The sequence below is a fragment of the Doryrhamphus excisus genome, linkage group LG12 (genome assembly GCF_037039965.1).
Source record: "Doryrhamphus excisus strain RoL-2023G ecotype Guam linkage group LG12, RoL_Dexc_Guam_v1.1, whole genome shotgun sequence".
NCBI classification, from domain to species: domain Eukaryota; kingdom Metazoa; phylum Chordata; class Actinopteri; order Syngnathiformes; family Syngnathidae; genus Doryrhamphus; species Doryrhamphus excisus.
In genome coordinates this window covers 20,886,466-20,958,554 of record NC_136368.1, presented here as the reverse complement: position 1 = coordinate 20,958,554, position 72,089 = coordinate 20,886,466, and the positions used below count along the sequence as shown (strand labels likewise).

The 72,089-nt window shown below is 40.7% G+C and overlaps 4 protein-coding genes and 1 long non-coding RNA gene across 6 annotated transcripts in view; 3 read left to right on the top strand and 2 right to left on the bottom strand.

Moving 5' to 3' along the window:
- vangl1 (VANGL planar cell polarity protein 1) overlaps positions 1-16,488 on the bottom strand; it is a 19,785-nt gene extending 3,297 nt beyond the window's left edge. Inside the window, exons 1-7 of one of the 2 annotated variants that reach the window (XM_058081287.2) lie at positions 16,368-16,488; positions 10,371-10,589; positions 9,292-9,466; positions 3,663-4,091; positions 3,393-3,568; positions 1,975-2,108; positions 525-560 (exon numbers count right to left, since the gene is read on the bottom strand). In XM_058081287.2, the coding sequence (XP_057937270.2) occupies positions 525-560; positions 1,975-2,108; positions 3,393-3,568; positions 3,663-4,091; positions 9,292-9,466; positions 10,371-10,432 (1,012 nt within the window). In that variant the 5' untranslated portion in view covers positions 10,433-10,589; positions 16,368-16,488. The remainder of the gene's footprint in view (positions 1-524; positions 561-1,974; positions 2,109-3,392; positions 3,569-3,662; positions 4,092-9,291; positions 9,467-10,370; positions 10,590-16,367) is intronic. The other variant, XM_058081288.2, reaches the window with a different exon arrangement.
- A 5,451-nt stretch (positions 16,489-21,939) lies between these two features.
- LOC131135948 (ribosyldihydronicotinamide dehydrogenase [quinone]-like) lies at positions 21,940-23,199 on the top strand. Its single transcript, XM_058082381.2, has 6 exons — positions 21,940-21,990; positions 22,065-22,229; positions 22,319-22,449; positions 22,509-22,622; positions 22,689-22,790; positions 22,857-23,199. The coding sequence occupies exons 1-6, from the start codon at positions 21,987-21,989 to the stop codon at positions 23,151-23,153; spliced, it is 813 nt and encodes a 270-aa protein (XP_057938364.2). The 5' UTR covers positions 21,940-21,986; the 3' UTR covers positions 23,154-23,199.
- A 1,243-nt stretch (positions 23,200-24,442) lies between these two features.
- On the bottom strand, positions 24,443-25,763 carry LOC131135955 (ribosyldihydronicotinamide dehydrogenase [quinone]-like). The gene is made up of 6 exons (XM_058082390.2): positions 25,654-25,763; positions 25,413-25,577; positions 25,193-25,323; positions 25,020-25,133; positions 24,852-24,953; positions 24,443-24,785 (listed from the first exon to the last, which is right to left on the bottom strand). Exons 1-6 carry the CDS (start codon positions 25,706-25,708, stop codon positions 24,489-24,491), a joined length of 864 nt encoding a protein of 287 aa, XP_057938373.2. The 5' UTR covers positions 25,709-25,763; the 3' UTR covers positions 24,443-24,488.
- A 21,343-nt stretch (positions 25,764-47,106) lies between these two features.
- Positions 47,107-56,946, top strand: ackr3a (atypical chemokine receptor 3a). The gene is made up of 2 exons (XM_058082983.2): positions 47,107-47,226; positions 51,753-56,946. Exon 2 carries the CDS (start codon positions 51,777-51,779, stop codon positions 52,914-52,916), a length of 1,140 nt encoding a protein of 379 aa, XP_057938966.2. The 5' UTR covers positions 47,107-47,226; positions 51,753-51,776; the 3' UTR covers positions 52,917-56,946.
- Positions 56,947-61,562: 4,616 nt separating this feature from the next.
- On the top strand, positions 61,563-71,011 carry LOC144901552 (uncharacterized). Its single transcript, XR_013629606.1, has 3 exons — positions 61,563-61,914; positions 67,882-67,970; positions 70,683-71,011. It is a non-coding gene; the product is annotated as an uncharacterized LOC144901552 (long non-coding RNA).
- The last annotated feature ends 1,078 nt before the right edge of the window (positions 71,012-72,089 follow it).

Sequence of the window (72,089 nt, the reverse complement as noted above, 5' to 3'; positions counted from 1 at the left end):
CACTGATTTGATGTCTTGAAGTGAACTGGCGTCATGCGCCTGCGTGGGAATTTAGAGGGAATTGCTGAAAATACTTTTTGTGACAAATATAATCCCATCCAAATATACACATGTATGAAAGATGCCAAATCATAGGAAAAAAGGAAAGGGGGCAAGAGTGAAGTATGCGAGGAATCAGCATTGCTCTGATGAATTATTTAAGGCTTGAAATCCCGTCGCCCCCTAGAGGGCTTTCTGCTGCTCTTTGATAGAGAAAGGGGGGTGGGGGTGGGGGTGGGGGGGCCAACGAGGACGCCGCACTGAATGCGGCATCACGAACGCCCCGGCGGTGTGCACACAGTGATGATGCAATGGTGGGAAGTGCAACGTTCGTCACGTATGGAAGTGGGCTTGGAGATGCCGTGTATCCATTATGTCAAGCACGCCGGCTTTGGGAGTCAACCCAGCCGTGACGTGAGCCACTTCCTGTGCTTTTAGAGTGCTGTGCAGGGGGGGAGGAAGGGAGCCGCTTCCACGCTACTTACTCTCCCACAGATATCGTCTCAGTCTTTCTCGCAAAGCTGCTCGGAAACGAAGGAGGGCAATAAAAAGCAGAAGATCACAACTTCAAAAAGCGTTGTTGAAATACTGTGGGTGAATATGAATGCATCGCAATATTCATTCATTCATTTTCTACCGCTTAACCTCACCAGGGTCGCGGCGGTGCTGGAGCCTATCCCAGCTTTCGGGGTACACCCAGCACTGGTGGCCAGCCAATCACAGGGCACATATAGACAAACAACCATTCACACTCACATTCATACCTATGGACAATTTGGAGTGGCTAATTAACCTAGCATGTTTTTGGAATGTGGGAGGAAACCGGAGTACCCGGAGAAAACCCACGCATGCACGGGGAGAACATGTTGAGGCTGAGGGTGGAATTGAACCCGGGACTCCTAGCTGTGAGGTCTGCGCGCTAACATGCATTGCAACATATTACACAAATACATAAACATATACAACGATTTCAGGGCTGCACGGTGGTTTAGTGGTTTGCGTGTGGACCTCACAGCTAGGAGACCAGGGTTCAATTCCACCCTCAACCATCTCTGTGTGGAGTTTGCATGTTCTCCCCGTGCATGCGTGGGTTTTCTCCGGGTACTCCGGTTTCCTCCCACATTCCAAAAACATGCTAGGTTAATTAGCCACTCCAAATTGTCCATAGGTATGAATGTGAGTGTGAATGGTTGTTTGTCTATATGTGCCCTGTGATTGGCTGGCCACCAGTCCAGGGTGTACCCCGCCTCTCGCCCGAAGACAGCTGGGATAGGCTCCAGCACCCCCTGCGACCCTCGTGAGGAAAAACGGTAAAAAATGAATGAATGAATGAAAACGATTTCAGGTTAGAATGATCACAAACAGGCGTAATGACCCCGAATAAAAACACGGGCTACTGTTGCGGCCGTAACTTAGGTCAAGCTGAAACTCAACTCTGAACCTCCGACATCACTCCCTGTCCATCCTTTATTCACTATATTGGGTTATAGGAGTGTAAAGGTGACTATAGGGGTGTTATTTTATGTTAAGAGGGCTCTAATAATGTAAAAAAATGGTCATAGTAAGGTAAACATAAAGGTATCGTAAAGGTTTTCTATGCGCTCAACTACAAAAAATAGTGTATTTATAAATAAAGAATCCAACTTGACAGAAATTCACTTATCACAGCTGGGTCTGGAACCAATTCACAGTGATAAATGAGGGATTACTGTACACTTAAATAGTTCTCTGCCCTGACTACTTGGTATAATATGGCTACAGCGGCAACAATATGTCAATCATAAAATTGAACTAATGGAAGGTGGAGTCAGCCTCTGAAGAGAATTGCCTTCCAGACACGTTCAGTAGTATTTTTTAAAATATTCCCAATACACACATTCACCTTTTATGATGGCAACACTTTGACCCTTGAACCCTTGGATGTGATGTGCTTACCGTCAACGTTGTAAACTTTCAATCCAGCCAAATGTTTGGCTGCTCTGTGCTTGGAGGCCGACAGGAGCGCCGGGTTGTGGAGTGGAAAATCTTTGTAGTAATACTCCAGAATGGTCAGAGCGGCGTTCTGGATGCTGAAATTCAATGAGAGGGACACGATTGGCAATGGCTCACAGAATAGTAAACAAAATAGTAGCGCAGGAAACTGTAAAAAACGAGCTGCAATGAACACATCAGTCAAATCCAGGGACACAAACAAATGTCAACAATGGAGGAGAACTCGTGTATTTACTTCCGCCGTGTGTCTGTTGGTAAGTAGGCACATTTTATTTAAGAAGAGACTGAGGGCAGTGACAAAATGGAACGTTGCAACAAAGTAGAGACTATGGAGTATGAGGTAAGGCACAGTAACATTTTATATTATCATGTATTTGGCTTTTTGTTTTTTATTTAAGAAGAGACTGAGGGCAGGGACAAAATGGAACGTTGCAACAAAGTAGAGACTATGGAGTATGAGGTAAGGCACAGTAACATTTTATATTATCATGTATTTGGCTTTTTGTTTTTTATTTAAGAAGAGACTGAGGGCAGGGACAAAATGGAACGTTGCAACAAAGTAGAGACTATGGAGTATGAGGTAAGGCACAGTAACATTTTATATTATCATGTATTTGGCTTTTTGTTTTTTATTTAAGAAGAGACTGAGGGCAGGGACAAAATGGAACGTTGCAACAAAGTAGAGACTATGGAGTATGAGGTAAGGCACAGTAACATTTTATATTATCATGTATTTGGCTTTTTGTTTTTTATTTAAGAAGAGACTGAGGGCCGTGACAAAATGGAACGTTGCAACAAAGTAGAGACTATGGAGTATGAGGTAAGGCACAATAACAGTTCACATTAGCATGTTTTTTTTTCTTTTTGTCATTTTAGATTCTATCCAAGAGGAGACTGAGGAGTGCAATAAAAAATCATTGCACTAAAATAGAGACTGAGGAGTGAAATCTTGCGATCCAAGAGCTAAATCACAGCAAAAGCAAAAGTGTTTTTGTTTTTCTCATTTGGGATTTTATTTCAGAGGAGACTGAGGGCAATGAGAAAATAGAGCATTACAACAAAGTGGAGACTGTGGAGTATAATGCTGCAGCATCCTCAGCTCAGCCATAGTAATGGAACAAGCTAATATTAGCATGTGTGCTTAGTTTTGGCGTTTTGGATTTTGAGGGGAGACTGAGGGCAGGGAGAAAACGGAGCAAAGTAGTGATGGTACACAATGGAGTCTAAATTTCCGGAGGAAAAGCCCAGCTAGCAACATGCTAACAATGTGATTTCATTCTATTTCCGCCTAGCACACGTGGACCCCCTGGACTGGACTAGAAATAGTAGTACTACCTGAAAGTACGCATGCTGTCCAATACCTGAGCTGTCCTATGTTGTAGTGCCGTGTTTCTCCGTCGGTGGAGCGGATGACGCAGACGCTGTAGCACGGCCGGAGGTGGCGGAGCTCCAGCAGCACCACGGCCAGATAGTGGACGAAGAGCTGGGAGTCCACCAGGGACACGGCAAACTGGACCACGCCGTGGTAGTCCTCATCCTGCGACATGTTTAATGGCACGACCGGTGTTATCGTTATGGAGGTATGCATCAAGTCATATGGTCGTTATGGGGGTGTGCCCAGATGTTCTCACCTGTGCATCAAGTATCCTGACGCCGTAGAAGAGCCAGTAGGACATGGTGAGGAGGAGGGTGAGGGTGGTGAGGAAGGCCCGACACGCGCACACTCTTGGCAGGCTGGCGCGGGCCGGCCGCAGAAACAAGGCCCAGATGGCCGTGAGGAGCATGAGGAGCTTGAAGGACAGGGACAGGAAGAGACCCTCGCAGGCGGCCCCGCACGGCTGCAGTCTTTCGGGCCACATGATAACCGGCAGAAGCAGGAAAACCAGAGGGGTGGCCAGCACCAGGAGGCCCCCGCACATGCCCACAGCGAGGGGGAGATAGCGGCGGAAGCCTCGGGTCCGGTCCTGGATGCCCTTCCCCAGGCCGACTACTTCCTCCTGGGAGATGCTCAGCTCTGAGGTGCCTGTCACGGCCGTGGTGGTTTCTCCCCAGTTATCGTCCTGCAAGGAAGAAATCAAATAGAAAATATATTCGTGTCAATGCAGAATTCTCCCATAATTCAGTCTTTAGTCCGAACTGAAAAAAAAAAAAAAAATATATATATATATAAAATATATAAGATAATATTTTTTTTCTTTTCTATAATATATGAACTATATTTTATTATATATATTTGTATTCATATTTTTACTTTATGAAATTACATTTAATTTAATTTACCTAATTGAACAGAATAAATTATAAATGTAATTATACAATATACATTACAGCATTATACATATACAGCATTATACATTTGATTAGAGTCAGTTTAATACATTTAATACATTTAAATAAAAGAAGAAAATAAATTTTTTTTTAGCACAATTAAAATGTGCTGAATCTAAAAAATAAATTTAATTTCATATATATCATTACAGTGCAAAGAGTTAACATTAACATCGACCATAAATTGACAAATAACCCCCAAAAATGCTTATTTTATGAAAATTTATTATTAAATTAAATTAAATTAAATTAAATTAAATTAAATTAAATTAAATTAAATTAAATTAAATTAAATTAAATTAAATTAAATTAAATTAAATTAAATTAATCTATCCATCCATCCATCCATCTATTTATTTATTTAGATTTTTTTTCGTCCAATATCTGCAAATTTACGTGTCCATAAATGCTGAATTGTGACTTAAACATAAGAAATATACAATTTTTCATATTGAATTGGTATCAGTACTGAATTTGCAATCTAGATCAGATCTGGATTACGTTTGGTTCGGTAGATTTATGACCACAGTCTGACGTATCACCTTACACACAACTTTCAAATTCAGTTCCAGGCACAATTAGTATTATTATTAAACAAAAAAAAAAGGTTCATATTGATTCCATAACAAATACTGTGTTGCCGGTACTGCTCCTCTTGCCATATTTACTTTTACACACGATTCATTTGTTTAAATGGACCTTCTCAAACATAACCGTAAAGCCAGTATAAGAGGAAAAGAGCCACATTAAGCTAAAGTTATTCCTCCATGATGCTCCTTTATTCCTGCATAACTAATAAGTCATTTCTCATGGTCTTGTGCTATTTAGAGATGATCTTGGACTTTCATAATGAGAAGTCTTCAAACGTGCTTTGATCTAATGTAGGACAACATGCATGCATGCAGGAGGATGAGGTACACACACACACACACACACACACACACACACACAGATGAATGTTTCCTGGTCTGCCACTGCATATTAGAGTCACGCTGACATCTTCTTATCATATCTGTACAACAGACACCTTTGACGTTTACGTTGTCACTCATTCTTGTGATTAGCCATTCACTGTCCTGGGTGTGAAGACACACACTGCATATTTTTACACACACACACACACACACACACAACCCATATGACCACCGCATACAAAAACAAGTGAGCCTTTATGATAAGAAATGTGTCAACACTACTTGTCAATCATTGGACACCGGCATGGGAAGTCTGCTCTCCATTGCCGTCTACGGATAATGAAATCCTCTTTAGTGGCGTGGATGTGGATGGGGGCGGGGAAGTGATGGCGAAGACGGACAAGTGTATACAAGTCTAACATCTCTCCTCTGATGCTTATTTATTCTTAGGAAATATGGCGTACATGTGCTTTTTCTGCAAGGCCAACGAGGCATAGGAAGGCTGAAACATGTTTGGTGTACTGTTACCATGGTAACCACAGGGCCTATAAACAAGACCCCGCAATTTGTTAGCTTTGGAGAGGCGATCATGTGACAGCCATGGGGAGGGAACATTTGCAACTGCCTGAAAAAAAGTGCATGAAAATGACAGACTGGACATCACAACATATCATAGCACACCCCAGCTATCATGTATAAGTCTGCCCCCTAGAGACAGGAAGCAAAAAAAAAAAATCACCGCACTGACCCGAAGATGCCTAAAAAAAGACGTACACCTGTCTTATATTTGGGGGTTTAAAGATGTAAATATTCAAATCAAAAGCAAATCAGAGCTTTTCTTCCTGTCACTCACATACACCAGTGACTCAGCCGAGACTCCCCAACAGTTTAGTGAAGATTTAAACATTCGCGTGGGCTTTTGAGTCCGTGGTGGTGCCCGTCTGTTTGTCACCCCGCGGTCTTCGCCGTCTCCGCCGTGGACGCAACAAATCAGCGTCCCGCCGCAGCAATCAACGTGCAAGCTTTTCTCCTGCTCAGTGTTCCCGAATGCGGGCTGTCACGTGGCAGCTGCTGAACAATAACCCTGTGACAGAGCTAATACACTGCAGCCATTAACTCTCAGGAGGATTAACTCTGCACTAATCAGGCGGCTAGATCGCTACATTAATGCCAATGCATGGAGAGGCTGGAAGGAAGGGAATCGTACTTCAATATGGCCGCGTGTTGACAGTACGCTGACCACAGCAACACAACATAAGCCTGATGTGACCTGACAAAAACACTTTTAACATCTGTAATTTCTTACTTATATAATAAATGTCATAATATACTGATATACTGATTCATATTCAATTTATGTATCTCAATTTTTCATCAAATGTAAACATAAAACATGTCTGACACCCACACATATTTTTGTTGGTTTCATAAACAGAAATTCTATTAAATGTTCTATTATGCTTTTTCCATTTTTTCCCCCATAAATCGACGCCCCGCCCTGCTTTTAGCCTTGTTTTTTTTTTTTTAGCTCTGAATAAATGTATAGATTTTGTATTTGAATGCATCTTTTACTCTGTTTTTATTTTGTTATTGCTTTGTTTATTATTATTATTATTATTATTATTATTCATTTTCTACCGCTTTTTCTTCACAAGGGTCGTGGGGGGTGCTGGAGCCTATCCCTTATTTTATTTTATTTTATTTTATTTTATTTTATTTTATTTTATTTTATTTTATTTTATTTTATTTTATTTTATTTTATTTTATTTTATTTTATTTTATTTTATTTTATTTTATTTTATTTTATTTTATATTTCATTTCATTTCATTTCATTTCATTTCATTTCATTTCATTTCATTTCATTTCATTTTATTTTATTTTATTTTATTTTATTTTATTTTATTTTATTTTATTTTATTTTATTTTATTTTATTTTATTTTATTTTATTTTATTTTATAAAGTTGGGTATGCAGCTAGCGGCACGACACCGGAAGTCCTTTTAAGCACTCGGGACTGTGACCACCCACAGACCGTTTCTGCGGGAATCACAAAATCCTAAGAAACACAGCTGAATAGGTGCAGATTCCGGAAGAACTAGAAAGCTTTTCTGTGCTGGTTATTGTGTGTAGCTGCTCTATAGGAGTCCACAACTCAATACAAAAGGCCAAAAATAGGTAATGGGTCCCCTTTTATGATACAATACTGTATCAGTATTGATAATGTGTATATCATATCTGTCACATATCAAATAGATACAGCTAATAGATACTAAAATGGATAAAAATAGATACTATTTGGTTTGTCCATACAATACTATGCTGTGTCAATACAGTATCATTGTGAGCGATACCATATCGTTAACGATACAATACTTGATGATTTGTCATGATACCATATTATTAACGATGCGTATCATTATTGATGTATAGGATCCTTGACGTATCGACGTCCTATCACAGAGGGAACGCTCCAGTGGTTGCATTCATATGCAAAGCGGAAGCCCGACATTCCCCGAAAAGAGGAGCGTACATAATGTGGTTTGGGTTTAGTCGGGGCCAACGCTGCCAGGAAACCCAATCTGCCGCCCTCTGGCACCGACTCCCAGCATCCAACGAGCCTCCAACAAAGCAGCGAGAGACGAGAGCGCTCCTGGCGTCATGTCACTGACATGCGTGTGAACAAGGCCGATTATTCCTATCAGCTTTCCTCCGACTGATCTCAGCCCGGGAGAATGCACAGGAGCCCGTTTGTGTGAGGAAGACCTAAAAGGACCTAAAAGGACCCAAAAGGCCGCCTTGGACAGCGACGCAGGTGATGGACGAGCTTGGCTGCGGTGCCGCATTCGTCCGCAGGGCGAACTCCGCTACGAGAGTGCAGATTATTTTACGGTGCGGACAATGGACGGAAGCGACGAGCTGGCAGTCACATGACATCCTGGAATGTGGATTTTTTTTTCTTCTCGGAGGCAGAGGAGGGGGATGGAGAAAAAGGTTGAGGGTTGGAATTATTTTTAGTTTGAATGGATTCTTTTACTAATCACACTAATTGATGGCTATAATGATTATGGTTTCATTCTAATAATTCATTATTCATTCTAATAACAGGGAGATCCAAATTGTGGCCTGTACCTTGTTTTTTTTTCTCTTCTCTCCAAAAGTAGGACAAATAGGCAGATGAGTGTCCTGAAATATACATACAGCATATACGTATATATATATATATATTATTTTTTTTTTTATTTTATTTTTTATTTTTTTTCTTTGCCTTTTTACAAAATAAAACAAAAGTGGACCCCTGCATACTTAAATTTACTTAGATACTTAGATTTTCAGTATTTAGCCCTCTGTTGAAAAACCACAATAATACTAATACCTATTAGACTCCATCAATACATATTGTATTAAATGAAATTTTCTTAAAAATTAAAAAAAAAGTAACATGTATAACAAAACTATTTAAGGGTGTTTGAGTCTCAGTATAAAATAAAATAAATGTAAAAAAATATACAATATAATAAAAATATACTAAAAGTCATTCATGTGTAATAAAAATAAATTTAAAAAATGTAATAAAAGTTTTAAAATTAAATAAGAAAATAATTAATTTCCAAAAGCAAATAATAAAAATAATACAACTTTATGAAAAATAAATGATATTCATATTCATTCAACAATAAACGCTTTCCATTCAAATTTGGGCGGATTTAACTCTGCTAGGATGCCAACAGCTTGGAAAAGTCTGCTTCCCGATACTATTCCCTATTCTTCAAAACAAGCATAGATGCAACATCATGTCGTATAAGCATCCTGTTGCACAAGAATGAGCAATAATCCTTTGACCCATTTGATCCTATCACCATTGTATGCATGTGTGCGTATTGTGTCGGTCAGTGTGCCAATAAAGCATGAAAAAGCATTCACAATAGTAAGACTGGGTCATGTGATTATAATACCAGCTAAGCACGGTGATTACAGCACAACCGTTAAACCGCTCATGTGAACACTTTGGATTAATACCTGGCCCTCTTCGCCAGGATCCGATGCCGCCGGCATGGGCTCTCCTGGCAGCGGCTCGCCATTGTGCACCGGCGAATCCTGGGAGGACGTCTCCGGAGGATTGATGATGACCGACTTCTCCGAGCGGCTGCTGTCTTTACTGCTGCTGGCCTTGTGGCGCTCACGACCTCGCTCGCTGGATGGAGGACATGCAAGGTTAAGAAAAAGTCACCAGCAAATGACAATGCTAAACAAGAGAAGTCTGCCTTAAATTTTTAGACGTTTTTTTTTATTATTTTGTCCGCATGTAAGGATGAAATGACAAAATAATCACAGATGTGGAACCTTCTCGCCGTGTGCTTTGATATGAGGTGTTACTCCATAGGGTTTGTTGCATATAGATTTCGCAACCTCCTAATAATGGTCAAAGGCGGTCATGACTGAAAAATGTCAAAAACAATTTAGCAAATCTGGTCAAGTCTGATCAAAAATTACGTTACTGAGCAGTGGACTTTTTAGACATTTCTAACAGTAATTTTTGTTTTTTCACGTTAATTTACGAGTTTATTCTAGTAAATTTGAGTCTTCTTTTCCTGTCAATGTATGACTACATTCTCACAAATTTTCGTTTTGGTAAACTTTTCGTCAACTTGTAAATGTATGACTTTTCTGGTGTAAATTTTTATTTTACGTTAATTTACATCCTCATAAATTTACCTCCAAAAGTAATAAACGCCTCTATGGCTGTTTTTTAATTGGCCCATACAATTAATTAAAACAACAGCAGTGGTTTTACAAGAATGAAGACAACTTATTGACAGAGTATAGTCACAATATTAAGTGAAGAAGAAATAGCATACATTTGACATATGATATAATATAATATTCCAATATGGACTGGACACCCTGACCTAGTTCCTTGTGTAAGGTGACCGAAAGAAAGAGAAAATCACTCATTTGCAAGCCAGACAGACCGACTTAGTGATTAGAACCGCTGGTCCGTTATGACCCCAAGTCACATGACCTGTCTCCCACCAGAGAAAGTCATCAGCGTGTGAAGCTGTTCCAACCACGAGGAATAACGCCTGAAAGAAACTCACCTGTGTCGGTTGGACCTCCCCGAGCGGCTGGAGTAGCCCGAGTGTGTCGACTCGGTGTCCATTCCGGCCGGTTGTCTTTACGGAAGGGGGGGGTTTGTAAACGTTTTGGCGAGGACTGGGGCTGTTGCTATGGAAACAAGCCTATAAAAGACCCCGGGAATTCACAGCCGGTGGGCTACAACCTTGTAGAGCTTCTCTGGCAACCACAATCACAATGACCTGAAACATGGACACATACGGCACAAATGAACATCTGCAAGGATGCCAGGTGGAAAATTATATTAGTTATCACAGTTTTTTTGCACCGCTTTGGAAGTTCTCATGACCGTAACCACGTTACTTAGGACAGTGGAAAAAAAACGGCAGGCTTCGCTACACATCTCAAATTCTAGCCTTTCCAAATATACATTCTTTGGCTCTCTGGTTCTACCATATCTTACTTATTGTGTGGAAATATGGGCTAATAACTATAAAAGCAATCTTCACTCGCTAAATGTACTGCAAAAAAGGCCAGTAAGGATAATTCATAATGCCGCCTACAGAGAACATACTAACTTTAAAAAAATTAAAATTAAAATTAAAATTAAAATTAAAATTAAAATTAAAATTAAAATTAAAATTAAAATTAAAATTAAAATTAAAATTAAAATTAAAATTAAAATTAAAATTAAAATTAAAATTAAAATTAAAAAAAAGAAAAAAATTAAATTTTTTTAGGAAAGCAGGAAGTGAACAAATGTAACAGTTAGTGATTGTAAAAGTACCAGATGGAGGGGTAGGATTTAATAAGCTTTGCTTCTTCCTACTCCTTTTGGACATGTGGAACTGGGAACTGATTATGGGATGCACTCAATTGTAATCTGATGCATGTTCAAATGAAATAAAACCATTACCATTACCATTACCATTACCATTACCATTACCATTACCATTACCATTACCATTACCATTACCATTACCATTACCATTACCATATACGGCATCCATTATGTTAGACAAGTGCAATATTTTCTATAACGTAAATAAAGCGCCATGATAACTGGTCTTGGAGACTCCTCAGACAAGGACAAACGCAGTCATTAGCATTAAAGCTACAACAACATACTTCCAGTACATATTGTAGACCTCTGAGGCTACGACGGTGCCTTATATAAAAAAAAAGTTCCATGTTTGACTCCGGTAGCGATTATCTTCAAGTGCGTGTTAAATGACAGCCATGTTTTATTCATGTGCTATGAACACACAGTCATTAAGAAGCGTCTCAAAATGATCATGGCGTGCTGCTGCTGGTTCCATTTCCTGGCCTTTCAGCTTGTGTGATACATTAGGTTGTCTCGGTGCTTCGCCATCCATGACCGTTCATTTAGGAGGCCTCCGGCTATTGTCATGGCAACTGCTTGTCACCATTATCACCATGCCCAAGCCCACTCTTATATGTATTATACACATTATTTTCATGCTATTTGTGTGTTTAGATGAATCAAATTGAGATCATTTCAATACATTTTTATTTACAATCATGCTGTTGCACGTCCATCTTCATAATTGGTGAAAAAAATCTCTTTACAAAGATAAATGTAATATTACCTTATTTGGTAGCCATTATTATCAGTATTTTCTATCTTAAATATATTAATACTTGGTAATTAAGACTGAATGAAGAAATCAAATCAAAATCATGCAAGATGAATATTATTTCAAAAAATTATATAAATACCTAAAAATACATAGTAATCATTCAACGAAATATCATGACGCCACAGCAAATTGAATGAGGCGGTGAAATAAATGTAATAAATGGAAGTATGTCCTGCCCACTACTACCAAAAACAGGATTTTACAGTATAGTATATTAGTATAGTATATAGTACTATAGTATAGGATAGTGATATTTTACAGGATGAAAATACTTCTTCCATCTCCTTTTCCATGTTGAATCACGCAAGTGTAAACACTACCATTACCATAGTAATCCTAATAGTAATTACTTATTATTAATGTACAATTAACTATTTGAAACAATCATACTACACTGTGAAGTCATCCCTCATTTATCACTGTTAATCAGTTCCTGACCCGACTGCGATAAGTGAATTTTTGCAAATGTTTGTTCCTAATTTATAAATGGAATATTTTCATAGCAGGAGCACAGAAAAATGTTTAAGATCTTCTAAATATGTTTTTTGCAACATTATTAGAGTCCTCTAGACATGAAGTAACACCCCTATAGTCACCTTTACACTCGTATTGTTCAATATAGTAGACACAATAAGAGAAAATAAGGCATATAATGGGCTGCACGAGTGGTTAGCACGCAGACCTCATAGCTAGGAGACCAGGGTTCAATTCCACTCTCGGCTATCTCTGTGTGGAGTTTGCATGTTCTCCCCGTGCATGCGTGGGTTTTCTCCGGGTACTCCGGTTTCCTCCCACATTCCAAAAACATGCTAGGTTAATTAGCCACTCCAAATTGTCCATAGGTATGAATGTGAGTGTGAATGGTTGTTTGTCTATATGTGCCCTGGGATTGGCTGGCCAAGATGCCAGTACAAATGCGCGGGTGAACGTGATCATGCGTGCTGACAGCCCATCTCCCCACCCGCTACGTAAACACACTAATGAATGTTTGTTTTACATTAGTGTCACTTTTCTACCCCCTCGCTCCCTACAGGGGGGGCACTGGAGCAGAACCGTCCGCACTCACGCATCACTGGACAACATGCTGTATTTCACTGTACATCTCTCAAAGGAGAACTAGTTTTTGGAAGGGGGTCGGGCGGGGGTCCGGGGGGGGGTGAGCTGATATCTGGTAACCAGGAAGCTGCATGTGCATCGCCGCTCCAGAGGCTTTATTATTTCTATTAATCCTTCAGTTTGTAAGCGATAGTTTTTCTATCCCTGCGGCCATCGTTTATTTACGCCTGGCCTGGTTCGCCAGCATCTCGTCTCGCCTTGGCCCACATTCCGCTTGCTCCGGCCCGGGGGTCGGCACTCGGGGGGGGTTAACAGTTTTTAATCAAATCACCGGCTTATTCATTTAGCCGTGCGGACGCTGGGTGTAATGCCTGGCCATTGTGTGCACTGTAACCCCCCCCCCCCCCCCCCCACGAACCCACACACACATGCAAGTACATCCTGCACATGTCCTCACGGTGCCAGTGATTGATTATTATTGGCTTCCCATGTTGCCAAGACAACAGCCGATGGTCCGGATGGAAGCGCAACGAGACATAAAGGGGTTAAAATTCTTACCGATATCCGATATTCCGACATTGCCGATACTGATACTGTCGCCACATTCATATTGTGTAATGAACATATTGTGTCCAAAATAGTCATTAAAAAAGTCAAGTCCAATAGTTAAGTATTACAACATGCACTCCTACAATCAGCAGTAAAGAATCATTCATTCATTCATTCATTTTCTACCGCTTATCCTCATGAGGGTCGCGGGGGTGCTGGAGCCTATCCCAGTTGTTTTTGGGCAAGAGGACTGATGGCCAGCCAATCACAGGGCACATATAGACAAACAACCATTCACACTCACATTCATACCTATGGACAATTTGGAGAGGCTAATTAACCTAGCATGTTTTTGGAATGTGGGAGGAAACCGGAATACCCGGAGAAAACCCACGCACGCACAGGGAGAACATGAAAACGCCACACAGAGATGACTGAGGGTGGAATTGAACCCTGGTCTCCTAGCTGCGCTAACCACTGGACCGCCGTGCAGCCCATAAAGAATCATATTTAAGTCTAATATTTCCTGTTATGATGTCTACTCCATTGGACTTTGCCTTTAATGGACTGAATTTCTAGGCGTGGAGGGGGTCCAGTTTGGGAGATTTAGGATCTCATCTCTCCTATGAGGTCCTGATAGCCTCATTGGGCAGCGACCATCAGCGTTTACAGTATGAAACGTCTGGGATGAGACTCAGCACCTCCAAATATGAGGCCATGCTCCTCAGTCGGAAAAGGCTGGATTGCACCCTTCGGTTTGGGAGGAGGTCCAGTATCCGGAGTACCCCTCACTTATGGTCGTGAGGGTGGCTGAACTCACCCAAATAGAGATGGTGAGGAGCTCAGAGTATAGCTGCTGCTCCTTGGCTGGATAAGCGGAAGAAAATGGATGGATGGAGTGTAAAGGTGACTATAGGGGTGTTATATCATGTCCATAGGTCTCTACCAATACATGTAGAAGGTTGTAAACTGGTTTTCTATGAAAATATTTGGCCTCAGTGAGTCATCACACAGCAAAGTCCAAATGCCCCCCCCCCATGTATACAAAGCGGCTAAAGACTACAAACTATCAGTACCAAGAAAGCGAAAAGTGGAATGCACCATTCCCTTATTATTAAAGTCCCTGATGCAATTCCGGCACCCTAAATGACCCGGATCAGCCTCATCACATGCTGAGGCCCGGTTGCCATGGCACCTGCCGTGCCCCCTCCTCACATGCACCCTCACCTTCATACTTATTAACCCATGCACTGCCTTCCTTTCATGCGGCAAACTCCAAACACGATCACTCTCGTTAGCTTTTACAGCGATGTCGCTAAAGAACGCAAATAAAACCGAGGTGACTTCATCACAGTGACGGATGATGATGTCATCATGCAGCGATGCTCCATATAATATTTACAATGACCTTATTTGTTAGCCACTGTACGGTGTTGGTTATTAGTGTCGTATTTGTTGTGTTTGTCAGTAAGCAGCCACTTCCTGTTTCATGGAAGGTGCCATTGTAATTCCAGGAGGGGTGGATGCTGCACTGATGCCCTCAAATGACGGCAAATTCAATTATTTACACCTTTATTTATACCTTTGACTGGAACAACATGGGAACAATACAAATGTATATATGTTTATACACACATGTTCTCAGGTCATTTGGAGTGGTATAATTACACTTTGTATATAACATATATTTTATTTTATTTTAACATTTGCAATGTTAACCTTACACAATGTTTTCTTTAACCTTAATATGTTCATTAATCATAGAAATAGATTGAGGCTCTTTATTTTTTTAATAACATGTATATTCATTTAATATACCTAATAATAATATATTTATTAGTAAAAAAAATAATGCAATTATGATTTCTTAATTACAAATATTTGAATATGTTTAATATATAAAATAAAAAATATAATATAATATAAATAAATATATATATAAAATAATATAATTCAAATATTTAAATGTAATATGTATTTAATATATTTTTTATTTGAAAAATAATTATACAAATTATGGTATTATTACAAATTAGTTAATTTATATTAAATATATTTAATATTTAATTAGATATTTTGTATTTTATTTCAAATAAATGTACCATATATTATCATTTTTTGTATTTATTTAAAATATAAAAGTACTTGATGGATTCAAACCTTTTCCCATTGAATAACTCCAAATAAAATGATGATTCATATTTCGAATAAAAGTCCATTTGCAGATAAAATGGGTGTGTAATGGAGTCCACGTTGTGACTTAAAAACACAACATTGTACACAATCGTCCACTCCACAGTACACCTTCAGTCCACGTCAGTCCACGTCATGTGTCAACCAAAAGAGCAGAAGGAACAGCACCAATCCACACCTATGAGTACATGCATGCATGCAGGTATGCATACATGCATACATGCATGCATGCATCGTGGCCGTGGCCGTGGCTGGGACAAACGAGGCCGTGGAAGGAGAGCTTCATCCAGCTGTGCGCAGCGGAGGCACCCTGCCCTCATTGCAGCCATTGTACCCGGGATCTCACGTATCGTGTAGCATCGTTACAATACAGTATCGTTAACATAGTTCGGGTTAATATGGTTAAATTGGTTAAATACATGCTAGCTTGGTTCAAATGAGAAGCGTGCCCGGTGTGTCCTGATAAATGTGCATCATTATATCGCAGGTAAAAAAAAGCCAACAGGGCACAAACACCCCGAAATAAAACACCGTAACGTTCGCTGAACATGGTGCCCCTACCTTTCTTCCTCATCATTCCTTCTCTGGAGAGAGGCGCGTCTCTTCCCTCACTCGAGCCCGGCCATTGTGGGAAGAAGATGAACACACACACGGAGCTCCACACACACTGTGCAATTCAATTAGGGCGATGGAGCTTTTGCGCCGCCAGATGGCGCCATTGAGCAGGAAACCACAACAAGTATTATTGTTCCCTGTGGAGCTGTTTCCAATATGGCCGCTTAGTTTTAAGCTAGCTCGTAGACTTTCTGAAACTATCTTGACTTTAGTTCACTAAATAACGAGGAATATGTTTTAAAAGACTTTTTGAAGCACACTTTTCTTTTGCTTTTTGTGCTTATTGTGTGCATCCGTAAGTTGTAAGGTTAATTATATGAAAGTCCGCTAGCTCAAATAGGAGCGTTACAAACAAAAAATAGGTTGTCATGACAAAAGGGTATGAAATATAAAAACTTACAAAACATTACATTTACTGAAAAGATCTATTGTGCTGGGATTGAAAATAAACATTTAATTGAGTTGATATGTAGTATTGGTCACTCAGTACTGTAATATTAATGAGACAATAGTCACCGCAGTACTGCTAACATGCGCGAGTCCCTTGTTTCTTGTGGTTAATCGCAAAATTAATTTCTACAAAGTATTTAGCAGTCAAACTTTTTTGTAGTTGAGCATTGAAAACCCGTTTATAACCTGTTTTTTAATATTATTAGAGCCTTCTCAACATGAAATAACACCCCTATAGTCACCTTTATTCTCACATGACCTAATCGGAGAAAATATGCCATTTAAGACATAAATAAGACTCATGCTGGTGTGTGTTTCAATACATGTCATCTCGGTGTGTGGACAGGAAGTGACATTGGGGATTCAGACTTGAGTTTTAGCTAGTAGTACGGCCAAAAAAAGTTATTATGATTATGACAATGATTATTATTGCATCTGTTGTGAGACAAGTCAAGCCTGCAATAACTGTTGTTGAGGGCGATCAAGTGTGTAGTGACACCTAGTGGCCAGTCTGGAGTACAGTTCATCATCGTGTTTTAATGCCTTGAATAGTATTTGTATTTTAGCTGATTTATTCGTTGATATGTTTGAAAATACTTAATTTAAGCCAAGAATACATACAAAAAATGCTTAATATGCATATGTTTTTTGACTAATAATAAGCCGTATTCAACCATGAAACGTTGAATAATGAATTAATTGTTAATTAGTGACACCTAGTGGCCGCTGTGGAGTACAGTTCATCATCGTCTTGAACAGTATTTGTATTTTAGGTGATTTAATCATTTATATGTTTGAAAATACTTAATTTAAGCCAAGAATACATTTAAAAAACGTTTTTTGACTAATAATAAGCCGTATTCAACCATGAAATATTTATTAATGAAATCAATTGTTGAAAAACAAAGATTATGACACATGTTTAATGACTGTATGTCTTATTTATTTCTTAAATGGCTTATTTTCTGTCTTTTATGTCAATTATATTGTGTAACACAAGCTTAAAGGTGACAAATGGGGGTGTTATATTGGGTGTAGAGGACTCTAATAATGTTCAAATCCATATTTGGAGGTTCTTATTTAAAAGTTCTGAAAGACATGTATTAATGTCATGATTTGAATCTATGGTGACTAATAACGCAGTGGAATTGAACCAAACAGCTACAGTAGTTTAAGTCTTTGACTTAGAAGGACTAAAATGATTGAACTTAATCACCCTTTGAATGTCCTTTCCAACCTCCTCTGTCCTATTTGTGGTATTTCTAGCATGCTAGTAGCGGGCTGCTGTCTTTGTGACAGTGCAGACAAAGCGTGTAGTGTTACTACTACTTCTTCTACTGCTGCTGCGGTGGACATGAATAATGCCTCAAGCCCCCCCGGGCCACATTACACAGCAGAGATGCACGTAAAGGGACATGAGAAGAAGCGCAGCGCAGACAGCCTGTGACTAATGGAGGGGGGGGGGGGGGGGGTCAAAAAGGAGTCCACATCCACTGCCCGATCTTGGTTGGAGATAAAGGAGCGTGTCTTTAAGCCAAAGCAGGAAGTCAAAAGTATGTCAGGTTTCTCCATGCTTTGTGTCTATTTTGACTCATTTGATGTGTGTCTCCAGAGAGGAGCTCTAGATGGATGAACATCATCTGGAGGAACACCTGCCACCCTCCACAGGGAGAACACCCCCACCCCAAAAATGCAGACAATCATTTGACAGAAGCTCTCAATGGGGGACAATAAATCACATGGACGTTTTGCGGCAGGCTTCCCTCAAAAACATCCAAAAAGGCTTTTTTGGACATCCTCCTGTCTGGCGGGAGTACTTTTCTAGGCTCCACAAGCCCTATGTTGAAGACCATGATGACTGATTGGTATCTGGCAGTCCTCCTTCTTTGAGGCCCAAGTCCGCAAAGCAACTGGGGTCTCAGTATGAGAGCTTGGACTGTTTAGTTGACACTACAATCATAAAACATGACGTCTAATTGACATATGAATATAGATGTTGTGTCACGTGTTAACATACTGTAAGCCATACTTCTGTTTGCTATAAAAGCGCCAGGCAGGAATGGACAGTAAAGGTATTGTGGCGCCCTCTAGTGGCCACATTGAAACACTGTCGGCCTTTATGGTGAGTTCTGACTATTGTGTTAAAAGGCCGGTATTAACATTTCAATAAATGGCATCCAGCAAGTCTCAAGCACAGAAAATAATGATTGAATGCTAAAACAATATCATACAAAATCCGATTATCTTGAATTTCCTTTCGTGTGGTTGATTGAAAAAGTAGTCATTTTGCCAAATTGACATTGAAACAAGAAGAATCATTTAATGTCTTCCTTTGTTGTCTCCTCTTTCCAAGTCTCCAGAGGTCTGAGCCCTCGTCTTCCACAGTCTGGACACCATCTGTTTACAAACCACGGCCACAAATCCTCCCCTTCCTTCTTGCACGTTTGTCAGCTCCTGAACGTCCTACGACACAAAATAAGCTGATATCCTGGTGTAAATAACACCATGGAGTTATTTATTTCTGTATTATTATGCAAATGAATATAATTCTAATTTGGTTATTGGCTTATTTCCATGTATTCTATTCATTCTTTTGATTGTAATAAAGTGCTTAAATTAAAGCCACACTCTGTAACAGAGTGGCACACTGGCTTGTGAAAAAAAGGGGGATTAACATCTTTGTTGTTGCCATGGCGATCCCACATCACCTACTTTATTGGCCAAGTGAAGTTCATACTCAAAGACCAGGTGGGACACACACCATTAAGACTAGATAGGACAGCCCAATTCTAGTTCATGCTCAAAGACCAAGTGGGACACACACCATTAAGACCAGATAGGACAGCCAAGTCAAGTTCATACTCAAAGATCAGGTGGGACACACACTATTAAGACCAGATAGGACAGCCCAAGTCTAGTTCATGCTCAAATACCAGGTGGGACACACACCATTAAGACTAGATAGGACAGCCAAGTCAAGTTCATACTCAAAGACCAAGTGGGACACACACCATTAAGACTAGATAGGACAGCCAAGTCAAGTTCATACTCAAAGACCAGGTGGGACACACACCATTAAGACTAGATAGGACAGCCCAAGTCTAGTTTATTCTCAAAGACCAGGTGGGACACACACCATTAAGACTAGATAGGACAGCCAAGTCAAGTTCATACTCAAAGACCAGGTGGGACACACACCATTAAGACTAGATAGGACAGCCAAGTCAAGTTCATGCTCAAAGACCAGGTGGGACACACACCATTAAGACTAGATAGGACAGCCAAGTCAAGTTCATACTCAAAGACCAGGTGGGACACACACCATTAAGACTAGATAGGACAGCCAAGTCAAGTTCATACTCAAAGATCAGGTGGGACACACACCATTAAGACCAGATAGGACAGCCCAAGTCTAGTTCATGCTCAAATACCAGGTGGGACACACACCATTAAGACCAGATAGGACAGCCCAAGTCCAGTTCATTCTCAAAGACCAGATAGGACAGCTCTAGTCAGAATAGTAAACGCTAGAAGCAATTGACTTTGATAAATGAGAGATAACTGTGATACATGATCAATTGTAAATAATTATCATCATAATGCTGTTTATTATAAATAAATCATTTAGATAACATACATTTGATACAGCTCTCCTATAAAATAAAGTAAAGTTGACTTTCAACTGGGCGTTTACTTTAAATCATCAAAAAAACCCTAGTAATAATAATATGTCCAACATATATAACACGTCAAATATATTTAATATATTATGTTAATGCAATACTTGTAATGGCCACAAGATGTCACTGTCGCCAACGGTTCATATTCAAGTGTCGTTATGGAACTACAGGAGGTTCCTTTTTAAAGCCCTTTCTATATGCGATAGCATTGACATAGAGTACTTCAATATGCAGTACTTTGTGAAAGCATAGCTTGAAGCAAAACACATGACCTTAGTGATGTTGGAGGGTGTGTTCTTAGAAAAACAACAACACCCCCCTCAAAAAAACTCATAAATAGCATTTTTTCCCTTGTGGTGCTTGCCCTAAACAAAAGTTGTGTTAATATGAAGCAGTTGCTGCAGTATAGATGTGACATGTCATGTATTTTACTACCAGATGTGTACCAGCTCGTGTTGGCCTTTGATGCGCCCTCCAAATGTAATTTCTGTCTTTCATGCAACAAGAAGAGGCCCGCTGCAGGCGTTGCTCATGTGGCTTTAATATGCGCTGCAAAACTGCACAATTAATAAGCATCTTTGCTTTTGCAGAGATCTGAGCTGCGTATGTGTACTTGATCATGTGGTTAAAACACACCGAGGCTGTAAAGTGGACATGAATGTTGCTACCAGACGCTGATTGAGAAGCGCAAGGTTAGCCACTTCCTGGTCTATCTGGAGCCATATGAAGCCATTTGGGGCCATTTACTGGCCTATGTAGTATTTAGGTAAATTATTATTTTTATTCAAAATTATTAAAATTATTTGTGCAATTTACTGTTTCCACTGGACATTGTTGTTCATATTTAAACATCATCATCTATTTATTTATAAGATCATCTATTTATTCTCCACATTATTATTATTATTATTATTATTATTATTATTATTATTATTATTATTATTATTATTATTATTATTATTATTATTAACATCACCATTTTTATTATTATTATTATTATCATCATCATTATTATCATTATTATTATTATTATTAATTATACGGGAGCCAGGCAACGACATTTCTATCTATCTATCTACGTATCTATCTATCTATCTATCTATCTATCTATCTATCTATCTATCTATCTATCTATCTATCTATCTATCTATCTATCTATCTATCTATCTATCTATCTATCTATCTATCTATCTATCTATCTATCTATCTATCTGTCAAAGAATATGTGTTTTTTTTAAATTAATTACTTCAAATTGTAAATGACTAAAATAAAAAAAAACGTCAGCTGATTGGCTGATGGCCTTAATTGCTAACTCCAAGCACCTGTAGAACATCCAATGATGGGTGAGGCTTCCTGTATAAAACCAACTCACAGCCTCCGTTATTCACCTCAGCCTAACCATCCGTGTGAGTAGTTTGGGTCCTGACTGCAGAAATGGGTGAGTTCGATCCCGCTGACTGTGTTATTTTACTTACTATGTTAATATTGTGTCTTCTCTTCTTGTGTCGCCAGCCAAGAACGTCCTCATCGTGTACGCCCATCAGAGCTCCGGCTCGTTCAATGCTGCGGCCAAAGACGCTGCCGTGGAGGTTCTGACTGCTCAGGGTTGCACGGTGCAAGTGTCTGACCTCTATGCCATGAAGTTTAAAGCCTCTGCCACCCCTGAGGACATCAACGGTAATCAATCTGTGGACACTTTTACTGCAAAAAATACTTCTAAATGACACGGGTGCTTCTCACGCGTCGTCTCCATGTCATCTCTTTAGGTGAGGTCAAGAACCCTGAACACTTCCGTTATGCTGAGGAGACCAAACTGGCGTGGGAGGAAGGAAAACTGTCCGCTGATATCGTGGAGGAGCAACGTAAACTCACCCAGGCGGATCTGGTCATCTTTCAGGTATAGTCCTCAGGCCGGCAGCTTTTAGTGAAGGTGTCTAACCTGGGCTTTATTTCCAGTTCCCCATGTACTGGTTCAGCCTTCCTGCTATTCTGAAGGGCTGGATGGACCGGGTGCTCACACTTGGATATGCCTACACTGATGAAAGGAGATACAGCCAGGGGCTCTTCAAGGTGACCTTTTAATGACCTCTAAATGGCTTATTTCAACCGTCAAGCATATGTGGCACTCTTCTTCAGGACAAGAAGGTTGTGCTGTCTTTCACCACCGGCTCCCTGGAGTCCATGTTCAGTGCTGATGGCATCAACGGAGACATGAACGTCACCCTGTGGCCGCTTCAGGTATTTTCCACGTGAACATGTCATGCTGTTGACGGCTACAAACGCTAAACATGGACATCTCTGCAGAACGGCATCCTGCACTACTGCGGCTTCCAAGTGCTGGCGCCTCAGATCTTCTGGGCTCCATCTCGTGTCCCCAAAGAGGCTTGCGCCGCCATGCTGGAGGCCTGGCGTGCACGACTTCAAGGTCTCCTGGAGGAGGCCCCGCTGGCCTTCACTCCCATGGACTCCTTTGACGGAGACAAGGGCTTCCAGCTGAAGCCCGAGGTCCAGGAGAAACATGCAAACCAGGAGTTTGGCCTCACTGTGGGAACCCACCTGGGGAAGCGGGTGCCACCCAGCCAGATGAGGGCTGGAGTTTGAACTTTGGTGTCCTGTCTCTACTGAATAAAAACTGCCTCCCAAGACTGCTCTGCATCTGTTCTGAATTATTCAACGTAAGACCGTTTCTTCCAGGACCACAATCCTTCAACTCAAGTGTAGATTACCTGACTTCTTTAATGTAAGGAAATTAAAATGGCTGACAAAGTTCAAATATCAAAATCTTCCAAGATTTTTTTTTAATATAAATTATCCAGTGATTGCAAAAAACCCCAATGACCAAATGGCAGAAAAATCATCTAAATGTGGCTGAAAGAAATTTAGTTCTAAGTTGAGGCCAGCAAAGCCTTCTCTGCTGTTCCATGAAAATGCAAATTTGTTCTATTTTGTCACATAGCTGCACAGATTCCAGAATTTTTAGTCCAATCAGGGCCTTCAGTCACAAGAGTGCAGGCACATGTAACTTAAACACCAGCCAGGTTGAAGTTAATTGGTTCCAGACCGTAAGCGAATTTGTGAGACTTTATTGGAATATTTTTGTATTTAGAGCATAAACCTGTTTGACTTTCTAAATGTGTACTTTATTAGAGCCCTGTAGACATGAAATAGCACCCCTATAATCACCTTTATACATTACTCAACTGTAATGTGCAGGAATAAAAGAGTCAGCCATGGCTTTAAACATTAGCAAGCTAGCAAACTACTTGGCCTACAATGACTTTGTGCTGTTCTAAACTTAACATGGAAAGAAGTCAAAAACTTACCACTTCCACACAGAATGGGAGAACTTTTCACTCAGGTCAGACATGCCGTGACTGACTCAATGCAGTGATGGTACTCTTGTCATGTCTCAATAACCGATACTCAGAATACTACAGATGTCAGATTGGCCTCACAGGGCCAGCTAGCTGGCCTATAACATTTTCATTCTCAGAGCAAAACTGTTCTATCCATGTTATGTCCACAATGGCTGACAAATTGACATCTCCAGTGAGAAGATGTAAGGTTGTCATGTTTTATATTGAGCTGGCCAGGTTGGGTTGTGAACCTGTTGACAAAAAAAGTAGCCCCATAGCTTAGCGGCTAACAGAGGGCTAGTTTGGATCCCAGCCACCATCTTAATAAAAGTCTGCCATACCAAATGCCACCAATAACATGGCATCGCTTTATGGTGACAAATTTACCTTTGAACAAATTCCATACCAATTTGATAAAGTTTGACAGGCATCCTGCACTGCAGCATCTTAAGTACACAATTCCAAAGACCGTTGAAGGATTGTGGTCCTGGAAGAAACGGTCTTACGTTGAATAATTCAGAACAGATGCAGAGCAGTCTTGGGAGGCAGTTTTTATTCAGTAGAGACAGGACACCAAAGTTCAAACTCCAGCCCTCATCTGGCTGGGTGGCACCCGCTTCCCCAGGTGGGTTCCCACAGTGAGGCCAAACTCCTGGTTTGCATGTTTCTCCTGGACCTCGGGCTTCAGCTGGAAGCCCTTGTCTCCGTCAAAGGAGTCCATGGGAGTGAAGGCCAGCGGGGCCTCCTCCAGGAGACCTTGAAGTCGTGCACGCCAGGCCTCCAGCATGGCGGCGCAAGCCTCTTTGGGGACACGAGATGGAGCCCAGAAGATCTGAGGTGCCAGCACTTGGAAGCCGCAGTAGTGCAGGATGCCGTTCTGCAGAGATGTCCATGTTTAGCGTTTGTAGCCGTCAACAGCATGACATGTTCACGTGGAAAATACCTGAAGCGGCCACAGGGTGACGTTCATGTCTCCGTTGATGCCATCAGCACTGAACATGGACTCCAGGGAGCCGGTGGTGAAAGACAGCACAACCTTCTTGTCCTGAAGAAGAGCGCCACATATGCTTGACGGTTGAAATAAGCCATTTAGAGGTCATTAAAAGGTCACCTTGAAGAGCCCCTGGCTGTATCTCCTTTCATCAGTGTAGGCATATCCAAGTGTGAGCACCCGGTCCATCCAGCCCTTCAGAATAGCAGGAAGGCTGAACCAGTACATGGGGAACTGGAAATAAAGCCCAGGTTAGACACCTTCACTAAAAGCTGCCGGCCTGAGGACTATACCTGAAAGATGACCAGATCCGCCTGGGTGAGTTTACGTTGCTCCTCCACGATATCAGCGGACAGTTTTCCTTCCTCCCACGCCAGTTTGGTCTCCTCAGCATAACGGAAGTGTTCAGGGTTCTTGACCTCACCTAAAGAGATGACATGGAGACGACGCGTGAGAAGCACCCGTGTCATTTAGAAGTATTTTTTGCAGTAAAAGTGTCCACAGATTGATTACCGTTGATGTCCTCAGGGGTGGCAGAGGCTTTAAACTTCATGGCATAGAGGTCAGACACTTGCACCGTGCAACCCTGAGCAGTCAGAACCTCCACGGCAGCGTCTTTGGCCGCAGCATTGAACGAGCCGGAGCTCTGATGGGCGTACACGATGAGGACGTTCTTGGCTGGCGACACAAGAAGAGAAGACACAATATTAACACAAGTAAAATAACACACTAGATGGTTTGCGGTCACGCTTACCCATGTCGGAATCAGCACTCCAGTAACACGAGGATGTTATCACTGAGGTGAGCATCACAGGTTCCAGGGTGCTTTTATACAGGAAGCCTCATGAGGCCGCCGGTTGTCACACAGGTGCTAGCAATCAGCAATTAAGGCCAATTAAGGCCATCAGCCAATAAGGTGACACTCTGCATCAGGGGTATCCATTTTTTTTGATAGCATACACCCACAACCTCACAGCTAGGAGACCAGGGTTCAATTCCACCATCAGTTGCAAATGCATTTTGATGCTGTAGCTAATCATTAATGGTTTTAGGTCAATATAAGGCTTAATAAAATACAAACAATATGACTCAATTTGGGTGACCAGATGTCCTCTTTTACCAGGACATGTCCTGCTTTGACCCTTGGGAATCTCTGTGTGGAGTTTGAATGTTCTCCCCGTGGGTTTTCTCCGGGTACTCCGGTTTCCTCCCACATTCCAAAAACATGCTAGGTTAATTAGCCACTCCAAATTGTCCATAGGTATGAATGTGAGTGTGAATGGTTGTTTGTCTATATGTGTCCTGTGATTGGCTGGCCACCAGTCCAGGGTGTACCCCGCCTCTCGACCCAAGATAGCTGGAATAGGCGACAAGCGGTAGAAAATGAATGAATGAATGAGTGTAAAGGTGACTGTAGGGGTGTTATTTAAGATCTAGAGGACTCTAATAATGTTAAAAAATGTACTTAGAAGGTAATGAACGGGTTCTCGGCTGCATGGCAGTCGAGTGGTTAGCGCACAGACCTCACAGCTAGGAGGTCCAGGTGTACCAGTCCAGGGTGTACCCCGCCTCTTGCCCCAAGACAGCTGGGATAGGCTCCAGCACCGTGACCCTCGTGAGGATAAGCGGTAGAAAATGAATGAATGTTGCAATGCACGTTAACGCGCAGGCCTCACAGCTAGGAGTCCCGGGTTCAATTCCACCCTCGGTCATCTCTGTGTGGAGTTTGCATGTTCTCCCCGTGCATGCGTGGGTTTTCTCCGGGTACTCCGGTTTCCTCCCACATTCCAAAAACATGCTAGGTTAATTAGCCACTCCAAATTGTCCATAGGTATGAATGTGAGTGTGAATGGTTGTTTGTCTATATGTGCTCTGTGATTGGCTGGTGTACCCCGCCTCTCGCCTGAACACAGCTGGGATAGGCTCCAGCACCATCGCGACTCTCGTGAGGATAAGCGGTAGAAAATGAATGAATGAATGAATGCATCCACAATCCTAGCGAGGTTGAGCGCCATAGGAAATGGATGGATGGGTATCAAACTATTTTTTGACAGCTTTGAAACAAAAAAAAAATTTTCTCAGCATTGTTTCATCTAAAGTAATTAATAAATGTAACATCTTGTTACTGACAAAGCACCCAACCTGACTTAATAATACTTGCAGTGTCTTCGCTGCCTTGAGGAACACTTTAACAGCAGAGAAGAACAAAGTTTGGTCTTCAGTCAGAACCAAAAGCTGGAGGACATGGTGAACAAAGCTCTTTTGGTCCTTCAAAAAAGAAGCGCCTGTAATTCATTTTTAAGGCCTCAAGTTGAAAGCTCGAATGAGTCAACTTCATGTTAGTGCTTCACTTTGAACAAATCATCTTCACTCACCATCTGGTTTCAAGCGTCCGCTTCCTCTTTTGCAAGCAGGCAGAGAGTCTGTTTGGAAGCGGAGTGGTCCTTTCCACAACAAGTCACAATCAGTGGAAGTGTGTGGAGATGCTCGGATTTTGGTATGGAAGAAATGAGACGTGCGCTGCGTTTAAAAGCATACATATACACCGTAAACCCCAATGTTCAAAGTACTTCAATAAATGAAGTTATGCATACTCAAAGTTCTTTAAAAAGTTCTAATATCCTAATTATGTCAAGTTTATTTAACATGTTGTTCCTTTTTGAGTACTTTTAATTAATATGTTTTGATTAAATTGAGATTAAGATTAACTTAAAAACATAGTTTACATACAACTTAAGACATTTAAATGCAAATGCTCAAAATAATTAATTGGTATAACTAACTTAACATTTTCTTAAAAGTTCTACTTATAAATGTTGATTGCCAGTTGTCTTTTCAGTTCATTTAACTTTTGATTAATATGAATATGAAGAGGCTGCACGGTGGATGAGTGGTTAGCGTGCAGACCTCACAGCTAGAAGACCAGGGTTCAATTCCACCCTCGGTTGCAAATGCATTTTGATGCTGTAGCTAGTCATCAATGGCTTTAGGTCAATATCAGGCTTAATAAAATACAAAAAAATTTGACTCAATTTGGGTGACCAGATGTCCTCTTTTACCAGGACATGTCCTGCTTTGACCCTTGGGAATCTCTGTGTGGAGTTAAAAATTAAATAAAAAAAGTATATCTAATATCAACTCCAAATATTAAAACTCAGATATACTCAAATGTTTAAGTTTATGAACTAAAAAAAAATGTGGCAACTGATTGCCTCACTTTTTTCGAGTTCTGCTAACTTCTTCGGTTTTACAGTGTATCACAATTCCGTCAAAACCTTGTTGGATTTCCAATAGCCGGATTTTTGAAGTGTAGTGTTTACATGTGACGACTCGTGACCGGTCTCTGATCTATTGTCCATCTCACTCTCCCATTGTCTGCCCACTTCTCCCACCAGCCAGGCAATGCAAAGCCATTTTCTGATGCTTCAATAGCAGGAAGTGGGCACCGGCTCACCGCTCTCCGGAAAGGTTAGTCCTGCTTTTCTGGAAAACCCAAATACACACACCGAGACGCAAGAGAGCGGCATAATGGTCACGGTGATGCGTGGCGCCTTGGTCAAATTTGTTCACAATTCACTTTTGTGGGACCCTAAAATGTCTGTAGCGCTAACACGTAGCCACCTAAAGGCGGAATTGTGTCCTTTTATAGCTAATGTGAGTTAATGTGAGTGTGAATGGTTGTTTGTCTATATGTGCCCTGTGATTGGCTGGTCACCAGTCCAGGGTGGACCCCGTCTCTCGCCTGAAGACAGCTGGGATAGGCGCCAGCACCCCCGCTACCCTCGTGAGGAAAAGCGGTAGAAAATAAAAGAACGAATGAATGTCTTAAATGACTTATTTATTCTTCGTTCATCTGCTATAATGGGGCGACACAAGTGTAAAGTTGAATATAGGGGTGCTATGTCATATCTAGAGTGCTCTAATAAAGGTAAAAGAACTTATTTAGGTTGTAACTACAAAAATAGGGTTTGAATATCAGAGTCCAGGGTGGACCCCGCCTCTCGCCCGAAGACAGCTGGGATAGGCTCCAACACCCCTCGCGACCCTGGTGAGGAAAAGCGGTAGAAAATGAATGAATGAATGTTTTAAATGACTTATTTATTCTTTGTTCATCTACTATATTGGGCGACACAAGTGTAAAGTTGAATATAGGGGTGCTATTTCATATCTAGAGAGCTCTAATAAAGGTAAAAGAACTTATTTAGGTTGTAACTACAAAACTAGGGTATGAGTATCAAAGTCCAGGGTGGACCCCGCCTCTCGCCCGAAGACAGCTGGGATAGGCTCCAGCACCCCTCGCGACCCTGGTGAGGAAAAGCGGTAGAAAATAAATGAATGAATGTCTTAAATGACTTATTTATTCTTCGTTCATCTACTATATTGGGCGACACGAGTGTAAAGTTGAATATAGGGGTGCTATTTCATATCTAGAGAGCTCTAATAAAGGTAAAAGAACTTATTTAGGTTGTAACTACAAAAATAGGGTATGAGTATCAGAGTCCAGGGTGGACCCCGCCTCTCGCCCAAAGACAGCTGGGATAGGCTCCAGCACCCCCGCGACCCTCGTGAGGAATAGCGGTAGAAAATGAAAGAACGAATGAATGTCTTAAATGACTTATTTATTCTTCGTTCATCTACTATATTGGGCGACACAAGTGTAAAGTTGACTGTAGGGGTGCTATGTCATATCTAGAGAGCTCTAATAAAGGTAAAAGAACTTATTTAGGTTGTAACTACAAAAATAGGGTATGAGTATCAGAGTCCAGGGTGGACCCCGCCTCTCGCCCGAAGACAGCTGGGATAGGCTCCAGCACCCCTCGCGACCCTGGTGAGGAAAAGCGGTAGAAAATGAATGAATGAATGAATGTCTTAAATGACTTATTTATTCTTCGTTCATCTACTATATTGGGCGACACGAGTGTAAAGTTAAATATAGGGGTGCTATGTCATATCTAGAGAGCTCTAATAAAGGTAAAATAACTTATTTAGGTTGTAACTACAAAAATAGGGTTTGAATATCAGAGTCCAGGGTGGACCCCGCCTCTCGCCCGAAGACAGCTGGGATAGGCTCCAGCACCCCTTGCGACCCTGGTGAGGATAAGCGGTAGAAAATGAATGAATGAATGTCTTAAATGACTTATTTATTCTTCGTTCATCTACTATATTGGGCGACACAAGTGTAAAGTTGAATATAGGGGTGCTATGTCATATCTAGAGAGCTCTAATAAAGGTAAAATAACTTATTTAGGTTGTAACTACAAAAATAGGGTATGAGTATCAGAGTCCAGGGTGGACCCCGCCTCTCGCCCGAAGACAGCTGGGATAGGCTCCAGCACCCCCGCGACCCTTGTGAGGAAAAGCAGTAGAAAATGAATGAATGAATGAATGTCTTAAATTATTTATTTATTCTTTGTTCATCTACTATATTGGGCGACACAAGTATAAAGTTGACTATAGGGGTGTTATTTCATGTCTAGAGAGCTCTAATAAATAGACTATGAGTATCAGAGCCGTGACAGGTGGGACAGCAGCAGCGTTCAAGTGTGTGGTGTGAATTATCTCACGGCGGGATGCTGTGCCTCTTTGTCAAAACACATAAAGTTATGGCATGTCAGGCTTGTAAGAAATGCCGGCGCCTCCGTTATGGTAAATCTGAATGATGTCTGTGTAAAAGAGAGGAGACTTGAACTGGTGCTGGTGTTTGGGCAGGCTAAGGGCTAAACCGGACCACAGAGGCTGCAGCGTACGGTGTGGTTTTTCGTGGGGGGGACACTGTGCTCGGATGTCAGAGTGAATTCCTCAGTTCCGTAATGATGGCGAGCACACAATGGCCGCACTGTGACACGGCGGGGAAAAGGGGGGCATTTCAGTAAACATAAAGCGGTTCTAGGAGCCCCAAACCTTTCCTGTCGCCAATCTTAATATAACCTTGCTTCAATTTCCTCAAGCATGTTGTAATTGAGTGAGTTTTGAAACCGCGACGATGGACCGTACGGCGTAATTCACCTCATTTCTTAGCCGACCTCTGGTCTCCCCTTCAGTTTAGCATCTCAGTCACACTTTCTCCAGGCTGTGGGTCTCACTGTTTAATAGCCGGCTTGTTGTTAACCCTGTGGCATGTGACACGGACACAGAGACCCATTTAGCACGGGCCCAGAACACATCTGGCTCTGCTCGACATGATTGAATCGATTAGTCAAACCTCACCTCAATTCTAAGTGTGGAGCACTTTTAATAATCATTCATTCATTCATTCATTTTCATTCATCTTGCATTCAGAGTGCGTAGAACATTTGGATCACTTTCACATTTTGTGTGTGTTGGTCGAATTGGAGGACTGTTTTTTCCACAGAAGACAATATAACATCGCTTACCAATCTTGGTTTCAGATGTGTTTTTACCATAATAATTTTGTTGTTCAGCCCGAAAATGAGTATTTGGCGTTAATGGCAGTTCATGCAGTTATATTTAGATCAATGCTTTAGCGGTGCCCCCTATGTGGTATGCACAACAAAAATCCTCAATGCTAATTATTAAACAAATAGTCAATGATATGAGGGCAATTTGTCAGTGATGGCAGCCATGTTTTCGACCAATCTGACAAATTTCAAGTCAATCCCTGCAGTGATTTTGCAGCCTACCACTTGCACAATGTGGTGTAAACAAAAAATAATAGGCATATAAATGTGACTATAGGGGTGTTATTTATGTCTACAGGGCTCTGATAATGGTAAAAATCATATTTAGAATGTCATCAACAGGTTTTGTATGCTCTAACTACAAAAATATTCCATTTTCTATGCCGCTTATCCTCACGAGTTTCGCGGTGGGTGCTGGAGCCTATCCCAGCTGTCTTCGGGCAAGAGGCGGAGTATGTTTTTTGAAACATACTCCACACATGAACTTTATTTTATTCATGTCTTAAATGAGGCTGCACGGCAATCAAGTGGTAAGCGCACAGACCTCACAGCTAGGCAACCAGGGTTCAATTCCACCCTCGGCCATCTCTGTGTGGAGTCTGCATGTTCTCCCCGTGATTGCGTGGGTTTTCTTCGGGTTCTCCGGTTTCCTCCCACATTCCAAAAACATGCTAGGTTAATTGGCCACTCCAAATTGTCCATAGCTATGTGATAAATTTCAAGTCATTCTCATCTCTTCGGTCCCTGCAGTGATTTCGCAGCCTGCCACTTGCACAATGTGGTGTAAACAAAAAATAATAGCCGTATAAATGTGACTATAGGGGTGTTATTTCTGTCTACAGGGCTCTGATAATGGTAAAAATCGTATTTAGAATGTCATCAACATGTTTTAACTACAAAAATATTAAATTTTCTATGCCGCTTATCCTCATGAGTTTTGTGGGGAGTGCTGGAGCCTATCCCAGCTGTCTTGTATGTTTTTGAAACATACTCCGCACATGCATGTGGAATAGTCAAGATGTGGCATGATATGCTGCTCGGCTCCGTGCTCCAAAAAAAGACATTTTAAAGGAGAATTATGAAAACGGCTGAGGAGTTAGCGGATGGATATACGTACATAAGCGGGGCTGCTGGTGCATGTCTGCTTCTCATTATGGAGGTATAGAAAGGATTCAGAGAGGAGTGGAAAGGCTGCCAGTATACTTTATCTCCTCTGACTCACAAACCCACCGTCCAAAGACGCCTCTGGACCTCCCAGCCACGCCGTCCATCTCTGTCTGTACGTATGATGGCTCACATCAGGCTGCACGTACCAGGCACTCCATACATCACAGCCTAAATGGAGGCCAGGCAGGCATGATGTCCATTCGTCAAAACCAAAGCGGCAGGCCTTCCTTGCCTGGATCCCATCAGAGGCAGTCCATCTGAGTCAAGTGCCTGTTATGGGAAGTGTGTGTGTGGGGGGGGGTTTGACTTGTGGAACCGCTTGGGGGTGTAGAAACATGCCTCCACTGAACACTGAAAACACTAATGAGCAAAAAGTGTTTGAAAAGCCTGCTTGTGGAAAAGGTTTCCTGTGTATTTTCACACAAAAGAAGGATGGAGACGAGGATGAAAAGGCCTGAAAGACACATCCTGCACCAGTTAGTAAAAAAAGAGGAAGGAGGTTGTGATTGTTTTTTTTTTTTTTCACACACGGTGGAACTTGTATTTGTAAACCTGTTCCTCCGCAGCTGCCGAAACATTTTTTTAAAATCATTATTCTATCCAGCTGTTCAGTTTGCCATCACAGTATCTTAGGATCACATCCTGGTCATTTCCACGTGCAATGCTATGTCAACACGGGGATTTGGTGAGAAATAAACCTATTAACATGTGTTACATCCTTTCCCACCAAAGACAAATGGAAGCCTTTTCAATGGTATTCCAATAAAAGCCCGCTCTATATTTCATCATCAGGCAAGGTAGACCCTCACCTGTCATGATGGGGAACAAATTATAATAATAATAATTTTCATTCAATCATTCATTTTCTACTGCTTATTCTCACGAGGGTCGCGGGTGTGCTGGAGCCTATCCCAGCTGTCTTCGGGCAAGAGGCGGGGTCCACCCTGGACTCTGATACTCATACCCTATTTCTGTAGTTACAACCTAAATAAGTTCTTTTACTTTTATTAGAGCTCTCTAGATATAAAATAACACCCCTATAATCAACTTTACACTTGTGTCGCCCAATATAGTAGATTAACGAAGAATAAATAAGTCATATATATATAAATAAGTTTCTACCGTTTATCCTCCCAACGGTCGCAGGGCGAGTACACTCTGGACTGGTGGCCAGCCAATCACAGGGCACATATAGACAAACAACCATTCACACTCACATTCATACCTATGGACAATTTGGAGTGGAGCTCATTAAATCCTACCCCTCCATCTGGTACTTTTACAATCAGTAACTGTTACATTTGTTCACTTCCTGCTTTCCTAATATGGTTTAAGGATTTTTAAATTTTTAAATTTTTAAATTTTTAAATTTTTAAATTTTTAAATTTTTAAATTTTTAAATTTTTAAATTTTTAAATTTTTAAATTTTTAAATTTTTAAATTTTTAAATTTTTAAATTTTTAAATTTTTAAATTTTTAAATTTTTGGCCAAAATGGATCCCACTGTGGAAAAATAAGCCAGTCACGACTCCTCTTCTATTTCTTGAGCCACATCTTGAGACAACATGTGACAATCTCCTTGACCTGACTGATGTTGACCTCTGCTTTTATTTTATTGCCGAATTTGACCATTTTTGATCTTCATATGCTGTTTTTACCTTCCACTGCTTCACGTGCTTCCCCGATGATGACGATGATGATGTTTCCTGTCAGCTTTGTCTTGCCATTTGATCTACCACTTCTAATGACTTGTGAATGTGTGTATGCTATATAAATAAAGTTTGATTGATTGACTAAGTGGAAACCGCCTTTTAAGAGCGGGAGCCCCTCACTTGGGGCCGGAGTCACAGAGGATTTCAACTCCAGATGCTTCCCTGGTCGTCACATCCTGACTGCTGCAAATCTGCCTTGACTTGCGTGTATGCTGCGAGACCACGTTAGAAACCACCTGGTATCCATTTGATTTTTCCTTCTTTTTCTCCTCCGGGTTATTTTCCAGTGGTGATGTACTGTACATCGCCATCGAGATGGTTTCTCATCGAGGTCTTTCATTATAGTCCATCAGCATATTTATTCAACCAGGCCTGTGTGAGTTGTGTTTACATCCAATAAAGCCTGCGGTGTTTGACTTTCCACGCAAGGCCGAGTGCTCGGGAAGCACGACATTTCACGCTTGCAAGTGGAATGTCATTTTGTTTACACTGAAGTGACTTGTTTAGCTTTTACGTGATCCAGTGAGGGTATGACAAATTAGAGGCTTTTGTCATTGTTTGTTTGTACAGTATGCTTATAAACCCTTCAGCACAGCGACACACAACATTAAAGCTTGAATTAACAATAACATATGGATGAACAGAATATATATACAAACCATGGTTATTTATGCACCAAACATCCATAAGAACGATGATATTTCTGAATAAATGAAAGCCAATTTGGATATTTACAAGTACTACCATAAATCTATAAATGGGAATGTCGGAAAGGCAGAATTCCAGTTCAAAAGACGGGAGGGATGTAAACATCTGTGACATCAGCATATCCATACAAAGAAATATCATGTCTTTCATTGATTTGCCTTGAGGCAGCCAGTCTCGGGACAACCCCAATGGCTCTACTACAGACCCTTGGGGAACCCCACTCTTGACAGGAGCGGATGATGCATTGCCGTTCTAAAAGGAGACAGAATGTTCTTATCAATAAATTTGACCACAAAAAATTTGACCCCACTCAGTGTCTCGGTGCGACTAATGGACGGCAGCCATCGATTGTTCCCTGCAGCCATTACTGACCTTCAGAGGGGAGGTCTCCATTTTGTAAAAACCCAATTGTGCTACAAGGAATTTGAAAATATTTTTTTATAACTTTAGGAATTAGGTCCAGATCGATGATGCAAACAGCACTTATTTTAATAATCTTATAATGATAGGACTCATTATCATATCATGCGCTGACAGCAGAAATGAGGTCAAGCTGTCCTGCTAGAGAGATGGATACCAGAGAAACCTGTAATTACAGTCATGGAACTTTCAAAATGGGTCCAGCTCTGCCGTCAAATGATATAATAACTTTTCATGGCAAGCATTCTTACATATAGTAAATACTAGTAGGTCCTTGATTGCATCGTTAGCGACCTAGTTTCTAGCAGGTTCTGAAGGGGTTTTGAAGGGATTGTCTCCAAATCTGTCGGACTCAAACCAGGTATCGCTGGTTGGTTGATTAGTCTTTGGTGGTAATGGGTCCTGACCCGAAGGAGACTGCTTCAAGAACTGTCAGATTTCAGTCAATAACAGCGGACAACTCAGTCTAGGGTGAGCATATTTTCATTACCAAAACCAATATTTTCTGGAACTCGGCAAGTATCGGAGGATTAGAGTAATCATGACACCAAAACACATGTATGGAGGAATATTTACATTTTGTTTTTACAATTTTTGTCACTTTTTCCCGCGAAGGAGCAAGTGACTCCAGAAGTTTCCACTCGGACGTCGTCATTCAATCCATTGCTTTTTCAGTTTTTATTGTCCTGTTCTGGTGACATTTCTGTTTGGTTGTTAATTATTGGAATATTATATTCATTCATTCATTTTGTACCCTTTTCCTCATGATGGGTCACGGGGGTGCTGGAGCCTATCCCAGCTGTCTTCGGGCGAGAGGCGAGGTCCACCCTGGGCTGGTAGCCAACCAATCACAGGGTACATTTCCAGTAAAACCAAAAATAATATAATATATTATATATAATTTTACTATATTAATATTGTTTTTATATTATATATAAAATAAAAAATAATATAATATATTATATATATTATTACATTATATATATAATATATATATAAAAACAAAATAATATATTATATTACATATAATATTACATTATATTATATTATTTTGTTAACAAAATAATATTATTTTAAACAAAATAACAAATAAATAATACATATAATAATAAACAAAATAATATAATATATTTTGTTTTAAAAATATTAAAATGTATTACATATAATTATACATTATATTATATTATTTTAGATTTTACTGGATATGTACCCTGTGATTGGCTGGCTACCAGCCCAGGGTGGACCTCTATGAATCTTACAATAATATGGGGTTCATGCCAGGGCTACATCAGCAGTCATCATATTTTGTGTCCGTCAAAAATGCAAACTTATGGCCAATTTTGTGTGTATTATATCGTAGTCATCGCATCACAATATCAGTTCATGTTATTATTGTATTATGTGCGAATATGTTACTTCCCTGCCTTTGCTATGACTTCATGACGCTGTTTGTTTGAATCCCGTTCCAGGAACGTGTCACAGCCAAGATGAAAACTCGCTGGAGGGCGTGTCAAAATCATGTCACCACTTCATTTCACTCGTACAGTATTTCACAGTTGTTTATTTCTCTATGACAGCAGTATGACAAAAATGATTCATTTTGTTTTTCTATTTTGGTGTCATGAGCACTTTCACTGCTTACATATGTTTTATCATCTCTTTGGCTTCTTGCAAGACTAATTCAACGAGTTGTCTGCATGGAACCAAAAGCAGGACATTCATTCATTCATTTTCTACTGCTTATCCTCAATTTTCCTGATGTATAATAACTGTGACGCCATGCCCTCCTACAATTGCAAAATGACCAAAAAAGGTGTTTTTTTTCCCCATGATATTTATCGTATACCAGTCCGTCCTAGATGCAAGCCAAAGGCGAGGAAAGCAACACCTCCAAGTAATGCTAGTCGCTGCTTAAACGCTCCAAAACACAAGTGCATTCCAATGTCGCTGATGGGCTATTTTTCTTTGGCCCCGCATGACAACACAATAGGGGTGAAAGTTAGCAACCTTAGCTGTGAACTTTGCATCAGCAAGCACACATCTGGTGTGTCGGGATAGGATTACTAATTTACCTCCGCAGCTCCCCTGGGCTACGAAACGAGATGGACGCCTCGTCCGCCGTCGTGCAGCCCATGCATAGGTGCTGCCATTCAAAAGTCCTTATCTGACGTCACCCCCCCCCCCGAGCGAGATATTTTCTTTGCTATTGCACGATTTTTGGCATAATCTCTGGAAGACATGTTATGTCTTATGGTTATGCTAGCTGAGGGGAAACAGAACAGGCCTCTTCTTTGAGTTACTGCTGCCCTCACAGATGACAGACATACTCAATGGAGGGAACCACAGCTGGTCATGGTCAACGGCGGAGCAGGAAGGTACTGACAGATTCATTGAGGTCACACAACAAGTGAAGATGAAGACGAAGAAAGGCAAAGGTAAGCTAGTCCTCAGTATAAATAAAATTCAATAAACCCGTCCGCGATACGTGAATTTCTGCAATGTAGGATTTAATATTAGTAAATGGAATACTTTTGTTAGCATGTCGGCTACACGGTCAGGAGATCAGGAAGACCTGGGTTCGATTCTTTGTGGAGTTTGCATGTTCTCACCGTGTGCGCGTGGGTTTTCGCTAGCTACTCCGGTTTCCTCCCACATTCCAAAAACATGCTAGGTTAATTAGCCACTCCAAATTGTCCATAGGTATGAATGTGAGTGTGAATGGTTGTTTGTCTATATACGTATGTACCCTGTGATTGGCTGGCTGGGATAGGCTCCAGCATACCCATGACCCTCTTAAGGATAAGCGGCATAGAAAATGGACTATTTTTGTAGTTAGAGCATACAAAACCTGTTGATAAAAACCTGTTCTAAATACGATTTTTACCATTATCAGAGCCCTGTAGACATAAATAACACCCCTATAGTCACCTTTATACACCAATTATTTTTTGTTTACACCACATTGTGTAAGTAGCAGGCTGCAAAATCACCGCAGGGATTGACTTGAAATTTGTCACATAGCTCAGTGAAATTTGAGCAAAAGATTGGTCGAAAAACATGGCTGCCATCACGGACAAATTGCCCTTATATCATTGACTATTTGTTGAATGATTAGCATTGAGGATTTTTGTTGTGCATACCACACAAAGCGTCACCGCTAACGCATTGATCTACATATAACTGCATGAACTACCATTAATACTCATTTTTGACAAAACGACAAAATTGTTATGGTAAAAACCCATCTGAAACCACGATTGCTAAGCGATGTTAGCCGGTGGTGGTGTTATTATATTGTCTTCTGTGGAAAAAAAAAAAAATTACAGCCGAGGAGGGATGACAATCCTCCAATTGAACCAACACACACAAAATGTGAAAGTGTTCCAAATGTTCTACGCACTCTGAACGCAACATTTCTCCCAGAGGGCTACAGTTAGCAACACTTACTTGCTATAGTGGGTTCCAGCTCATTAGAGCGCCATTGACATGTTGACCTTAATGGGCTTCCAGCACAGCAGCAGGAAACATTTTTATGATAACGTGAAGAACAACAAGTGCACTCAGAACCCCCCCCCCCTCCCAAAAAACACTTGGTAGTTTAGTCTGTTTTAAAGAGACAAGCCCCCCCCCACCTCAAAATTTATGGTTTCTTCCTTGTTTGATGTTACCCTCCTCTTCCATGGCCATTTGGTGGAAATAAGCTGTCTGGGTTATGGGACCAAGGATTTAGACCTCTTTATGACTGTGCTAATATGATAAAGATGTATGATTCTGGAAGGTAGTATTTCAAAAATATGTTTATTATTGTGGTTGTACTTTGCATTAGTTGGTTGTACTTAACCTCCTGGGCCTCAAATTCATGTCAAGTCAAACAAACAGCATTATCAATTGTGGCTGTAGGCAACCACCCGCCTGGGTTCCTGGGTTTTGCAACCTGGGTTCGACATGCATGCTAGGTTAATTGGCCACTCCAAATTGTCCATAGGTATGAATGTGAGTGTGAATGGTTGTTTGTCTATATGTGCCCTGGGATTGGCTGGCCACCAATCCTCTCGTCCGAAGAGAGCTGGGATAGGCTCCTGCACCCCAGTGACCCTCGTGAGGATAAGTGGTAGAAAATAAATGAATGAATGAATGAATGAGTAATGAATGAATGAATGAATGCGTAATGAATGAATGAATGAATGAATGAATGAATGAATGAATGAATGAATGAATGAATGAATGAATGCGTAATGAATGAATGAATGAATGAATGAGTAATGAATGAATGAATGAATGAATGAATGAATGAATGAATGAATGAATGAATGAATGAATGAATGAATGAATGAATGAATGAATGAATGAATGAATGAATGAGTAATGAATGAATGAATGAATGAATGAATGAGTTATGAATGGATGAATGCATGAATGGATGAATGCATGAATGCATGAATGCATGAATGCATGAATGCATGAATGAATGAATGAATGAATGAATGAGTAATGAATGAATGAATGAATGAATGAATGAATGAATGAATGAATGAATGAATGAGTAATGAATGAATGAATGAATGAATGAATGAATGAATGAATGAATGAATGAATGAATGAATGAATGGGTAATGAATGAATGGGTAATGAATGAATGAATGAATGAATGAATGAATGAATGAATGAATGAATGAATATGGCCCACAGACTGCAGGTGACCCTGCATTAGATCCGAGATCGCCAACTCCACCTTTGGGGCTTTGCTGGTCAATCCCAAAAATATGAAGAAAAACAAATGCATTATCATGTGAGTGCCCCGCCCTTCCGCCCGGTGACCAACAGACATGCAAACAGACGTTTTGACCCCTCAACACACCTCCTAAGCCCCGCCCCTCTCCAGCCCCGCCCGGCCCTGACCTCACGTTCTCCCTGCAAGCAACAAGCCTTATCGGATGTGCACCTCCAAACTAATCCTCGAGCTGCGGCGGCACGGCTCGTTTAGGCTGACTGTTGAAACGCATCGACCAGCTCCGGACTCTTCAATACCCCCCCCTCTCCTCTCAACCACAATCACTCGCCCGCCACAGGGAGCCATGAAGCCAGATAGAGTTGTGGTTTGCGTACGGAGCTGACAAACAGGGGTGGCCAAAGCACGGCTCAGGGGCCATCTGTGCCCCACCATTTTGCCACCAATTTGAAGCAAAATGTCTTTAAATATGTATCACTTTTTAAAACCCCTTCTACAATGGGGTGGGGGCTCCAAATGGATAGTCTATGTAATGCTTGTTTGGAGATCTGCTACAGAGATAGGAAACAATACCTTCTCTTTATGCATGTTTTGACATTTAAGCGCTACCCTGCTTTCACACACACATTAATGGGCCGACCAGGGAGGGATGCTCTGTCAACGTCAGGAATGTCTTGACAGCTTCATTTCTCAAGCGGGACGCTGCCTCTCTGCAAAACATGAACCTGCATGAACCGATCTTAGAAGAACACAAGCAGGCAGGTTGCCACTAGTGACGAGTAGAACGTGCATGAAAACACCAACAAAGCCCAGTTTTTTTCTGGACACCTGTCCTGGCTGCTCAGTAAAATATGGCTAAAGTCAACAGCCTCCATCCTGTATGACAGTTCATGTTAAAAATGATGATGGTTGAAGCCACCCTCACCTCACTTTCCTGTCTGCCATCAATTTTGTTTTATTCACTTTTATATTGTCCTACTACACAGTGCAGTGTTTTTACACTAAAATCTTACTTACTTACAGCTTTAAGCATAGCATGCTTACAAGCTAACTAGTTAGCCTCCAGAAGCCGCAAGAACGGAGGTACAGCACAAGCATGATGCCTGGATTAGCCTGCTGCTGTGTTTAATACAGGGGTCACAAACACACGGCCAAATGTGGCCCGCAGGACACTAGTTTGAGGCCCCCGCCTTGATATGAAAGTTTAATGTTAGTGCGGCCCGCGCAAGTTTGATATGGATGCTGTATGGTATCATGTACCCAGAAAAAATGATTACGTTTGATTCATGTTCATGTTAAAGGTTAAATAACTGTTAATAGTTATCCTCCCTATCCGTGTGGAAGTGGTAAGTTTTTGGCTATTTAAGTTGAAAGGAAATAACTTGAAGGCTACCGTTTAGGTCGCTAGCTCTCTAGTTTGCGAGTTAGCATGTGTCTCAAGACCCTGCAGTTGCGCAATATGTTGTAAATAAAAAGAGTATAAATGTGACTATAGTCGTGTTTTGTCATGTCTACAGGGCTCTAATAATGCTTTGTTCATTTTAATCTGAAAAAAATCATTTGTCTACCCACCAACTATATGTGCTTTCTTAAGTTTTTATTATTTGCCGTTTTATTATTATTATTATTATATTTATTTATTTATTACTGATTGATTGATTTTCTTTATTCTTGATTTGTTTATTTATTTTTTTAAAATTTGTTTTTAATAAATGCATTTATTAAAACCTGATGTGGCCCAGTCTCACCCAGACCCGAGCTCCAGTGGCCCCCAAGTAAATTGAGTTTGAGACCCCTGGTTTAATATGACTGTAAGGATGCACACTCCATTGAAAGGAAATGAGAGGCGTTCATTTGATTGGTTAAAATGACACTTGGCTGTGTTACTGTAAACCCTCTCACGCCTTCTCTCCTCTCTTTTTGTGCTGGTTGGAGGGAAGGAGGCGTGGGTGCGCCGCGATGCGCCAGATTGCGAAATTGCGAAGTGCACAATAGCTAACCCTAACCCGCTAGTGTAATAGTGGAACCGAGTCTATAATTCACTACTTTTTCTTGGTCATTCAGTCATTATTGTTTTGTACCACAGTGAGATCTTTCTGGGTTTTGAAGGAAAGCGTGATTGAAAAAAAAAAAAGCTTTTTTGTGTTGGCTTTAAACATCCAAAGACTACGTTCAAATACATCCTGCGTACGCTCTGAAAAGTAATTACAGATGAAAAAAGGGCGAAGAAAAATGAAGGATATGGGATGTAAAGGAGGAATGTGAGGGAGAAAACGCAGAGGAGGGAGTTTGCTGAAGATGTGCTTAAGAAGGAATTTTGAGAAGGGGACCTGCTGAATAGAGATTTGCACAAAAATAGCAAGTGTCTGTCAGACCCCCCACGGGGACGCAGGGATAGACTACAATGGAAAGAGAAGTCATTAGCAATAAGTCACTCAATCTTTTTTCCTACGTTTGCCTCAATTCGCTCTCCCACACTCTTTTTTTTTTTTGACGTCAGCGCCGTCCTTCTGGTTGTCTCCAGTCCCTTTCCTTCTCCTTATCTCGGGATCGTTCTGTTTATGAATGTGTGTAATGAACTTAAATACTGTAAGAATACTTGAGACCGGAAAAAAATGCGACAGGAGAAAGAAAAACACTTTGGAAGAATGGACAAATGAAGGTCAGCCGTGTTATTTTCAGCAGCGACACATAAAAATAGCATTTGTATTCATATGGAGCAAATCTTACACTTTGGGTCTTGTGCTGAAAATGCACCGGCTGAATCCGGATAGTGATCTTGTAAAATGTGACAAAAGCACTTGGAGTCTTATCATGAGGAAGAGGGGCTCCTCTCCCAGGACTGGCAGACAAGCAATGGGATTTCCTTGTGTTGTTTGCGTCCGTGTCGCGTTGGCCGTACTGCAAAAGACATTTAAACATCGTTTGGATTGCAAGGTTAACTCAGGAGGCAAACACGCTAGTCAAAAAAGTGAGTGCACCCCTTTATTATATTTTCTAATGGGACCTACTACATGGTTATATTGCACTTTAGAGTAGTCAGTGGGTGTACAGCAGGGGTGTCCAAAGTGTGGCCCGGGAGCCATTTGCGGCCCATGGCTTTTTTTTATTGGTCTGCTGCAAAAATACATGAATCACAAGGAATATAGTCCAAATATTAAGAGAAAAAAAGTTGTAATTTAACAATAATAATTTGACAAGAATAACTGAAGAAAAAGCATGAAGTAGAATGAAAATGAAATATTGAAGAAAAAAAATCATATTATTAAAAAACAAAACAACTAAGCTGTATTTTGTGGAAATTAGTTATATTCATACAAGAATGAAGTCAAAATATTAGGGAAATAAATTCATAATTCCAAGGAGAAGATTTACAAGAATTTTTTTTTTTTAAATGCAGAAATAAAAACAATATCCTGTAATTTTACATGAGTAAAGTCAAAATATTGACAGGAAACACTTGTTGCAGTTTTTCAAGAATAAAGAATAATAATATAACTTTAGTAGCATAGAGGTTAAATATGAATATATTATGACATTTTTGAAAATTAGGATGGGGAAAAAAACATATTTTAGCAATGAAGTCATAATATTACAAAAAGAGCGTTTACTAAGATTAGATCAGAAAAAAAATGAACTACTGAATTGGCAAAACAAGTAGGTATCAAGATACAGTAATTATGTCTTGCTGACTGTCATGGTCTGCGGCCACATGAGTGCTGCCAGCACTGAGGGGTGCTGCGGTTCATTGAGGGGAAACATGAATTCCACCATGTACTTTCTGATGCAAAAAAGTCTTGTTTTCTAGTCATTAGTTCTTCATTACTTCCTCAGTAAGTACTGTATTTTTGTGTACCTTATTCTAAAGTGAGACCAACTGGAGTGCCGACTCGAGGGTGTGTCCTGATTTGACCCCACCGTCTTGGGTCAGATTACATTTAAAGTCAATAGGGTGGTGCCTTTGACCGCTCAGATGCTAAAAAGTATTGTAACGTTTCTAACCCTAGGAGGCAATAGCTCTTAGCAAACTAGAAACAAGGGACTGGTATTATGTCATAGCAATTTTATTACAGCGGACATTTTCATATGAGTCATCACGATTATTGGTCGGCACCGACATTGACTCGAGGCATTTGTTCTTTAGTGGTACAATGCCTTTAAAATCCACACGACCCAAATATACTTACATATTTTGACGTTTTGGAACATACTTATACACTTTTACAATCTGGAAAAGGAACAACAAGCCAACACGGGAGTCCAATAATCCGTTTTCTAAGCATTTTAAACTTTATTTATAAGTCCTACGGTGCACATTAGTGTCTATCAACATTGAAGATGACTGCATGAAGAAAACGGCTTCGGAAGAAGAAATCACTCCAGTTTATGACTTTATTCCCTTCCATTTCTTCTCACATCCTTTCATTACGTTTTAATGATTTGCTGTATCCTTCCAGTACTCCAAAATAGCATCCCACTCCTCCACTGTGTTCCGGACAAAAAGCTGTATTCTCAGGCTTCACACCACACACACACACACACCTGCTTTCCCAGTGTGGCCCCCCCTGTGAATGGGGAGTACAGAACAGAGGTTGGCAGCGGTGTGCGGGGCTGCGGATGTTTCTGCGAGAGGCTTATAAATCCCCCTGATGCTACTGATATGGAGGACAATGGCTATGCGTGCAGAGTGGGAGCTCTCTTTAAAGCCTCATTGAAACTGAATTCACTCCGCTGCTCTTTAATGAGGTCACTCAGCAGGCTGCTGGCTGTATTTCATCGCCGCATTCAGCCGTAATAAATGTGAGCAGAGTGACCCGTACCAGTCTGTGATAACTTTTTTTTTTTTTTTAGCAAACAAGCTGGACGAGTTACACCTGGCAAAGGTTCAAAACCCACTTGTGAGCTTCTTATCAGGGATGTGACAAGGCAAACAGTATTAATCACAGTAGATTCCACAGGCTCGTCTCCTTATCCAATTGCATTGAACTTGGGGTTAATCGTTTTGCTTAAAGCGGCCAGCAGGCCACCAGAGTTGAAAAAATGAAGGAATGTTCACATGAACACATGCAGATTTTCTATGTCTTGGTGACTGGGATACCAATTCATTCATACTGGTCCTTCCTCCCTCGTGTGATGTAACAATGTGGTTTGTTATCTCCTAAATGGTTTGTTTATCGGTTTATCACTATATTATCACTGTCGGATAACAACCTCGTAAGTCCACTTTATGCTCGTTTTACACTTGGAGGAGGTGGTTGGAATAAAAACCCCTGCCTTTCTTAACCGTAAATGGAATTAAAGCCTAAATACCGCCATTGATTATTCCGAGGCCTTTTTTGATAGCGCGTGATGGCCCGTAATGGCGGCAAAAATTGAGCTTGGCGGCAAGAAAATTTCAAAAATGTTTAAAATCTTCGTCGACACATTAGTTCTGGGCAAAAACGTTCATTCAATAAAAAGATCCGTTCATTTTGTTCATTTTGTTCAATTGGTCGTGAGCCTGTGATCTCTCCTAGTGGTGTGTCAGTCATGAACGAACGGGTCAAAAGAACTACTTCAATTCATGACCGACTGTCGGTCATGAATGAACGCCTGACGAGCGTCGATCCATCTCTCGGTCTCTGTCTTACAGTCAGCTAACCCCACCCATCCACAGAGCGAGGCGCAACGATAGGATAAGACAGCGGCGGTGACCTTGTTCATTTCGTTCACAAAAAAGAACTAGTTCTTTTGACCTGTTTGTTCATGATACGGCACACCACTAGGGGAGATCACAAGCTAATTGACCAAAATGAACAAAATGAACAGATCTTTTTGCTGAATGAACGGTTTTGCCCACCACTACTGTGTGTTCTAAAGATATAAAAACAGATAAAAACAGGCAGACGTAATAGGATACACCTATGCACCCACAGAGCGAGGCGCAAAAAAGAACTAGTTCTTTTGCCCTGTTCGTTCATGATACGATACACCACTAGGGGAGATCACAGCCTAATTGACCAAAATGAACGAATCTTTTTACTGAATGAAGGGTTTTTGCCCATAGGATACACCTATGCACCCACAGAGCGAGGCGCAACGATAGGATTAAACAGCAGTGGTGACCTTGTTCATTTCGTTCACAAAAAAGAACTAGTTCTTTTGCCCCGTTCGTTCATGATACTACTGTGTGTTTAAAAGATATACCGAACCCGTTCGTTCATGATATGACACACCACTAGGGGAGATCACAGCCTAATTGACCAAAATGAACGAAATGAACGAATCTTTTTACTGAATGAAGGGTTTTTGCCCAGAGGATACACCTATGCACCCACAGAGCGAGGCGCAACGATAGGATTAAACAGCAGTGGTGACCTTGTTCATTTCGTTCACAAAAAAGAACTAGTTCTTTTGACCTGTTCGTTCATGATACGACACACCACTAGGGGAGATCACAGGCTAATTGACCCAAATGAACGAATCTTTTTACTGAATGGTTTTCCCCACCACTACTGTGTGTTTGAAAGATATACCGGACCCGTTCGTTCATGATATGACACACCACTCGGGGAGATCACAGGCTAATTGACCAAAATGAACGGATCTTTTTACTGAATGAAGGGTTTTTGCCCATAGGATACACCTATGCACCCACAGAGTGAGGCGCAACGATAGGATAAAACAGCGGCGGTAACCTTGTTCATTTCGTTCACAAAAAAAGAACTAGTTCTTTTGACCCGTTCGTTCATGATACAACACACCATAACACACAGAGAAGGTGTGTTCAAGTCTTCTAGGAATTTTGGTTATTGGGCAAAATGTTTAAAAGAGTGGTTTTCCTTTAGATACATACAGTCTGTAGTTTAATGTTATAATGTCATAATGTTGTGGCATGGGGGTGCATCAAAGATCGTTTTGTAGTGCAAAAAAAGCAGGCTAAGCACGTTCCTCGACCCTCCAACGGCCGAAACCCGCCTCGACGTGACTAGGGTGCCCCTGCCAATACGCATACATTGTGTGCCTTCAAGGTCCAGCCTTGGAGGCGTTGCTTCTCGTCAGTATCAGCAAGTGCACGACGAGCCATCGAGCCACAGTTTGCGAGGGAAGCCCCGAGCGGAGTGAGCAGACGGACTGGATGCCAAAAAAAAAGTTACCGGAGAAGCTTGCAGCGAAGAAGAACCGATAAAGAGGTACGCTGAGTTCAAGTGCTGTCGGACAAGTGGGATTAATGCGGACTTTTACGCTGTTTTGCGCAAGATTTTGAGGGGGATGCTCAATGTATGCTAAATTATTTGACACTTTTCATGTAGTGTGACACGGATGAATGATGATCTTAGCGTTTTTGAATGCTTTTAAACACCGAATTACTGAAACAAGCACAGTAGCGGATTTGAACGTAGCGACACCAAACGACTCTTGTGCTTTGACTAAATAGCGAGTGACAGCCGAAACTTGTGAGCAAACAATAAGAAACATGTTGCACCTGCGCCATTCTTGTTGCTGACATTTGCAAATGAAACCCCTTTATTCTTTTATTGTCTTTTATTGTCTGTGTATTGAGAGACAAAGGGCGCTTTTTAAGCTAATTTGTAAGTGGATGCTGGCGAGCTGAGTCAGGGGAGAGCTACACACACACACACACACACACACACACACTCAAACACACGCACGGTGAACTTTGACCCTTCACAAACGGTATGGGCTTAATTCTTTATGCATTAAAGTAAGACTCAGTAGTGTAAGTAGTAAATTTGCTCTATTCTTTTTTTTTGTTTTAAGAATACAAAAATATTTTGTATTAAATTGTTATTTTTGTAGTTTAAAAAAAACACTTTTTTGCATTTTTTAAAAGTATATTATTTAAATTAGGAAAGAAAAACAGTTTGTAATACACATACAATTAATCGTTCCGTTAGATTTAGTCCTGGTGCTTAACTAAATTTGACTTATGCATGTTTTTATTTAAAGTTACACTCAAAATTATTCAACTCTCATTATGAATTTACAGTATATGCACAGTTTATGAACTCGCAGTGGTTTGACAATCCAATCCACAGATGGTCATTATTTATTCTTTTTGAAGTTCCCAACTATTGAACGTTTATGCATTTGGAAAATAAATGTCATTTAAAATGGAGGATTGAATAAGAATAAACTGTTGTCACTGCAGAGGAGAAAATAGAGAGAGAGAGAGAGAGAATGTGTGTGTGTTATCTGATGGCGTGGGCGTTAAAGGGTTAATTAGCTTGAAGCCTGCCGAGCTACCTGGCTCAGGTATTTTCCATATAATATGAGGGAATTAAGAGACCATTGTGAGAGATTATCTCAGCATTGCAAATCCCTCTACAGTGAAGAATGCTCCTATCTGATGGTGAAGTTGAACTCGACGTCAAGGCTGTAAAAAAAAAAAGCACTTCAATTCACAAAAGAGGGGAAAATAGTATAAGATTGTGAAGAAATGTGAATTTTTGACATTTAATTAAGTGCAACAGAAGAATAAATGAAACCAAATGGATATAGTAGTTATTTTTTAGCTATACCATTAGCGAAAGGTGATATGTGTTCTTTAAAAGCCCGTCTCGATCGTTTACAAAGCAGAGGGAGTATTTTGCTCGGAGTCGAACCTCCCGCTGATCTCGGGACACATGGTTCCCCTCCGTGGGCGTACAGGTCACAGTGGGGCATGAAGCGAGGTTAAGGCACTCGTGCTCTGGTTTTGATCCGTCCCCCTTTTAACCCCTCCCACCACCACCGCCGCCACTCCCGACCTCTCACACCACAGCGGGCGTCCCGTCGGAGGAGCTGAGAGAGACGTTACAGCCCACTGTGAAGACAGAAATGTCACTCGACTTGCTTCATTCGAGAGGAGAGTGACGGATTATTAGCATGCCGCATGGCTCGCTATGTCCGCTGTGAAACTCTCAGGCCATTGTTTTTATTTTGGCAGGTCGACATTACATACATTACATGTGTAAAAATAAGCTAAGCGCTGTTAAGACATTAAAACTAAACCCTCCCTTAACTTTGATGATGTTTGGCGCAATGAAAGTCGTGTTGCAGTTGGCCTACCCATGTATTAAATCAGCTATAAAATACACTAAAAATAATAAGTTACCATCGAATTTGCTTCTCATGTCTTGGTTACCTTCTTAGGCTTCTTCAAACATGAAAATTTTGGATTTAAATTTTTGGTGTGGGCATGTAGGCCTTTTTTTTGTCACTATACCCCTCCATTTCAATTTCCAAAAATGGCCAAATGAACCTCAAAAGAATCATATTCATAAATTGAAGGTTCTTTTGTTACCTGGTTATTACTGAGGGATATAGAACATATCTCTTAAATCAATTAGTTTGATTTATTTTCTCATTTTAGTATTAATCACCTGTGATTGGCTGGCCACCAGTCCAGGGTGGACCCTGCCGTGACCATAATGAGGATAAGTGGCATAGAAAATGGATGGATGGATGAATCAACAGGCACCATAATCCCAAACATGGGTTACTGTTGAGGCTAAAACTCTATTCTGAAACTCTGATGTCACTTCCTGTCCATATAACCAGAACACACCGACAGCAATAAACCTCAGTAGTAGTCTTATTTTTATCTTAAATATTTTTTCCCCATGATATTATGTCTAAGGCGGCATGGCGGTTGAGCGGTTAGCGCGCAGACCTCACAGCTAGGAGACCAGGGTTCAATTCTACCCATTGTGTGGAGTTTGCATGTTCTCCCCGTGCATGCGTTGGTTTTCTCCGGGTACTCCGGTTTCCTCCCACATTCCAAAAACATGCTAGGTTAATTAGCCACTCCAAATTGTCCATAGGTATGAATGTGAGTGTGAATGGTTGTTTGTCTATATGTGCCCTGTGATTGGCTGGCCACCAGTCCAGGGTGTACCCCGCCTCTCGCCCTAAGACAGCTGGGATAGGCTCCAGCACCCCCGCAACCCTTGTGATGATAAGTGGTAGAAAATGAACGAATGAATGAATATTATGTCTACTATATTGGGAAATATGAGCGTAAAGGGGACTATAGGGGTGTTAGGTCATGTCTCGGAGACTCTAATGATGTTTTAAAAAAAGGTGGTCTAACTGAAACTAGGTCTAACTACTAGGTCTAACTACTCTATTAAGGAATCGTACTTTGTGGAAAGTCAGTAATCATGGTCGGGTTAAAAACCAATTAACTGCGCTAAACGAGGGTTGACTGATATTGTCAGTTGGTGCAGAGTGACATAGAGAATTCAAGATTTAAAAAAAAATTATTAATGTAAAATTTTGGTTCATGCGCCTCGCCGATGGTTTTTAAGTGCAAGATGTTTTTCCATTTTAAAAATACCCGTTGATGTGTGAGCAAAGCCTTGACAGCATCTGTGTACCTATTTAAAATCGTGTGCAGATACTTATTATCTTCAGATGTAAAAAAAAAAAAGACGTCTTTGAGGCTGTGAGCTGCTTTTTCTTTGATCATCTTCTCAGTGACAGCTCCTCCACGACCTTCTCCTTGCTCGCTTGGAGGCAGGGGAAAGAAAAGGGAAAAAAAAAGAAACACGGGATTTCTTTTTGACTTCAGCAGACACGTAAAGGGAAAACATTCTTTAAAGTGGGATCACGTTTCCAACCCAAACTGACCGGCGCTTTAATTTTGGAATGCCGGGATCGCTAACGGAAATACATTTATTTGGATTTCTCTGTGCCGCTTCCTTATGCCTAATCTGCACTCTGCTAGAGTAGCTAATGCAAACATTTGTTTGTAACCACCATCCCCACATGCCGGGGCCGCACATCAATCATGTTGACAGTTTGGCGACAGCGAGGCTTATTAAAGTATGAAAACCATGTTGGAGCAAGTTAACCATATTAAAATTCCTCAGAATCAGGTGGCAGACCACAAACGGCTGTTTTATGAGGTAAGGCCGCTTGATGAAAATAAAACCCGCATCCAGGGTCCGGGGAGTAAAATAAAAATTCATCTTAATCCGAAGGCAGCATAGAGGAAAATGTAAGACTTTTATATTTATAGAGACTTTATATATTTATTTATTTGATATTTTTGATATTGTATTATATGCTAATAATAAGCTGGTGTAGGTCACAATGTGCCGGGCAATTGATTTTTTCTTTAAAAAAAAAATAAATTAAAATTAAAATTAAAATTAAAATTAAAATTAAAATTAAAATTAAAATTAAAATTAAAATTAAAATTAAAATTAAAATTAAAATTAAAATTAAAATTAAAATTAAAATTAAAATTAAAATTAAAATTAAAATTAAAATTAAAATATTTAAAAAAATTAAAAAACTATATTAGGAAAGCAGGAAGTGAACAAATGTAACAGTTAGTGATTGTAAAATTACCAGATGGAGGGTTAGGATTTAATAAGCTTTGCTTCTTCCTACTCCTTTTGGACATGTGGAACTGGGAACTGATTATGGGATGCACTCAATTGGAATCTGATGCATGTTCAAATGAAATTAAACCATTACCATTACCAAAATAATTCAACAGACAGCTAAATATACAAACATCTGCCAACACAAGTGAGTACACCTCACGTGGACACCATTGCTGCCTTAATCCTCTTGGGCAAGTTGTTACTGGAATCCTCTTTGTAATCTGATGCATGTTCAAATGAAATAAAACCATTACCATTACCATTACCATTACCATTACCACATTGGCATGAAGTGATGAAGTAATGCCTTCTTTTTGCAGGACCACTTCCTGTGCGTCAGTGAAATGAGTCTAAGCACCAGTGAGATGGAGGACCTGTGGGAGTCTTTGGGCTACCTCAACTTCACCGACCCCGTGTCCAACATTTCCATCGTGGACGCCATGGTGTGCACCACGGCCTTCAACCGCCGTGCCCTGCTCCACTCCATGTGCGTCCTCTACACCTTCATCTTCGTGGTGGGTCTGGCGGCCAACGCTCTGGTGCTGTGGGTCAACGTGCGCGCTCAACGGGACTCCACCCCTCGCCACGAGACGCACACATACATCGCCCACCTGGCCGTGGCTGACCTGTGCGTGTGCGCCACCCTGCCCGTGTGGGTCAGCTCGCTGGCCCAGCACGGACACTGGCCTTTTGGGGAGGTAGCGTGCAAACTCACGCACCTCCTCTTCTCCGTCAACCTCTTCGGGAGCATCTTCTTTTTGGCGTGCATGAGTGTAGACCGCTACCTGAGTGTGACGCGCCATTGTGAGAACCAGGACGGAACGCGCGGGAAGCTGATCCGCCGTGTGGTATGTGTAGGGGTGTGGCTTCTGGCGCTGGTAGCCTCCTTGCCGGACACCTACTTCCTGCGTACAGTCAAGGCTTCACATGGGGACAGCATGCTATGCAGGCCCGTGTACCCGGAGGAGAACCCCAGGGAGTGGATGGTCGGCATCCAGCTGAGCTTCATCCTCTTGGGGTTCATCCTCCCCTTCCCTGTGATCGCAGTCTTCTACGCCCTGCTGGCCCGAGCCTTCGCACGCACGTCGTCGTCATCGTCAGCGTCCTCCACCGTGGAGCAGGAGCGGCGTCTGAGCCGCAGGGTGATCCTCGCCTACATTGTGGTTTTCCTGGGCTGCTGGGGGCCGTATCACGCCGTGCTCCTGGCCGACTCGCTCTCCCAGCTGGGCGTTCTGCCGCTGACCTGCGGCCTGGAGAACTTCCTGTACGTGGCCATGCACCTCACCCAGTGCCTGTCCCTGCTGCACTGCTGCTTCAACCCCATCCTCTACAACTTCATCAACCGGAACTACCGCTACGACCTCATGAAGGCCTTCATCTTCAAGTACTCCACACGGACTGGCCTGGCGCGCCTCATCGAGACGTCCAACGTGTCCGACGCGGAGTACACCCCTGTGGCTGTGGACAACCCGCCGCAGATATGAGGAATTGAAATCATTTCAATCCAGTCCAATATTAAAGCTACAGTTTTCATCAAAGTGACACTGACGGACGAAATAGGAAATCCTGTGGACGGACGCGCATCAAATTGATGGACTGATTGCAAAAAAGCACTTAGGGAGCAGTTTGATTATTGATATGTACGTAAATACCGTATTGTTACTCATTTGGAAAGCCAAACCTCATATTTGTAAGGTTGTTTTGTGTGTTTATAATCAGGCGGGCATCATCACAATGACACGTTTAATCACTTTATTTATACTCATTTATAACGTCGCTTGATGTTACGCCTCATTCTTACAGGCTCGTTGTTCGAGTCCTGCTGTCACACGTTCGCTATGAACACCTTGAAGAGTACAGTCGTTGGCACCCCACGGGGGGCTCGCTGTAAATGACGTGGGTGGACATGCTAGCATACATGAATTAGGGGTGCGCTCCAAGTTTTATAATCATTATAAAAAACGGCCACAAAGTTGTTTTGCTTGATGGCGACCATTTTTTTTCAATCAATCCTGCGCAGATTTTCCAGACTGTAGCCACGTTTACATGAGGAGTTTTTCTCTTTCCCAATGGAATCTTTCCGAATGACCTTTCCGAAAGCAATGGTATCCATGGAAAGGAATATTCCAATCGCGTGTCTCCATGTGCCGCTATAATCAACCAGAATAGTCAATGGGGCATGCCCAGTAAAACGTAAACACCAACATCACGTGATACCGACTTCCTGGAGTTTTTCTTCCACTTGTTGGAATAACTCCGTATTGCCAGTTTTTCCTTCGTCCAGTCTTGGAATTTAGTTTGAATCAAAAACAAACTTTCCTTAGCAGTCCAGTGCCGATTGCTGGCCTCCATTTTTAAAAGTGAAGAACGTCTGGAGCTGCGTGTTACGTCATATCTCAGCATTGGCTGAAAGAACGCACCCGGGAACAGGAAAAGATAAAGTTCAATCTTGCTAATATTTGATAATGAAGCTGGGCACATGTTTTATATAGATATGTATTTTCTTTTGGAATAAAAGTGGACTTGTGAATGGCGTATAGAAGGGTTTAGATTCTGTTCCACAGATGGCGCTAATGCACACCAAAGCTGCTTGCCAACCGCCAATAAACAACAGAAGAAGAAGAAGAACGCAGTCTGACAACTTTCCGTTTGAGCGGGTACAAGATACCTCAATCGGATTGGGGAAAGGAATATTCCACCCCTGGGAATCCCATTATATATTCATTGGGATTGGCACTTTTCTTTGGGAATGAGGTGTATACAAAGGTTACATTCTTTCCCTTTGAGCAAATAACCCCAATGGAATCGGAATATTTGGGTCCATGTATACGTGGCTAGTGCCACCAACCTACAGGGACCTCCAATAAGTGAGACGTTCTAATTTTTTCACATGACTGCTCGGCTCTTAAATATAAATAATACCACAATGCAACCACTCCGTGTGTCCACGCTTACTTTTCGGAGCCTCTTTTCAGACATGAATGGCTGCTAATTAGCCAAGCTAACCTGCTTTGTTACCATGCTTTAAAAACGACATTATTTTTGAGTTTTATTTTTAGCATACTAGTATTGTATTACAGAGAAAAATGTCACCATTGGAGTTGTGTTTCCATTTCCCATTGGAGGCGGAGCCAATAAATACCCTCATTTGACCCTTTCTCTCCCAGGAGACCAAAGCCGCATATGAAGTGTTTAGCAGCGTGTGAATAGACGGGTTATTATAGTGTAATAAAGCCATTATCTTTACTTTCACATTGACAGGAGGCTTCAACCGGATGACGACCTGCTGAAATATGACAGCACATTAACCGTGCTGTTTGTGTGGAATTGATCGTGCTGAATCAGCACATTGGGGCCACACACTTGACTGACTTTTACAACCAAATAACGAAATAGCTTTACTGCTCTCGTGCAGGCAGCAGCAAACAACAACAAAGAGTTTATTAGGGACCAAATAAAGTGAGCTTGTGAGTGTGTGTGTGTGTGTGTGTGTTTGACACACACCCCATCGTCGACGTGTGTGTGTGTTCATGTTTTGACTGCAGGAGACGTGAACATGCCTACAAGATCACAAGCATTTCTTTGTTATTGTAAAACATGTTATATTAAACGCAGAGACAATATTTTGCCTCAGTACTTCCTGGTTGATATCATAATAATCTGACAACTTTATAACCTCTATGAGAAAGTCAGTACAGTAGGAGTCATCGTCCCCTGAAGGCATCGATTTCCGACAACAAACCATCAATCCAAGGAAGACGACGTCATCGTGCGACATTGACTTTGCTGCTCCGCCTCCCTCAGCGTTTCTTTAACCTCACCGCGTGACCTTCTGTCCTACGAGGGCGTCAACGCCCTGCCACTGTTGTCCTCAGGATACGTGATAACCCTCTTTTGGTCCAACCTCCTTGCAATCATCGCCGGTACTTCAGTCTTTCCGCTCATCAGCGGTTTCTAACCCAAGCCCCGCCCATCTGGGATGGCGAGTGCATGACTGAGATTGCTGGGATGAGAAGGTGCTTGGATCAGGGTGCGTTCACACTTGGTTCGCTTAAGATCGAATGTGAGCGCTATACATGCTCAAGACTCCATGAAATGTTCAAATAAAAGTAAAAAGCATGTACAAATTGGCAACTGTGTGTGACAACATTGACTGAAAGTCGTCTCGTCCTGTGTGTGTGTCTGAACGTGACATAACCAACCTATTCATCCCACCAGAGGACATTTTGGTTTGGAATATATCACGTAATGTCAGAAAAGCTCTTGAAAAGTGTATTTTATAAGCTTTTGGGGAAATGTAAGCTGGTAAATATAGCAAAATCTAAAAATAACGTGTATTCATCCTTGCAGACAACATATTGGCCAAATAAGTCCATTATTATGTACATTATGCCAGGGGTGTCCAAATTGTGGCTCGTGGCTGTTTTTTTTACTCTATAAAAAATATAATTTAACCAAAAAACTAAAAAATCAGCAATAATTGAAAAGAAGAAAGTTTAACTAATTTTACAAGAATAATGTAGTACTAGTACAAGGAATATTTTAGTAGCATAAAGTTGAAATATTAAAGAAAAAAACAAATATTATAGTGAATAATGTGGTAATTTATGAAAAATTACGTTGTGAAAATCAAGGATGAAGTCAAAATATGAGAATAAAGTCAAAATTATGAGAAGAAAATTTACACGAAAAATGTGAAAATAGCTGGAAAATTTTTAAAAAGCAGAAATGTAACAAAATAGCTGTACTTTCAGGACAATAAAGTCAAAATATTAAGCTGCAAAAGTCACAGTTTCACAAAAAAAAGAAAAAAATATAAAATTTTAGTGGCACACAATTGAAATAAGTTTGCAATATTATGAGAAACAAAAAAACAAAACAAAACTGTAATTTTTGGAAAATTAGTTTGAAGAAAAAAATATAATATTATGGAAATAAAGTCACAATATTACAAAAATAAATCTGACAAAGTTATTCAAGAAGAAAGTTGAAATATTTGAAAAATGAAAAAAAAACAAGAGCAAATATGTGAAAAAAATAATCCATGCTAATAATATGCTATTTCCACCTACTGTATATCACAAAGCTGAGATGCAGTTTTTTCTTGCAATACATGTATACATATATACATATATACACATATACTGTATAAGGTCTTAGCATAGCTACATGTGTTGCATTACAAAATATCCAAGTAGTCCTTAAATCCTTTCATTTTTCAGTATGAAAATGATGGACACCCTTGCATTATGCATAATTATATGCATTATGCATATGTTCTTCACCACACGACCTGTGGCTCCATGATATAAATACTAGTTTGAATGCTAAACAAACCGCACCAGTGTGCTTTTAATTTTTGAGGGCTGGATCACGGAACCAAAACCACAAGAGTGAACGCAGTCTGACCGTCTGCACGGCGGAAACAAACTGTTGACGGTAATCATGTATTGCGATATGAATATACACGCTGTATGTATTAGGTGCCATATGTACGTAATGTACATTACGTAATGTTCATGTGCTATAATTGTCTTGGTGAATTGACAATAAAGAATCTTATTTCTATTGCCGAGTTCAGTTCTTCCTACTGTAAATAAGGAAACTTCAATGAATTAACTTAATTAATTAAGTGTACTTACATTGTTTTAAATGACATTTTCATCTCCTTAAAGGTCATACGAGTGCAAACAAGACAAGATTACTGAAGATGCGCTTGGGTGTGAACATCTTTGTCCTTATTTTTCTTTTTTTATTGTTACCATTTGGACCCAAATATAAGACGACCCTTCATTTAGCAAAACGGAAATAACTAGATTGCAAATTTACAAAAGGATATCATTAGGGATATCTGATATTGGCTTTTTTGACAAAAAACGATATTGTCCAACTCAATTTCCAATACCGATATCGATAATGTGTATCATATGTGTTGTATATAAAGTTTTTTGGGGAATATCGGTTTTCATGATCAGGAAAAAAATCCGATACCGATATCAACCCATATGGCATTTCTATACTGATATCGGACCATTCATGGATCTTGCTAACAACCTTTGAGACTCTCCAGGAAGCAGCGTTGGGCTTTCTAGAGGTCAAAGCGAATGAATGATGTGTTGGTGATACCTCCCTTTGCTGTCCAGCTCCTTGCCTTCACTGTTATGCCCTCCTGACCTTACAGTGCTCCTACTGTGTGCGGGTCACCACTTCCTCCTCCTCCTCCTCCCTCAGCCTGTTCATGCTTTTCTACCCCCACTTTTTTGTTCCGCGCAGACTGAGGCAGATGACTCTTACCACTCAACCTTTTGAAGTGGGTTGCTGTTGGCTTTTTTTAGTTGTTGACTGATAACACTTGACCTTCTTCCAAGATTTCTCCCGTTAAAATAAAGTAAAATAAAGTAAAATTCAGGAAAATATTACATTTAATAAAATTATAATTATTATAGCAAAGGAAAAATGCTTCTTGTATGCAATTATTTGATAAACTATATGAGGATTATTTCATGTAAAATGACACAGCATGTAGAAATACAATGTTTTCAATTGTTAGTTCTAATATTGCATATGCAATGTGATTATTGCAATAGTCATCATATTGCATCATATCATATTGCAATAGCGATGCAGAAGCGTTATAGATCCTACACTATGAGGTCCTGAGTTGATAATGCAAATGTATGAAAATGTGCGGCTTACATGAAGATCATGTGGAGAATGTCGTGTTTCTGCAGACATCTGGCAAGAGGCTGAAATCATTGCAGCGGACTCTCATTTTCATGGTGACATTTTTATTTTTTTCTTCATACCGGACTCTAATATTGAACACTACCTGCAGCTGCCTCGTATAAATTTCACGCCATTCTTAATGGAAGTGTCTCTTTGGGCTTGATTTAACGAGGGAGGTTAATTGAGCGACGATGAAATAGATGAATGTTGCTTCACTTCACGCCTCACTGGCATGTATGAATGAATGATGAACCAGTGAGGAGTCATTTCAAGCGTCTGTGTTTTTATATGACTTTAACAGGGAAGCACATGCAGTGAAGTTTCTATGTAATTTATTATTTCTGGACTCAATCCTAAAGGGTCTTAAAATTACTACTGATTTTTGGGGGGTGAAAAAAGAAAGGATTGTGTTCAACAGTGTTATCAGGAAAGGAGGGAAAGCATTGGATGCACAGATGCTTGGCAGATGGTCAGGAAAAGCAGACAGGAAATAATTTATCTTATTAAACGCTGAATGCAGAATCGAGGCGTATTTAAGAAAAACAAAAGGTCCTTTTAACTACTAGCATAAGCTAGATCATTCCAGTCGACGGTAGATTTAGAATACCATCCATCCATCCATCTATCCATCCTTCGTCTAGCTCCTTCCGAGGCATCCCAAGGTGTTCCCAGGACTATCCATCCTTCATCTCGCTCCTTCCACGGCATCCCAAGGTGTTCCCAGGCCAGTTGACAACCTGTGCCGGGTCTTCCCCGAGACCTCCTACCGGTCGGACATGACCTGAACACTTGATTAAGAATGTGTATGTGTCTTTTCATGAACACAGTCTCTCCTCTTGCCAGTTATCTTTATTATTCATGATAACTGCCAGCTTTCATAATAAAAATAAACACAACAAACGTGGGCGTGATTCCGTCCGGTCTGTGCTCACAGCAAGCATTCGTACTATTCGTTTATTGTTGCAATTTCCCTGAGTTTTTGTACATTTTGTACATTCTTTTTCCAATATTCCCTAGGGAATATAATACTCTAATATGTAGTCTAATATGTCTAATAATACTCTAATATGGACACTTCTATGTCTATCTACGGTGGCCCACGCAGACCAAAAAGAGCACTTTGCATTACTTTCCCCCCCAGTGGTGACTATTTTAGGCCACTTCCTGTTGGAAAGAGTCAACCACAAGTGAGGACATTCCCTGCTGTTCCTCACCGTGTTTTTTTTTTTTTTTTAAAAACTTTTTTCATTCATCCAAATGTTTGGAAGTGAATGCCTTTGCACAACAACTCAGCGGTCTCCTTGTTTATACCGGAGGGGACCAGCTGACTCCAAGCTGGTTGCCACGGCAACCACAACAACCCCCGCAGACGTCGTGCGGGCAAAGCCAAAGGTCTTTGGAGTGGAATGAAAACCCGAATCCTTTATTATACTCAACATGAGGCTGTTTTAAATTAAAATTACATGTGAAAAAAAGAAATTATATCAGGAATACACATGAATGAATTTAAAATAAATAATATTATAATTAATAATTAAAAAAATAAAATAATTTAAAATTTAAAATTTAAAATTTAAAATTTAAAATTTAAAATTTAAAATTTAAAATTTAAAATTTAAAATTTAAAATTTAAAATTTAAAATTGCATTGGAAAAAAGTTAAATCGTTTTTCTGTGAAAATATGAAGTGTAAATTTAAATTTTCCCTGTGATGGCTAGCTACAAGGACATTTTGTGACAAGACAAGCGCTCATATTGGCTCATATTAGGAAAGCAGGAAGTGAACAAATGTAACAGTTACTGATTGTAAAAGTACCAGATGGAGGGGTAGGATTTAATAAGCTTTGCTTCTTCCTACTCCTTTTGGACATGTGGAACTGGGAACTGATTATGGGATGCATTCAATTGTAATCTGATGCATGTTCAAATGAAATAAAACCATTACCATTATCATTACAATTCCAACATTATAGAGCTATATTATTATATGTTACACATTTGCTTTGGCACTTCTAACACAAAGCTACGATGTTGAAGCTGCCTGTTGTCATTTTTCAATGTTTGTGCTCGTAGCAGTTTTCCAATAAGAGCAAAACTTCCTCCGTGCTGAGTATAGATGCAGCAAAAACGCATCCAAGTGAATCCTCCCGTGGCTAATACTCCCATCTCCAGTCCAAACAGACACACGGTGTTCCACAGATAACCCTCACTTGTAAAATACTGATTCCTGCTGTTTTCTCTGATGCTCAACCACCTGATGGGGGGGTTCAAGCCCTCGTAAAAAGCATCCCATGGCTTTTGGAGAGTGCGAGAACTCTTAATCTTTTCCAGATTCCAGAATGTAACAGTATAGTCCAGACCCACATGGACGTTGAAGGCTCTGACACTGAGGGGGGAGCTAATTTATTCCACGTTTTGTGCCAAAACTCCCGATCTAGTGTTTAGACTAGACATCTCCCTCTTCATCCCACACTATGGAAGTGTCATCATCAGCTCAGACACTTTCAGTGAAGATGATAAAATATGAAATGTGGTTAAGGACGTATCATTTCATATACAGATATCTCCTTGGGTGACTATCACTAACTCTGATTCATTTTCAAATGTGACGCCATTTTAGTCATTATAATTTGGTGGTTCCAGGAGGTTCTTGTACATTCTAAGATCCATACAGCTCGCTCTTCCACTGTGGAGACTTAGCGCTTGTTTATCACATCCATCTCAGCGGGACCATGAATGATTTATCCGTTACGGACGTGGAGCAAGTAATGACAGCTTATTTGGACTGCCCTGACATAATGATAGAATGACAATGCTTGCGGACTTTTTTATCTCCAGTGCACGATTTATGTGTTTTTCCCAAGTGATGAAAACCCCATCAAGCTTTCGACTGCATGTGCTGTTTTGTCTGTGATGAATTCAAAAGCAGACAAATGTCCTCCTTGGTCGCCGTCTGGGGTCAGACTCTGGAATTTCACTGAGGACAAACAAAAGGAAAAAAAAACATGTCTGCTCATTGAGACAAAAACAGAGTTTGAACCTAGTTTAATAAGCTTCATTAACGTCTTTTTGCAAGAGATGCCACATTTATAGCACTTCCCCTGTTAAAGTTTACAGTAAGGTTTTTATTATAAGTGTCATAATAAGTTCAGCATATGTCTGAAAGGAGTTTACATGTAATTTAATTCCATACTATCTTTACAAAAGTATGAAATAGTTGTTTTGTAATGATTCTTTCACCACAATTGCAACAAAGCCAGTTTGATTAGGGTCTAGTGAGCTACTGTAGCCAGTTGGGTGGACTGATACTGTGCTGCCCTCCCTTTGGTACTGTTGCTTTAAGAGCGAGGCAGCGCTGGGGGGAGGGGGAAATCTTGCGAGAGTACGTACTACCGCGGGGCTACCGCGAGATCAGGAAGTAAATCCGACAAGGTGGTTAGCTTGGGGAAAATCGCTGTAAACACTAATATAAGTGGAAAATGACTCATAAAATTAATATAATACGTTGACATTACATGGATGGGGCAATATATATCGGTGGATGACGTCGTACGTTGACGATGTTGACACAGAAAATGTTGTGTGCTAAACGCGATATTGGCTAGGCTGAAACACGCCGAGCAGCAGTGCAGCTAGTGTCGCTAAAGTTGGCGTGTTTTGTAATTGTATGTTATGTTACTCTGCAATTATCAAATATGTTGTTGAATACTGTTCAGAGGGGAGAGGTGATGTGTTACTTGCCAACACACTGGAAAAAGTAAGTGAATCTGCCTGTAATGTACAATGTTACGCTGATTTGAAAATGTAATTGTTCAATTGTGACTGTGTAACCTCGGTATGTAGCGAGATAAAGTTTCATTTGTTTTTTTTGTATTTGCTATATATCAAGCCACGACTGTTGTCTATTGTGTTTAATAATCTTTTCAATGTTTTATGGAAGTGCAGTTTTTGGTTGTTGGTGCAAGTCAGGATACCCGGTACCTAGTAGGACCATTATTCAGTGCTAGGGACAGCAGAAAGCAAATAGCAGTATTCATGTTATTGTTGTTAATGCCGAACATTCCATGTCCAGTTGGGAATGAAGACCCACATCAAATTTTGTGCTTGGTCCAGTCCTTCCAGCTACTTTCTATGGCGTTTTTTATTCGGGACAACCTGTATAACATATTAGGAATGCGCCAATCGATTGGGGTATATTATATATTATATCAGACTCTCAGCATTGTAAACACCTTATCTTTCACTGTTTCTTAAACTGACTCATATTGGTCCACTGACTTTACGACTTACGTCAAAGTAAGAAGACATGACAGTTTTGCCGGGTATCCGTTGACTTGGGTGTCTCTCTAACAGACAAGTCACACCCTGAGGTGACAACCAATATATGTCAGTCACCAAACAGGAGGTACTCATCTTCCATCTTTAGCAGCCCGTTTGCCCTGAAACTGAAACTTTCTTCTTGTGAGTTGCTCGGCTCGTTTAGTCATCTCTGGACAGCTCGTTTGAATCAGAGATCTAATATGTGATCAGTTGTACTGGTCGTGTTTAACAGTACATCAGAATACATTTGGCACATAAAAGAGCACGTTTTTTTGGTACTGATTATGATCTGATTATGTCTTCTATATTGGGTAATGTGAGTGTAAAGGTGACTATAGGGGTGTTATTTAATGTCTGGATGGCTTTAATAATATCATATCATTATAACATTATGTGTACATTGTTCTTATTGTAAATTTATAAGGTTGTAAATATATTTAGAACCAATTAACCCTGATAAACTGGGGATTACTGTACACTGTGATGCCATGGATAGTATCAGTGTTGGATTGATACTGATAAGATTGCTATTGTTTCAGTTCTCTTTTATTTTTATGACATATATATCTGTTTCATGTGGTACTGTTCATGGGGTTAGATTGTTGATTTATATTGTTATATATGATATTGTGATATATAAAATGTCAGGGAACAAGTCATCGAACTCGAGAGCTTTGGGATGAAATCCAACGGGATATTTAAAAAAAGAAAAATGAATCTTTGAACTGTTTTATATTGTTAAATCGCTGGCTGCAATTGTACTGTTTTTTTTTGTGATTGTAATCATGAGCAACAAATTAAAATCAATCATTGATCTTGAAAAATTTTAAGTAAAAAGTATTGGTATCAGTATACGTATTGATACAAAAATTTGCAGTATCACCCACCCCCATGACTGTTAATAATTTAACCTAACCAGTAACCTATTTTGAAATGATTACATCCAAAGAATATGTCGTCATATCTATCATTATCATAAGAGGCTGCAAAATATGAATTATAGGCCGTATCGCCCCCATCCCTAGTGGAAACTGCTATAATGATTTTTAAAATGAAGTATCAAAAACTGCAAATTGCTAGCGGGTAATTGTGTATTTGTTCACGGAGTACACGCATGACTATACTGCAAGGTAGTTACCCTTCCTGGTCCTTATCAATGTGTTTACTGTGTATGGTTATACCTCTGAACTGCATTTGACCGTCTGCGCTACATGGTGAGACTCAAACGACGCCTTGGCTGAGGTTATCTCCAGCAGATGTGATGTTCCTCTGGTCCCCTTTCACCTTAAACCAAAGAGCGTTTCCTTGCCGCTGTTTTGCTGGGCACTCGTTCACACAGCTTGACAAATGAGTTTGGAAAAACAACTCCTGAGAAATAAAACAAATCAGCGCAAGATGAATGGTGGGAGGGAGCTGACGTTTCCGGGTGGGGGGGTCGGGTGGGGGGGCGTACTATTGGGGGAAGCTGAGAGGCAACACGCCCATTCTGTGTGTATGACACCAAGCCTCAGCCTTCACTCGGACAATTGACCAAATGAAAACATGCCAAGGATTGTATTCCCCCCCAGCACCAGTTATGAATAGGTTTCCAGAAGCTGAACTTGTGGGTTTGTTCTCCGCTGTCCCCTTTTCACCCCCCAACTGTGGTGTGTTGAGTCTCCTCTGAGTATCAATTACCGGCTTTATTTGCCTTCGGTCATCAGTGTTGTCACAGCTGCAGCTATTTCATTGTTCACAAACAGAAAGATGGGGGATTAACCCGAGCGTACGGGTCGCTTTGAAATGGCTAATATCGTGATTAACACCAAGCGGCATCGCCATGGGAGACGACATATTTGAAGACTGCGAAGAGGGGAGATAGATCACTTGTGTTTTTCTTTTTCGCCACCCATCCATCCATCGAATCCACCCACCCATCCACCGACCCATCCATCCATCCATCCACCCACCCATCCCAGCTGACTTCAGTCCACCAACACAATCTAGAAAAAGAGAATACAGAATGAAGACAATCTTTTCATTACAAACGTGTTAGCCCTGCAGTGAACTGATATTTTTCATTGTTGAGGGTTTCAAGAGTCAAATTTTTCCAAAAGTCAAAACTTTGCCTCGGTTTTCTTACAGTATATACAGTAAGTCACACTCACACTAGCAAAACAACTCTAGGTGTGAAGTGGGCCCAAGCAAGGTCCATATATATTGTTATGCATATCGTCCAAATCACTCTCACCTCCTGTCTCTCCCAAATAAAATCATGGCTGCAACTCAGCTTTCTCAAACTAAACCTCATCTCACGTCCAAAATGTTGACCTTTTCCTTGAAGGCCACATCATCCAGATGAACCAAAGTGCCTTTTCCATCGGAAAAACATCGCCCACTTCCTTTGCTGAAACCCTCATTCACCACCAGACTTACTTTAACAACATTTTCTACGCACTTCCAATCAAAACCCTCCAAACCCTCTTCAGAACTCCGCTTCCCGTTTACTCATTCACACTCGCCTTTGTGACCACATGACCCCTGTCCTCCGAAACCTCCACTAGCTTCCTGTCCAATGTCGTACACAGTTTAAAATCCTGCCACTCACTTTCAAAGCACTACTCAATCTGGCTCCCCCTTACCTCAGCGACCTCTTCAACCCTCAGTCCTCTGACGCCAAACTCCTGTCCCCAAACTCAATGGCCAAGCATCATACATAGGACCACAGAAGTGACAGAACCCCCTCCCTCCCTGCACCCATCCTGACCTGCACTAGTTAGTATATACTATAACTATAACTAGTTCTAAATCAAATGATTTCCTAAATACCAAGAATCCTCTTTCTGTTTGAGCTTGTTCTGTGTGTACATGCCTCCAGACTGATAGATGGTTATTTTCACTCAGGTGGAGGTGCCGGAGAAAATGGCTGCAATCCAAACTGGGCTCTCCATCCTAACCTTACGCTCGGTGCACGGTCACTGTAATTTTAGACGAGTGGCGAGGGGGTTGAACAAACAGGTTTAAGGGAAAAGGTGTGTATCGGTGTGTGTTTCATTCCTCCGTGCTGCACTATTACACAGTTTCCCTTCGCTTGCTAGTCACCGTGTAATCAATAATGCCTGATTAACATCTGGAACGCGGCACACACACACACACACGCACCGGTGACCTGTCACTCACACAGACACACACACCCACTAAAGTATCCATCATCAATAACAGTGTGGTAGCTGCTCCGACAGAACAAACTACAGCTCCTCGACTTCCAGGCGTAATCCATCACCCGGGCCCACCAAAGGGGGTCCGTGTCTGGGACACACACAGGCAGTGATCCTGATCCACACCAGGCCACAACCCTGGACACATGCAGCTTTTCAGAGGGTGGAAACAACACACACCGACACACACGTAGCAAGGCTGCAGACATTCTCATTATTTTTAGCCTTTAATCCACTTTCTTAATGAAAATGTTCCCATGCCGCCCTCGGCTTCTTCCCACAAGGCGGATTTTGTTCACAGTAGTGCTGCGTATGAATAGTGCTGACTAGGTGGCCCACTCATGGAAACGCACGTATCAAAGACTTTCTTGCAAATTCTTCATTCATGTTTCAAGACTTGTGTTCCACAGATGCGCACGTCAGGTTTTCCGTGCAGTAAAAGCACGTGCAAGTGCGGTGAATGCCATGCCAGCGGGTGACAACACACTTTTAGGTCTTCTCGCGAGATGCTGTAAAAAATCACGGGGTGGTCTCATTTCAAATGAATTGTTTAATCACCTTGAGTGTTTCGGCTGTGTTGTAAAACAACCCAATGCCAAGGTGTTTGTAATGAACAGCTGCAGTGTGAACATCATTGCAAATTCTTCTCTGGTTCTATTCCCATGGCCGGAATCTTCTCAGATTGTCATAAACACCCGTTTGCTGTTTTTATATGATTAACACTACAGTTTTGTTTTGCTAATAGAACCATAAATGCTACAGCTAGCACGAGACTTCCGCGGTCAAGCAAAAACAGATGCGTGTTTGGGGGATAACAGTTAGGATTGCAGGATTAAGTGGTTACCGTGGTAACAATTGTGAGCGCTAACCCGGTTCTGATGCTTTTGAGGAGTCCTAGAAAAGAGAGCTTGAAGTAAAATGGAAAAAAGTGGATGAACAATTCTCTGCAGACCTTGTCTTCAGGGTCACGGTCGAGCCACGGCGTGATGTTACTGTCGTGTTGAAAGTTTGCGTCGCAGACCCGAGTGTTGCTCCGCTGGGACGACTTGTAAAATAAAAAAGCAGGAGTGCTCAAATAACTCAAGAGAGGTCAAGGCCGACTTTACAGACTTAGAGTCATAACATGAGGATTTCATATGGGAAATGTATATTTATAAATCAGCACGCCGTGTTGACTTCTAGCTAGCTGACGGTGAACTCTTGGCTTCAACATTCCCGAGGAGGAACGTTTGGAGAAAGGTAGATGTACCACCGGGTGCACCCTGATGTGTAAAAACATCTGGACATGATGTGCACCTCAGGGATGACTGATGAGGAAAAGAAGGAGTCACACCCCTGTAACCTCCACATCTGCACTCCCCTGACATCTCCAGCTTTTGGGATTGAACCCAAATGTGGCATCACGTCGCCCCGTTTGAAATAAGAATCCACACACAAAAGCGTGTTACTTAACTGTGTTCCTTGTAGAGTTTTTACCGACAATTTCATTTCTAGTCCTGCAGTAACTTTTGCACAGGTTTACATCACCTATGCGATAATGCAGCATTGCATACAGAATTCATATGCAGAATTTCTTTTAGCTGACGTATGCCATCTTGTCATCATCTTATATATTGTTCTGTTTAAATCAAATTCAATTCAACGTACATTTCGTTATCCTTCTTATTGTGTGGAAATATGGGGTAATAACTATAAAAGCAATCTTCACTGGCTAAATGTACTGCAAAAAAAGGCTAGTAAGGATAATTCAAATAAATAATAAATATTTTTTTTTAAATCAAAAATATTTCAAAAAATTAAAAAAAAAAAATAAAATTCAAAAAAATTCAACCCCCCCCCCAAAAAACCTTAAACTATATTAAGAAAGCAGGAAGTGAACAAATGTAACAGTTACTGATTGTAAAAGTACCACATGGAGGGGTAGGATTTAATAAGCTTTGCTTCTTCCTACTCCTTTTGGACATGTGGAACTGGGAACTGATTATGGGATGCATTCAATTGTAATCTGATGCATGTTCAAATGAAATTAAACCATTACCATTACCATTCTTTTGTTTTTGACTACTTGGGGGCACACATGATTGTGCCCCGTGGATTCTGCCTACCAACCAGAGGCCATGACTGCTGGCTGGCTAAGTCAAATTGTATTTCAGTGGTGACGCGTTTACTGATACTGACTTTAATTAAAGTAGTTTTTGTCTCTGCAGTTGTCTACGTTGTTACTGGAAGAAAAACATGGACGTTTAAGGAGGCAGACAAGAAGAAGAGGCAGTTGGGTAGTTTTCCCTAGCATGTGGTAAGCGCCATACCATTATTCATTTTTCACATAAAAACGTCACTGCATTCGTAAATCCGCCTGGAAACAAACACAAAATGATGACACCCCCCCTCATCTGGCATTTATTATAATAATCATAGACAAGACAAAGATACGGCCTTAAACAACATTAAATTTCAATTACATGTCTGTTAGTACTCTTTATTTAATTACATTGGCTCATTCCCTTTTCATTCCACAGTGTAAAGCTGGAATTATTGTTAAATAATCGTAATAACGCAGTGGAACACCACGGTGCATGTGAAAGATCAAGATGCTCTTGCAGATAGCTGATTTGGTGCGCTTGAACTTCTCCTCACCTCCGCGAGCAGGGCCGGGACACGGCAGAGAAAACAAGACAGCGAGCCCAAGGAAATTCCTGCCAGGGATTCATGAGTGTCTTAATACCGCAGGAATGCACAAGTCAAATTTAGTGACTGACTGTCAGGACTTCAGCAAAATAAATGCGGGGGTCGTGCCAGGTCGTGTTGTGCTGTTGATTATCGCCTTGTTATTGGTTAGGCGCAGACGCGATGGAGACAGAAGAGAGCGATGGACTGCCAATTTCGCATCACAGCGTTGACCACACGGGAAAACGACAGCTCGGGATGTAGAATTGGAAAGCTAAACTTTTATCATAAGTTTAAAAAAAACAATGTACAGCTTTGGCCAGCCTGTCTTTGCTCATACTTTTAAAATGACCAAGTCCCAAAGTAGTCTACCAACTACTAGATTTAAATAAAAATGAGCATGTATTTATGTGCGTTATACATGCGTATCAGGGATGGACGCTCTTTTTCAGCATGCAAGTTACAAGTCAAAATCATCTACCTAACGGCAAACAAACTATTTTAAATATTAATCCACATTATTTCAATCCATTTTATTTATATAACACATTTTATAAACACAGTCTCCAAAGTGCTGCACAGACTAGTAAAATAAAAAGTAAAAATAATATACAATAAATAAAGGTAATAATAATATTATAAATAATATTAACTAATTAATTAACTATTAATAATAATAATAATAGTTGTAAATATTTTTTAAATAAAATACAAGAAATAAAGGTACAAATTGAATTTAATCCAAAACTAAAAGATCAAATAAGAAATAAATTTGTAATATATAGTAAATATTAGTATAATAATACTAATAATCATATTGACTATTAATAATAAATAATATTAACACATTAAATAATGAATTAACTATTAATAATAATGTTAACTAATATATTTTTTAATGATTAGTATTCGCCCACCACTACAGTAACATTACTGACACCTAGTGACCAGTGTAGAATACTACACTTAAAATGAGTCTTCTGAGTGCCTTGTATTAATATTTTTATTCATCTATCCATTTTTATTTGTGAAAAGGCCATTTAGTCCAATAAACACAAAACAAGAATAGTTTATTTATTTATTTTTTAAAATATAAGAGAAAAACCACAAACTTGGCGGCGGACGGCTACACTCATCGAAATGTATTTTATGGACACGTTTTTTTTCCAGTTACATTTTTTTAAATTAATATTAGACATATTACATTACGCTGATTTACGCTACATATTCCCTAGCTATTTTCTATTGATTTAAAACTGTATACTACATCAAACAATACATATAATATTGTTGCTAATTGTATTCCAGGATGTATTTATTGTTGTTTTGGGTTGTTTAGTTGAAAAACAATACTGACTTCATTCCAAAAACATGCTAGGTTAATTGGCCACTCCAAATTGTCCATAGGTATGAATGTGAGTGTGAATGGTTGTTTGTCTATATGTGCCCTGTGATTGGCTCGTGACTAGTCCAGGGTGTACCTCGCCTCTTGCCCCAAGACAGCTGGGATAGGCTCCAGCACCCCCCGCGACCCTCGTGAGGATAAGCGGTAGAAAATGAATGAATGATTCATTCACTGTCTCTTGGCATACATTATATAGTACTACACGTAAGATCTGTTGCCAGGCAACCGACATTGACAATGAAGCCATTGTTCCTGTCCAAGACATTGTCTGGTATGTGAATTGTTGTGTTTTTTTGTACAGATTAAACAGACCAGCTATAATCTGCTAATTAATGAGCTTCCGGACATTGTGGGTCACTAATGCCTTCCTCTTTTAGAGCGTTTACTGCCACACTGAACAGATAGATGAGAGTTTTATCAGTCGTCAGTCCATCCATTTAACGCTTGGCATGGATTCGAGCTATAAATCAAGATTTCCAGCCTTTGCACTGCGTGTTCTTTGCATCTCTTTTGAAGGCTGTATTTAAATTGAGACCCTAATGAAGCACCTCCACCCTCCAGTTCTGCACTAATGTAACCCAGCGAGGGAACAGCCAGCCTGGGAAACAACACTGCCAACAATAGTTGCTGCATTAGCATTAGCAAGATTTGTTGGGTGTTGTGTGGCTTCCAGATGTAAAAGCAGGTGAAATGTTGTTGGAATGGGGCCCGTTGATCCTTGCTCTTCAATATTTTTTTTTTTACTCTCAACATCATTTCTGGAGCAGTTTCACTATCGTACTTTCCTCAGGCTGCAGGATAGCGTCTATTAATCTCTAAGATCACTTTTATTCGCCTCTCAGAGATAGCATGATGGATGACATCATAACTCCAATGCAGGGGGGGGGGTTGTGCATGAACTCTAACTCACAATACAGACTCTCTCTATCTCTCCAGGATGTTCTCTGTACTCCTGATGTCCATTGATACATGCTGGGCTCTCTGCCAGGGGCCACTCCACTCGCAACCAAAACATCAAGTGTTGGACAAAAACGCATCTGCAAAGTCAATATTGGCCTTTTACACTGGCGACCAGCGGAGAAGGAGTAAAAGAGAAAATGCCTCAAAGGGATACTAAAGGCTGAATGAAAACACTTCAAGTTCTGTGCCCGCAATAAAATCCAAGAATTGCAGGAGTGCTGTCTCCTTGGTCCGCATGTCTCCAGAGGGTTCCCCATTCTCTGTGGGTGGTAATTGGTCACAAGGTCGGACTTCAGGCTTCATCAGTTCATAGTAAGACGGCTCGAGCTTTTGAGCATGAACTGAATATTATAGTAAATCTTTATTCTAAGAAGTTTGGATGCTGGTACCAACATTAAACTTTGATGTAGCCGTTGATGATGGATTAGACTGACCTATCAACTAGTGCAGTGTGTAAAGATGTTCATGGAGATTAACCAATGAAGAGTGAGTGACAGATGACTGGTTTTGGGGGTAAATACTTTTATGTACACTGATAAGTCTAATGATTGGCATGTAGACCGACCAACCTAAGGTTGAACTATTGACATGTAGACCGACCAATCTAAGGTTGAATTGTTGACATGTAGACTGAACAATCTAAGGTTGAATTATTGACATGTAAACTGACCAATCTGAGGTTCAATGATTGACATGTAGACCGACCAAGCTAAGGTTGAATTGACATGTAGACCGACCAATCTGAGGTTGAATTAATGACATGTAGACTGACCAATCTAAGGATGAACTATTGACATGTAGACCGACCAATCTAAGGTTGAATTGTTGACATGTAGACCGTCCAATCTGAGGTTGAATTATTGACATGTAGACTGACTAATCTGAGGTTGAATTATTGACATGTAGACCGACCAATCTAAGGTTGAATTGTTGACATGTAGACTGACTAATCTGAGGTTGAATTATTGACATGTAGACCGACCAACCTAAGGTTTAATTGTTGACATGTAAACTGACCAATCCAAGGTTTAATTGTTGACATGGAGACCGACCAATCTAAGGTTGAATTGTTGACATGTAGACCGTCCAATCTGAGGTTGAATTATTGACATGTAGACTGACTAATCTGAGGTTGAATTATTGACATGTAGACCGACCAATCTAAGGTTGAATTGTTGACATGTAGACTGACTAATCTGAGGTTGAATTATTGACATGTAGACCGACCAACCTAAGGTTTAATTGTTGACATGTAAACTGACCAATCCAAGGTTTAATTGTTGACATGGAGACCGACCAATCTAAGGTTGAATTGTTGACATGTAGACTCACCAAGCACTGGTGAACCAAACTGTTGACCAAAACTGACCAGTCCCTGGCTTA

Excerpts from the sequence above, each read along its gene's own strand:
- LOC131135948 (XM_058082381.2), top strand. Across the intron at positions 22,230-22,318 it reads CACCCCTGAGGACATCAACG|GTGAGGTCAAGAACCCTGAA; the intron begins GTAATCAATCTG and ends TCATCTCTTTAG. Across the intron at positions 22,791-22,856 it reads TCACCCTGTGGCCGCTTCAG|AACGGCATCCTGCACTACTG; the intron begins GTATTTTCCACG and ends ACATCTCTGCAG.
- LOC131135955 (XM_058082390.2), bottom strand. The coding sequence starts at position 25,708 with ATGCTCACCTCAGTGATAACATCCTCGTGTTACTGGAGTGCTGATTCC. Across the intron at positions 25,324-25,412 it reads CACCCCTGAGGACATCAACG|GTGAGGTCAAGAACCCTGAA; the intron begins GTAATCAATCTG and ends TCATCTCTTTAG. Across the intron at positions 24,786-24,851 it reads TCACCCTGTGGCCGCTTCAG|AACGGCATCCTGCACTACTG; the intron begins GTATTTTCCACG and ends ACATCTCTGCAG.
- ackr3a (XM_058082983.2), top strand. The coding sequence starts at position 51,777 with ATGAGTCTAAGCACCAGTGAGATGGAGGACCTGTGGGAGTCTTTGGGC.